This window comes from Lactuca serriola, chromosome 9 (genome assembly GCF_051521515.1).
Source record: "Lactuca serriola cultivar US96UC23 chromosome 9, Lser_US96UC23_V15, whole genome shotgun sequence".
NCBI lineage: Eukaryota > Viridiplantae > Streptophyta > Magnoliopsida > Asterales > Asteraceae > Lactuca > Lactuca serriola.
This window is the reverse complement of record NC_136416.1, coordinates 18,355,042-18,427,130: the sequence shown is the minus strand read 5'-3', so window position 1 is coordinate 18,427,130 and position 72,089 is coordinate 18,355,042. Positions and strand designations below refer to the sequence as shown.

Below are 72,089 nucleotides of genomic sequence, written 5' to 3'. Positions count from 1 at the left end.
GATGGAATAATTACCAAAAAGTGCAGTAGCAACTCAAGAACACTTGCACAAGGTGGTGGAAAGTAGAGAGAAAGAAGCTTTCTTGAGGTGATATGAGAAGTTTGTATGTTTGAAATGAGCAAGTAAATCAAGAAATCCTCCAAGGATTTCTTTATATAGAAGGTTGGTGGAGCAACTTATGAGTTTGAAGTGATGTGTGCATTGGTTTGTGTGATGTGGATAAGGTGGCAAATGAGAGGGTGACACATGGAAGGCAAGTGGGCACACTTGACCCACTTGTGGGGTAGAATACTCCTCTTATTATAATATAATGATTTTTAATTAATAATCTTTGAAAAAATAAATAAAATATGAGTTATGGGGGTTAAAAATGGTAAAAATATGAATTTGGTGAAAAAATCTTGTCAAAAACGTCAGAAACGGGCTTAGGAAGTGAATGTGGTCGAAAATCGAACAATAGGGACCGAACCTGCGTGGTTCGGCTCTAAGAGGATGAGAACCGAGAGAAGGAGAAGGACCGAAGGTGCGAGTGGGAGGGCTGAAGGTCAGCTCTCGGTTCGAAGTAGTTGGGGAACCGAAATAGACCGAACCCTCGGTCCATTTCGGCTGAGAGATTTGACCTATGTCATAAGCAAATCTGTCAGAAGCAAACCTCCCATTCTTGGAGAGATTTCACATACTTGGAGAGATTTGGAGAGAGATTTCACATACTTGGAGAGACTTCATATTATTGGAGAGATTTCACATACTTGGAGAGATTTGGGAGAGATTTAACCTTAGCCATTATTATCGTATAGTCTCGTAATGCAAGGTTTGTGAACCCCGTTATGCTTCGTTTATGATTGTTTTAAGTCCCTGAAAGGGTCCTTAGTCGTGTTTTTATGCGTTTAACTCCCATTTTAGTGTTTTTACATTGATAACACATAGATTCTTCGAGACACTTGAATCCTTGACATACAAATGCACATTTTTATACATAGAATAAGTTTTAACATTCAAGTACAAATTAAGTTGACCGGTTTTGACTTGTTGACCTTGACTTGAATTTGACGGTTGTCACAACCAAGCTTATGGGACCAAAAATAAACACAACCTCTAGGTTAACAATATCTAAGGAAATAACTCATCAAGTTTCAAACTTTATACCTTCAAATGATGCTTGAGGGTGAAACACTTCTAGATCCAAGATGCATTGAGCTCCCAATATGATTCCATTTTTTTCTTCCTCCTTCAAGAACACCAAATACACACTCTAAATCTCAAAGATGCTTATACAAAGGATTAGGGTTTGCAAGGGACGATTTGGGAGATGGAGGTTGATGAGGGAAAAGGTATTGAGGAGATAATGATGCTTAAATATGGCTCAAACCGTAAAAATTAGGGTTTTGACTCCCAACCACATATGTCCGACGTACGCTTGAGTACGCCCAACGTACTAACACAGTCACATGTTTTTCATTAAGTGAACCATGGGACCAATTTTGCAACAAATTTCATACTAAGGGCGGAAATTGAAAAATACCTAGCCTCAAGGTGTTATGTATATATGTGTGTGTATATATATATATATATATATATATATATATATATATATATAATGTAACATCCGGATCCCCAGGTATATTATTTTATTATTTATTTTGGAGTTTGTGGAGGGACTCGGCGAGTTGGTGCTTAGACTCGCCGAGTAGGGTCGCGAATTCTTATCTGGATCACGACCGGACTCAGCGAGTTCATGGGTGGACTCGGCGAGTCCGTGCTGTTTAATGAAAACCTAATCTTTCGGGTTTGGGACCTATTTAAAGTCCCTTAGGGCCGTCATTTGCGGCTATCAGCCCCTTGAGAGAAACCCTAGAGTGCTTGAGCGTTTTGAGAGAGAGAGAGAGAAAGAGAGAGAGAGAGGAAGCCATTGTTGACCTTTGAGGTGTTGTTTAGCAAGAAGAAAGAGGTTCTAGCCAAGAGAAAGCAAAGGAGGTTACCATTTTGTGGATTTGGAGCTTAGGGCATCATATTTGAGGTAGTAATTCGGCTTCCCTTTTGTTGTTATGATGATCATTTGGATTTAGGGTTTCTTGGATCCTTTTATTGGTTAGATATGATGGCCAATTAGTCTCTTATTGTGATGAGCCTTTAGATCTGGATCCATAGAGGTCCAGAGAGCATTACTCATCAAGCTTTATGAAGAACAATGGGGGTTTTGCCCTTGGGTTATGATATTTGGGGCTAAAACATCATATAGGATCAAGTAGGTGTTGCATGTGCATCAAGATATAGACTTTACATGATTATCATGCTTAGGAAGGTCGGATCTATGGACTAATGGAACAAATCTGACCTCAGGAGGTCATTTGGGTTTGTGCATGAGATGGACTCGCCGAGTCCAAGAACAGACTCGACGAGTAGGTTTAAGGTTTCCCTGTAAATCACACAATTGGTGACTCACCGGGTTGGGGAATGACTCAGTGAGTCAGAAGGGATCTAGAGGTCGTAAGTACGCGATGGAACTCGCCGAGTTCATAATTGGACTCGACGAGTTGAGTCGTGGTGGCCCCACGATTCAAGCCAGGTGTCACTCGTTAAGCAGGGGAAAGACTCGACATGTTAAGCAGGACTAGAGGGGTACGGGTAGACATGGGTGAACTCGCCGAGTTGCCCGAGGGAACTCGACGAGTCGGGTCAAAGGTTGACCGTTGACCAGCGTTGACCAGGGTTGACTAGTGTTGACTTGATAGTGTCAGTCAAACAAAGTCAGGAAAGTATTAATGAGAGTTGTACTTATTATATAGGAGGACGATAAGTCGGGAGATCGGGCACGAGTGATTATCCGACATCAGCGAGGTGAGTCTTCTCACTATGCCTTACCCGACAGGGTAATTATGTGTGACCAGAAGGTCTTATGTGTATGATGTATATGTGATGTATGCTATATGTGATATGTTGTGATATGAGTATGATGATATGGACCGGAAGGTCAACAGAGTCTGGGATGGAAATCCCCTGAGACACTTGGATCGGAAGATCCTATGGCCTGGAAAGGCATATGTGCGGTACGTGGTATTTTGGGGAACTCACTAAGCATTCGTGCTTACAGGGTTATGTGTTATGTGTTATGTGTTTCAGGTACTAGCGAGGATCGTGGGAAGACGCCAGCTTGATCAGTACACACTTGCACATGTCATGTTTTTGAGATCTTGGGTTATGGATTATTTTATGTATTTTGTGGAAACATTGGATACTTGACTTTTGGATGATTAAATAATGAAATGTTTTATTAAAAATTAAGTGAAAAATCGTTTTAAATTTTATGGTGTTACATATATATATATATATATATATATATATATATATATATATATATATATATGTGTGTGTGTGTGTGTGTGTGTGTGTAGGCTGGCATTTATTTAGTATCTTGCTTCGGGAATTAAAAGTCAATGGATCGGCCCTGGCATTATCTAACATGTATGAGAACCCTAGACTGTTAATAACGTTTTTCTTAATTAGGTAATTGGTGAATACGAAGATAAATGAAGAAATGTTGATGACATATCATGTAAACGAGTTTAATTCAATATTGTCTAGGTTAGTATTTGGTGAAATTAAATTTCAAATGAAGTATGTGGGTTTCTAGTATTATCTTCATCGTTAAGAGTTGGTCTGCAACAGTTACAACAATTGTTTGTTCATGTGGAACTACTAATCTTACCTTTGAAGGTATTCACGATTTGATTATTCGTGATAATATCCACAAGATAAATGTATATGATTCTTCTAGTCATTTGTTTAGTAATGAGAACATGTGTAGAAAATCCAATACATGGGTAACAATATAGGATTATTGAAGTCAATGAAGAGAGGCTAGTCCAAGATAATGAGAAATATTAACTTATGCATTGGTATATGTCTATTATGTTTAAGTTACCGAGAAATTCAATGTGAGAAAATTCATGAGCAACACTCAAAGTTCTAGGCACATTTTCTGGAAGAACGGTTCAAACAACTCGAGTTACCTGCTAAAGTTGTCCAAACAGACAGTTTTGGTTTGTCAACAACTTTGGTTGCCATGTTGCTTGAGTTATCCCTAGGGAGACCTAAACTTGATTGTTTCTTTTACTTTATTTCAGTATAACCATGTTCTGCACTATATTCCATGTCCATAATTCTTTGGAACCATCATAGAGCTCCTTGAACTTCACAAGGGATGCTACATCTAGACCCTCACAATGGGGCATGGTTTTGTAGCATTTCCCACCGACCCCGCCCGCCAGTCGGTCAGCGGGACCATCGCTAAGGGATATGACATTGGATCCCACAATGGGCACTACCCCTTGACCCCATAAGGGGGAGAGACCTGTGTCTTCTGTCGTGTTCGAGATCAAACTCGCCTTATATACAAGTGTGCTATTCTCACATCCTAACGCATATAATATCATAATTTAAATTCTCATTTGACACTCGTGTTAATTCCAATTACACTAAATGACGAGTGCCACAAAAGCCACCAACAATCACCCTTATTTTAGTGTAACCCATATATTTTCACAAATTAAACAAACCAAAACTTCTACACGAATAAAAATATCGAATCTATTGAATTTTTATGCTAGCAATCTACATGTTCCATTGGAAACCCTAGGCTCTATGTAGACAATAAGTTTTTTTCTTATAAAAACTACTTATGGGTATAAATTATGTGTTTCAATATTATCACAACTGATAAATCATAATCCGTGTAATCATTTGATTGAAGTTAATTTTATATATACACTAAAAAAACCAATATTTTTTAAAACTTGATTAAGTTGTTCCATTAAAATAAAAATTACATAATTAGAATAAGTCTATTATTGCATAAACTCTATATGTATATTTAAACATCATGTTATATATTAGTATATAGACAAATATAAAAGCGAAATGCTTGATTCTTTAATATGAATACGATACTTCAAAACATTAAGAGACCACATATTTGTTTACACAAAGTTTAATAGATGAAAATAGAGTTATCATATGTTTAGTCTGGTGGAATATTTCGTTGTGAGGTCATTTTCTTAAAGGCGTAATTCCTAGGAATGAATACACAATAGTTAATGCAACCTAGCTACCCTGCAAATTAGAAATAATGTCATGAGACGCATTTTGGAAAACCATAGACTTCAATATTTTGGGTGGGGGTTGTTGTCAAGTGTCAACAAAGTAGACCCTGAAGGTATATTAATTGCTGCTTCAGTATTTGCTCATATGTCTATCTTGTTAGAACCTGTGTAATTTTTGTTTTTTGTTTGAAGGAAAAATAGATTTGAGATACACATGTTTGTTTTTTCTTTTCCCTATTATTAACTAAATTGATAAAATATACGTAATGAATAATAATTTATGTGTAGGTAAAATGTTTGTTGATATAAGCAGTGTTGTTTTTTTAACCGAATACAATGTCTAAACTTAAATACATTACTATTTTATAATTATTAGTTGTGAGACCCGTATATTATACGGGTTTGGTAAAACAAAAAAATATATATGAAGGTTTAAACACAAATTTATTAAAATTTAAAATTTTAGATTTGAAATTTAAAATTTAAAATTTGAATTTAAAATGAAACATATTAAATACAATATATAAGTAATAATATTGTAATTTATTGACTATTTTTAATTAAGACAATTATTAATTGATGTGTAAATTTGATTTGTTAATTATGAAAAGATAAAAAATGACAAAATGACAAAATGGAAAAAAAATTATTCAAAAATACCAAAAAATGACATGTGTCCAAATTAATGTAAGAGTGACAAGTGACAAAAAAATTCTTCATTTATTAGAGAGGATGTTTAAAATTGAGAAATGACAAGTAGTCAATCTTTGGTAAAATCGCAAAATTTTGGTTAAATTTATATTTTGGTCCCAAGTAAAATTTTATTTTATGAAAAAATCCTGGAAATGATTTCAGTACAACCATTTTTTATTTTTCGCAAAGCAGGCATTTTGGAGGCCTATACAATATATATACTTTGGGCCTTAAATTTGATTATATATATATATATATATATATATATATATATATATATATATATATATATATATATATATATATATATATATATATATATATGGGTAAAATAAATATACCCTTAAAGATATATAGACTTACATATCCGATTAATAAAACTACGTAGTTTTGATTTGATTAGTGGTTTAATTTTATTAAAAAAAATCCTTAAACAATACCTATTTCCTTATTCACGATAACAAGGAAACTCAATTCCTTCTTCGTTTTCTGCTTCAATAATCGGCTTCTTCTATTATCGTTTGATTATGCAAGAAAATAAAAATTCATACGTACACCAATAGAAGCCGTCATTCATGAATCAAAGATTGAGTTTCCACTTTCCACTTTGTTCATTCTCTTTTCCCCTATTATTTACTTATTTATGTTATGAACCTTCTCGAATATAAAATTCTTGAATTCCCCTGTATCGTTTGATGGTAATTTTTTATTCTTTTATTCATTACATAATGCTTTATTTGAATATTGAAATACAAAAGGATTTATTCATAAATTATGTAATTTATTAATGTTCTTCTTCAAAATATAATGGCGTTGTCTCGGCATAGTTTCATATATCCTTTTAAATCTTTAACTAGATGAAGTTGTGTAAACCTCATACGTAAGTCGAAAAACATGTTTGTGGGATTTCATATCATTTATTACTTATTAATCCAGAAAAGGGATAATGACTTGAAAGGGTAATGAACTTTTGACTTTTGTCACATTTAGTCACTAAACTTTTTTTCGTTATCTATTTGCCATTGAACTATTGAAACTGTTCATATTTTACCCTTATGACCGGCTGTTGCCGGTCATAAGGGTAAAATGTGAACAGTTTCAATAGTTCAATGGCAAATAGATAATGAAAAAAAGTTTAGTGACTAAATATGAACAAAATCGAAAGTTCGTTTCCCTCTAAAAAGTTCAATGACTAAATGTGAACAAACTTCCTCTTGTATTATGTTTTAGCAAATTATTTATTTTTGTTAAATTGTAACAACATTTGTTGATGAAGAAATCTATGAAATAAAAAAAAAACCCTGAAAATATATTTTAAAAAAAAAACAAAAACCAAAACCGAAATAAAAAATCAATGGTTTGACATGTTCCAAAATAAAAAATCAAAATTTCCAATCTAATTTTGGTTTTACAAAAAATGAACCATTCTTACTGATGTGAATTATGACCATTGGTTTGACATGTGAAATTTGTGACATCCCATGAATATGTAGTTACAACATCGTCTGAACTCGTAATTCATAGTAAGGGGTTAGAGTATCATCGCATGAATACGTAGTTACAACATCGCTTGAACTCGTAATTCATCACCTACAGGTTATGGGCCTGCTGGTGTTTCCACTGGGTTGTCTAGAATAGTCCGTGGTCGCCATCTATACTCTGGTAGATGACTACATCGCCACATTGTTGGTTAAGGTTATGGTATCTCCTTTCATCCTACATTACATATTCTTCATCATCTATTTACCTAATTATCATCACCTTTCTATCATCACCTATCTCTAATCATTTTATTTTATCACACACCAACTATTTCATCTACCCATGTTTCATCCGCAACATATTTGTAGATATAAAATAAATATACCGTTTAAATCTTTTAAAACATGTATAAAATCGTTCATCCAGCATAGACAACAAGTATTCAAATAATATGCACACACAGCACGTAATTTATATAAAATACTTCATATCTATGTGTAAGATGAAAGTAACTATATATACCATAAAAATCTCATAAATACTTCCTAACTTCGAACCCCAAGGTTTACTCTACTAAAACTTTCATATTCTCGGCTCTCTGAACCTAGAAGGGTCCAGATCTATCACACCAAAAAGCTTAAGATAGCTTTTCCTCTCACTCTACACACTCAAGCTCGCTAGGGTTCTCACTTATGGGAAAGGTAGTCACAATTGAAGGCCATAAGTGCCTTTAAGTATGGCTTGGGCCCAAAGATTTCGGGTTTCTACCAACAGCGCGGACTCGTCGAGTCGCCTCACCGACTCGTCGAGTCCATTCATTAATCTGAGTCATCAGTCGCGACCTTACTCGACGAGTTGAGGCATCAACTCGTCGAGTCTCTCTTCTTAACTCAAAAGAAAAATACTTAAATTATGATACCTGGAAATCCGGATGTTACATTTTGTTTTTTTATTTCATAGATTTCTTCATCAACAAATGTTGCTACAATTAAACAAAAATAAATAATTTTGCTAAAACATAATACAATAGGAAGTTTGTTCACATTTAGTCATTGAACTTTTTAGAGGGAAACGAACTTTCGATTTTGTTCACATTTAGTCACTAAACTTTTTTTCGTTATCTATTTGCCACTAAACTATTGAAACTGTTCACATTTTACCCTTATGACCGGTAACAGCCGGTCATAAGGGTAAATGTGAACAGTTTCAATAGTTCAATGACAAATAGATAACCAAAAAAAGTTTAGTGACTAAATGTGACAAAAGTCGAAAGTTCGTTACCCTTTCAAGTCATTATCCATTTTTTGTAAAACCAAAATTAGATTGGAAATTTTAATTTTTTATTTTGGAAAATGTCAAACCATTGGTTTTTTATTTCGGTTTTGGTTTTTGGTTTTTTTTTTAAATATATTTTCAGGGTTTTTTTTTATTTCATAGATTTCTTCATCAACAAATGTTGTTACAATTTAACAAAAATAAATAATTTGCTAAAACATAATACAAGAGGAAGTTTGTTCACATTTAGTCATTGAATTTTTTAGAGGGAAACGAACTTTCGATTTTGTTCATATTTAGTCACTAAACTTTTTTTCATTATCTATTTGCCATTGAACTATTGAAATTGTTCACATTTTACCCTTATGACCGGCAACAGCCGGTCATAAGGGTAAATTGTGAACAGTTTCAATAGTTCAATGGCAAATAAATAACGAAAAAAAGTTTAGTGACTAAATGTGACAAAAGTCAAAAGTTTATTACCCTTTCAAGTCATTATCCCTCCAGAAAATCAAGGAGGAGTTAACTTTTGTTGTTAACGTTAATAACAAAATAGGTACTGTTTGAGATTTTTTTTTTTTTTAGAAAATTAAACCACTAATCAAAACTACATAGTTTTATGAATTGGGTATCTAAGTCTATATACCCTTAAGGGTATATTCACTTTTCCATATATATATATATATATATATATATATATATATATATATATATATATATATATATATATATATATATATTGTTTTTCGGTCAAGTAGAATATAAAAAAAAGCTCTTGCATTTTAGAGATAATGTCATAAAAAGCCTTAAGTTTGACAGAAAATATTGGTTTTACCCTTCGATTGAGTTTTGGTTCGTTTATACCGCAAACTTGTCATTTTCTTGTCGGTTTTGTCATTTTTACCTGTAATAGTAGGTTTCCAGGTTACCATGAATTAATTTTTGCGAAAAAACCCATAAGTTTCCAAATATTTTGCAAAAAAACCCTTAAGATTATCATATTTTTTTATAAAAAAAATATAGTTATATAATTTATTATTTCTAAAACACAAACATAAACATTTTAAACATATAAAATATAAATGTATTTGTCTAATTTGTTATATAAATATAATTATTTTTATGAAAAATATGATACATTATTATTTCTGAAATACAAACCTTTTAAATATGTAAAATACTTTTATTTTCCTTTTAAAAAAATTAATTGAATTTAATTAATGTCATATTATTCATATATTTAACTATTTTATTATAGTTAATTATGAGTTAGCAGACATTTTTTAATTTTGTTTTGAAAAGATTAAGTATTAATTAAGGAACATATTTAAATGTTGATAAAAGTAGGTAACTTTTTTAAAATTTAAATATAATAAGTTTATATCGAACCAATATATAATTTACCGCACGTAAAGCTAAAAATATGTTTCAGTTTTGGTTTCATAATATAAATACAATAAAACTTATATTTGTTGGATATAAACTTTTGACAATTAAATTTTTATAGTTTATCAAAGTTTGAATATATATTTATTATACTTTTATAATCTTAAGGGTTTTTTTTTTTTGCAAAATATTTATAAACTTAAGGATTTTTTTTTCGCAAAAATAATTTATGGTAACCTTGAAACCTACTATTACACGTAAAAAGGCCAAAATCGACAAAAAAAAATGACAAGTTTGTGGCATAAACGAACTAAAAATCTGTCGAAGGGTAAAACCGACAGTTTCTGTCAAACTTAAGGTTTTTTATGGCATTATCCATACCTTTTATTCCAACATTAAACATTTGTTTTTTTATTGTACAAGACAAATAAAAACATGACTTCAAATATTTCAATGTAGAAATAAAGTATGAAAAGTATATCAAACTATATAAAATGTATGAAATAAATTTATTAAAGGAAATCGAAACCATATAATAAATATCAAATACCAATTTATGAATGGTATTTCAAAATAAAACAGAGATTTAGAACTCAAAAAGTAATTACAGATACTAAATTTTTTTAAAAACTTGGTGAACAATCATCAAGTTATTGAAAAAAGTAAATGTATGACATAATATTAACATCCATTACCAAAAGTAAATACAACACAAAATTAAAAAGGGATAACGTCATAAAAATCCTTAAGTTTGAAAGAAAATATCAGTTTTACCCTTTGATAGATTTTTGGTTCGTTTATGCCGCAAACTTGTCATTTTTTTGTCGATTTTACCCTTTTTACATGTAATAGCATGTAGGGGAGAGCATAATAACCGAAAAACCGAACCAAAACCAAATTAACCAATATAACCGAACTATAATAACCGAACCATATTAAAAACCGTTGGTTTGGTTTCTAATTTTTTTTAACCGATAACTAACGGTTCGGTTATGGTTTTATAGGTTAACTGAACCATTATTAACCGAACCGTTAACTTTATATTTTAATATATAAAAATTATAGATTATATATAAAATAATATAGTCAAACTTATTTAAGATCCATTAAAATATCGAAAATATAATCCAGTAATCCTCATTTATCAGGAGACGAACGAGCAATTAAACCATCAAAAGTTGATCACGCAGACACACACAATCTTCCAGTCATGCATTGAGTTAAATTATTGATTAATGTTGTAATTCCTAATCGTCTAATTCTATAATTTGTAAACATTATTCATAATTAGTTTAATCTTCACACTCATAATCGTAATCGAAGGCTTCTCACACCGTTAATTCTAATCAAATATTGTTTTGACTTTATAGTCTTATTCGAAGGAATTTTTTGACTTTATCATCAAGACTTCTAGGTAAGTTAAGTTTTGGTTCTTCTTGACTCTGTGATATATTAAGAATGTATTTTTTTGATTTTTTTTTGACTTTTTTTATTTAATGTTTTTGACTTAATCACATTGAATGTATATGAGTGATTTGAAACGACCGAAAAATACAACCAATTTTAAATTTTTCAAAAACATCTCGATTTCATTAAATCTTTACAAAAAGGTTTTCAATACAAAATATTTAACGTGCTCCCAGAATCACAATACTACAAAATCATGAGGAGCGGTACGATCACGCCTTCGCCTTGCCACGATCCCCTAAAGAACCTGAAAAACATAAAACCACAACTGTAAGCCCGAAAGCTTAGTGAGATATCCCCAAAATATCAACCACAAATACCATACACGCATAACATGCCATAACATATCCGATCACAAAACAGCCATGCACTTCGGGTCTACTGTGTGACTGGTCCGCCGCACCGGCCTATAGTCCACCTGGTCCACCCTCTGAGTCTATCCACATACCTCGAGTCTACAGTGTGATTGGTCCGCCCGCTCCCGGGCCTTCAACCCACCTGGTCCACTCTCTGAGTCTACAGTATGATTGGTCCGCCCGCACCGGGCCTTCAGTCTATCTGGTCCACTCTCCGAGCCTTCGGCACGTCTGGTCCGCCCTTTTGGGGCCTACAGCCTATCCGGACCGCTCGCTGGGCCTTCGGGACAACCGGTCCGCCCTGGGTATCTTGGCCTACAGCACACAGCAGGACCCACCTCAACCCAACTCCAGTCCAAACAACCATGTGCACATATACATACAATCATATAGCAATTCACAGTCAACAAGCAGATCAAACAGATCACATAACATACCACCATCCTAACCAGGATACCGACCTAACAGGTCACTAGCATAGCATCTCCCTATCTCTTAGGATACCGATCCCAATCAGGTCTCTAACATATACCATCCTAGCTCTCAGGATGCAAACATATCATAGCAACAACATAACAACAACTACCCGGATCTCAATCCGATAAGGGTCGGCCTTGGTGCCTTAGACCCTGTTGATATAGTGAGGATAACTCACCTCGAAACTGTCGACTGAACAGATAACCCAAGCTGCTCCGATCACTGATACGATCTCCACCACTGGACAACCACCAATGCACTGAACTCAAAATAATAATCAACAATTACCAAAATGCCCCTGGAAACCACAGGCCAATCCTTGGTCAAAGACAAGGTCAAAGTCAACCCCTGACTGCCGACTGAACAGATAACCCAATCTGGTATTCGACCTTTACCTTCGCGCAAGTAAGGCACTTACTTACGAAGGTAGCAATATCTTCTTTCATGTTAGGCCACCAGCATAACTTTATTAGATCCAGATACATCTTATCTGATCCCGAGTGCACGGAATAACAAGTGTTGTGAGCCTTGGTCATGACCAAGTCTCTGAAGCCACCGTGTTTTGGTGTCCAGATCCGATCCATGAGGTATAAGGCTCCGCCACTCTTGACTTCCAAGTTCTTATCCATCCCTCTAAGGGATTCGCCTGCCACGTTTTCAGGTTTCAAAGCGTCGAGTTGAGCCTCCTTAATTTGCGTGGACAAGTGTGAATGGATAATTAGAGTCAAAGATTTGACTCTACGACCAGCATATTCTTTCCCACTTAGGGAGTCAGCTACTACATTGGCTTTACCCGGATGATAACGAATTTCGCACTCGTAATCACTGAGTAGCTCGACCCACCTTCGTTGTCTCATGTTGAGCTCCTTCTGGTCGAAAATGTGTTGTAGACTCTTGTGGTCTGTAAAGATCGTGCTTTTTGTACCATACAGGTAGTGTCTCCTGATCTTCAGAGCAAACACAACTGCTCCTAGCTCAAGATCATGAGTGGTGTAATTAACTTCATGTGTCTTCAGCTGTCTCGAGGCATAGGCTATGACTTTACCTCGCTGTATCAGAACACATCCGAGTCCTTGATTTGATGCATCGCAATAGACAACGAAGTCTTCTATCCCTTCGGGGAGGGATAGTATTGGTGCGGTGCACAAGGCTCGTTTGAGTGTTTGGAACGCTCTCTCCTGCTTCTCTTCCCAGTCAAAGGCCACGCCCTTCTGGGTCAGTGTTGTAAGAGGTTTCGCTATGCGGGAGAAGTTCTGAATGAACCTGCGATAGTAGCCAGCGAGACCTAGAAATTGACGAATTTCTGTAGGTGTCTTCGGTGCTGACCAGTTCTCAATGGCCTTGATTTTGGAAGGGTCCACGTGTATTCCTTCTTCGCTAACAACATGGCCCAAGAATTCGACTCGTCGGATCCAAAATTCGCACTTAGAGAACTTCGCATAGAGCTTCTCCGCTCGTAATGTTTCTAAGACTCTACGGAGATGTTGACTATGTTCCTCCTTACTTCGAGAGTAGATAAGTATGTCATCAATGAAAACAATGACGAACTGATCCAAGTAAGGACGACACACCCTATTCATTAGATCCATGAATACTATGGGCGCGTTAGTTAATCCGAACGGCATCACCACAAACTCGTAGTGTCCATAACGACTTCGGAAGGCTGTCTTGGGAACATCCTCCTCTAACACTCGTAGTTGGTGATAACCGGATCGTAGATCTATCTTTGAGAAGTAGTTGGCTCCTTGAAGTTGATCAAATAAATCGTCAATGCGGGGCAAAGGATAACGATTTTTAATGGTAATCTTGTTGAGTTCTCTATAGTCGATGCACATACGAAACGGTCCATCTTTCTTCTTGACAAACAAGACCGGTGCTCCCCATGGTGAGAAGCTTGGCCTAATGAATCCCTTCTTGAGAAGTTCGTTAAGCTGACTGGAAAGTTCCTGCATCTCAGTCGGTGCTAGACGATAAGGAGATTTGGCTACGGGAGTAGCTCCTGGCACTAAGTTGATTCTGAACTCGACTTGGCGTTGTGGTGGTAATCCGGGAAGTTCTTCTGGGAAGATGTCGGGAAAGTCGCGTACTTCGGGGATTTTCTGAATGTCTTTCACCTCTTGAATCGTATCGACAATGTGTGCGAGGAATGCATGATATTCCTTTCGCAAGCACTTCTGGGCTTGGATGCACGAAATGATGTGAAGGCTCGTACTAGGTTTGTCGCCATAGATAACTAAGGTTTCGTTGTTAGGAAGGTTAAGACGAACTGCTTTTTCAAAGCACATGATATCGGCGTGAAGATGACTCAACCAATCCATGCCGATGATAACGTCGAAACATTTAATTGGGACCGGCATGAGGTCTATCTTGAAAGTATGGCCATCTAAAGTTAAAGTACAACCTACATATATGCAATTAGTACTCTTCGTTTTCCCGTTAGCCATTTCTACCGTGAATGAATTATCTAATGCACATGGTTTTTGTTTAAGCGGGTGTGCAAATTTATGACTTACGAAACTTTTCTCTGCTCCACTGTCGAAAAGTATGCAAGCATATGAGTTATCGAGGAGAAACATACCAGTAACTATCGTACGATCAGCTACCGCTTCCTCGTGGCCCAAGGCCGTAACTCTTCCTACTCCTCCAGCCATCCCCGCTTTAGGGAAGTTCCTCTTGTAGTGGCCCACTTCGCCACAACCATAGCAAGCTTGGCCCATACCGGCGTTAGGAACCTGGGCAGCCCGAGCTGTTGGAGTCTTGCAGAAATGGGCTGTATGCCCCTTCCTGTTGCAATTAGAGCACTGCATGTCCTTGCAAGGTCCATGGTGGTGGAAATTGCATTTGCTGCACTTCAGGAGAGTTACAGCATAAGTTTTTGTTGGTAAGGGGTTCGCAGGGACAACGGGAGTTACCGTGGCAGCATTGATTGCCACAAGTTGTTGTCTCTTGAAGGATTCTTGCGAAGCCCCTCTTTTCCTCTTGTTCCACCCCTTCTTGTTGTTGTTGACCTTTTGTGGTCCGGGTGCAGGGATTGTTGGGTTCTGTTGTTTCCCGTGATCTATGAGAGATTGTGCCAGCTCCTTGGAACTATTGAAAGTGACAGGCTTGGAAGCTAACACACTTGACTGGATCTGGGGCGACAGTCCCCATATATATCTCTCTATCTTCTTGCTTTCGAGAGCAACCATATCAGGGCATAGGATTGCCAGATCACATAACCTATTTATGTAGGTTGATATGTCGGATCCAACCATTTGTTGACCCCAGAGTTCTTGTTCGATTTTTTGTATTTCACCTCGAGGACAGTACTCTCTCACCAGCATGTCCTTCAAGTGTTCCCAGCCAATGGAATATGCCACCACAATAGTCAGATACTTAACATGGCCGTTCCACCATGTTAGTGCTCTGTCAGAGAAGGTACAAGTCGCAAACTTGACCTAGTTGCCCTCCTGGCAAGCACATATTTCAAAGACTGGTTCCATCTTTTCAATCCATTGTCTTAACACCATAACCCCACTAGTTCCATTGAAGCTGCGGGGTTTGGCGTTCGTGAAATCCTTGTAGGTGCATTCTCGGAGATGTCCATGGCTTTCGTTGTGGTTTGAGGGATGTGCACCTGTTCCCGATCCACTAGGGACATGAGCATTGATGGCTGACACAGCAGCTGCTACTGCTGCTGTGAAGGCTACCTGGAACATAGTGGCATCGAAAGGAGAAGGTGGTTGAGGAGGTTGAGGTGGCGGTGTCGGCGTTTCGTTATTTGGGTTACGCCTGGGATTCCTGCGTGGCGACATCTTTAACTATACGTTTAAAAGATGACAACATGGATGAGAATAAATGAATAATGAATATGTCTCATGGACTAACTCTCCATAGTCCAACAACACAATGAATAGTATATCTAAATGAAGTTGATAGCATTTGGATAATAATTTCCATATGATTAGATATCTGTCAATGATACTGGAATTACAGATGTAACAAGTTCGGGAAAAATGACCTAGAAGTAGGCCTTACATCAACCAAGATAGGAAAATTTTTGACAGAACCGTGACTAGATCAAGACCCAACGGTCTAAGATTTACAAAGATAGGAAATTAGACCAAAGTTTTTACATAAACTAGGTTATATCCAAAAGATGAGTCGATGAGATTCTATCGGCGACGAGAACTGCTAGCCTGAGTTCTTGATCCCGATAGTAGACGTTCCATGTCCCTCATACGCCTGTCAGCTCTCACTTGCTGAGCTCGAAGTTCCCTAACTTCAGCTTGAGTTTCATCAAGTTCCCTCTGCAGAGCTGCATTGCGGACCAGAGTCCTTTCATGAGCAGACTCTAGTTGGCGAATGCGGACGGTGTTAACGCCAGAGTTGTCGTCAATCTCCAAGACTCGATTGATAGTTGATTGACCCAGTATCGTGTTCCTAGAAATCCTACGAACCATGATGGGTAGGACCCTGTCAGCAGAACCTCCCTCAGCGAGGTTGTAGAAACTTCTGTCTTCGTTGTAGGGAATGGGTTGACCCTGTTCCTGACTCCATATATTCAAGTTAGTGGCCCACAGAGGTGTGGGTCCTTGAAATGCGGGACAGGGGTTCAGGTTTGGGTCTTGAGCAGCTGGGGGTAGGTTGTTGACTTCAGGCTCCGAGTCAGAACTATCGGAAAAACCCTCAGCATGGTGATCATCCAAAGGGATTGGGTGATCATCTTTTGGTTCTTCCTCTAGCCATCCAGCGTTGCCTTGGTTTGGGAAGTACGGGTCGCCATGATGAAATCCAACCATTATAATCTACGCGAGAAAAGAGATATAAGAAATAGCTAAATAGAAAAACTGACTAAGATAATTACAGTAAGACCAAATAACCCTATGGTATTTCTTTATGGTGGTGTTGGTAAGTTTCTAGACTTTTTGCCACATCACAACCATTCTTGGGCATATGCTAATCACTCTTTGGACCAGCATATTTGATCAGGCTATGCCATTCCCAAGACTGACCATATATCCCCAGGCTTACTTGTGATATTCAACAATCATAATACTTTTGTTCTTGTCATTGTGACACTGATTTTAGTATGAATGCAGGCACGTATACTTACTTAAATATTTTATTATTTAAAAGTATAAACTCTTAGACAAAGTGTTTTAATCCCAATGTATTTATAGTTAGTATATCTTTTATGGGTTGATATACTATATTCACTATAAACAAAGCTCTGATACCAATCTGTCACACCCCAAAACCAAGAACGGCGGAAACGTTCCGGGGTGGAGGACGTCATGTACAGTATCACAACAGTGTAAAGTAGTAAACAAGCAACAACATCATCCATTGCATTAAAAGTAAAGTTTTAATACATGTGTGTTCTTTCATTGTAATAAGACACCAAAATATGTAATCAAAATAAAAGACGAGTCTTGTCTGTGCTCCGTCTTTCTCAAAACTTGGCCATCGTACCTGTCTACTGGTGACCTGAGAATACAAGTTATTTTGAAAGCGAGTATCAGCCTAAAGCTGGTGAATTCATAAGTATTTAAGTGTCATTGTCTTGTTTTGGAAAGCTGTTATGAATACCATGTAAATCTTTAAATGAAACAGTTGATATAAGTATGAAAACCCTAGAAAATCCCATATTTCCTACTAGTATGAAATGTAGTCTTCTACCAAGACCCGAATGTTTTGCTATGACAATGATAGTTTTTCCTTCTTTTTGACTATTACAAACAATACTTAGTCTAACTCATCGTTTATGTGAATGTATCACAAAATAAAGTAATAGGAAAAATATTATCATGTAAGTGTTATCCTTTTGTATTAGGATTAACACGACATTGCGACTAGCGAAATGTATAACCTTTGAACATCCGTAGATTGTTCAATTTTCCTCTGTAGCTGCAGCAGGTTTAAGGAATGGTTAGTCCCGTAAAGGTACTCCTAATATAAGTATTAACCGTAGGCATCCGTAGATGGTCATTTACCTCTGTAGCGAACAGTAGGCTAAAGGAATGGTTAGTCCCGTAAAGGTACCCATAATATAAGTAATAACCGTAGACATCCGTAGATGTTCATCTACCACTGTTGCTAACAGGTGGGTTCCGGAATGGTTAGTCCCATTTAGACATCCTGTTGAACTAGGATAGGCAGGACGATTTACACATAATGTACTAATAAATCATCCTAGTGAATCTAGGTACAAGTATCCATGTAATTGCATACAAATAAATGTATATATGTAAATGTATTCATGTAAGCATATCGATGTAAACGTATTCAAGTAACATGTAATGTATAGTATAGACTCATGAATGAACTGACTCTTGTGTAATTCCTTGTAATAAGAATAATGTTATGTATCTCCTAACTATCCCTATAATAGTTAACTGGAAGGTAATTGGTTGTCCATGCAGGTTTATACACCCTTGCCACACAAGAGTGTGGGAAACTGAATGAAGGCTGAAAACTATAACATCAATACATATATAAGAAAATAAGTGTATAGATATAGTTTTGTTCAAGAAGGTAAAAATGGTTTTGTAAGACATCTATTAGTTTTGAACAATAATTAACAATGACTTGATGTCATTTTAATAAACATTTCAAACGTAATACTTTTGCTACCAAGGTATTTTTAAGATGGAAAACCATTTCATGCATCACATTTTGAAGTATGTGAAATCTGCTGGATGAAAACACAGTTATAAATACATATGAGTGATTTAATAACATGCTGTTTTCTACTTGTATTCCCCCCCCCCCCATTAAAGCATTTAAATCATTTAAAACATTGATTAAGGGGTATGAACTCACTTGAAGATGGTGGTTTGGATGAACTGAACGGTGTAGGATTGTTAGGTGTCAAGTGAGGACTTTTACACACACTATGATCCTAAAGAACATATAATCACACATATATGCACCCAATTAGTCTTAACTACTAATTGAAAATGTTAAGACATCCTAGAACATGATAAACACTTTATATAAGTGTTATAAGATCACAAGGATTGCATCCAAGTGTTGGTAGGGCAAGCTAGAGTGTTTGGAGTTCAAGGGTAAACTCCTTTGGAGTTTACGGTTTTAATGACCATTACCCAAGGATTTTATGGCAGTAAACTCAAGGGTTTACGGTCGTGAACTCTACACTTTATGACCATATGTTGTTTTGAGGTTTTATAAGTCCTTTGAAGCATTTCTACTTGGTGGTTAGGCCTTTGGAAGGGATTAGGGCAATAAAACATTCCTTTGAGGAGTTTACAGCCTCATGGTCATTTCCCTTTGGGTTTACTACCGTAAACCCATATGGAAAATGGTATTTCCATGTTTTCAAGTCCTTAACTCATCAAGGTAATTGTCTAGGTTAGTTTTTAGGCCTAAGGAAGGAATATGGCCCAATTAAACTCACTTTAGGGTGTTTACGGTTTTGGGAGATCCCCAAACCGTAAACACATAGAAATGGTGGACTTTGGTGTTTTTCAAGGCTTAAACACATCAATGGAAGGTTTAGACATCAAACTAAGGCTAGGTAAAGGACTTAGGCACACTTTGGTGCCTTACTTGGTGTTTACGGCCCAGGAACATTCTTGGACCGTGAACACCTTAATCCTTGTGTTCTTGGCGTATTTTCTTGATGCTAATATGTAATACAAGCTTAATAAGACTCAAGGATGGAAGTACTTACTATAAGGAAGCTTGAAATGAGCTAAAAGTCCAAGAACACTTAGTGTGTGTTCTTGGTGTTTTTGGAAATAAGTTTGAAGATCTTGAATTAAATCTTGGATGATACTTGAGAGGGTTTTTGAGTTTACTCTTTTAGGGTGATTGGGGAGTAAACATAAAATGACTAGTTTGGGGAGTAAACTCATGCTTAATGCATGAGTTCACGGTTTTAGGAAGATGTTTTGGCCCAAACTTAAAAGTTTGGCCGTGAACTTCTAAGACACGAGGTGTTTGCGGTTTTGAAATTTCAAGACCCGAGACGGCACTTCCTTTCACCCGTTCGTTTAAAGAATAATATTAAAATAATCAAACGAACTCTTAAATTTGCTAAAAATAAGTAATAAAGTAATTGACTTATAAATTGAAGTGATTGACTTTTAGGGTTTGACCGAATGAAAATTCCGGTTTGTCACAATACTCGATCCCTTTAGTCCTATCCTTGTTCACACAAGGAATTACTCTTAATTTTCCAAAGATGAAAATTCTCATCCATCATACAATACAGCTTGTGTGATTCCAAGTTTCGGTCCAATTGAAACTTGGGTGATGAGAACCTTTCCTCATTTGGTAAATTCAGACACTACCACAAATGAAAGAATCAAATCCACTTTCCAATATTGCTATTACTGGAAACATATAAGCAACAATTTTTCACAAATGCCATTGTACAATTTTTCACAAATGCCATTGTAAGGATATTTTTAAAATAAATAAAATTAAAACCTTTTTTTATTTTAAAAACTTTGCGGAAAAACTTATCCTTAAAATCGATATGAAAACCTTGTTGTTATCTATTCCTAAGTAATATATCATAACTCTTAAGCAACAACTCAAAATTCTGATCACCGAACCATGCGATCGAAACCGATCTTCGCAATCAGAATCATCATATACTTCCTTTAAGCTTCCTATCTTTTCTTTGATTCTTAAAAACATCAACATGTGACCCATTCACATTATGTAATAGGAATCTCCAAATAGGAACTTAATAGAGTTAGACACTGGACGTTAATTGAAGTAGAGTCAAACTTCTTGACTTGATCAACCTTATGATCTTTCAGGTAAATATGGTAGCTTTGCAATCAGTGTCCCTCCCTTTGGCAATAAAACATATGGACCCTTTGGTAATGGCACATGAGACTATCTCAGACTTAGCCTTTCTCTTTACCATTTGGTCAACCCAGTTGACTATGGCCGATCCCTTTCCATTGGGAAGAGAAATCCTTTTCTAGATATCCAATGCTACCATTGTCAATGTCCATTTAAGGTTTGGGAAGTTGATGTTCTAATAAAATTTGCTTTACTAGTGTTCCAAATCATTGATGATTCCGCAGCACCAAGCAAATAGATAAGATTATTAAGGGTCATGTCATAGTCTGTCTCATAGTAGTCCCAAAGGGACTCACTATGTTACCAAGAAAGTGATTGAACATCCAACTTTCACAAGACTTTGACACCCAACTCTCTCAACTTGTCAATATGTAACTTCATCACCAAGATGTGATCACACATAGATCTTGCTTGCCAATAGGGCTTGAGTGACCTTAAACTTGTGGGTTAGGGAGAATAATTGGAGGAGGTGGAGGAAATGAAGCATGATGTTGAGGGACACCATCTTCAAGAGATTTGGGTAGGTCATAGTTGTCTAAAACAGACATCTACAATGGGAGAAAATCAGTTAGTTGATTCAAGTCCTTAACATAACACCCAATATGAAATATTAAGGCTAGGACCCAACACAATATTTTATAACTTGGAAGAGGGATGCCGTAATCCAAGCTATAAAATATTTGAAGGTAGGCGAATGACGATTCACCAATTTCCACCACAAAACAAAATAAAATTAGGTTTTAATTGGATTTGAAACTCCTAGATCTTTTGAGATTCATTGAACTTTTCAATGGCATGTTTCAATCTCGAGTGTGGCCTCTCAAATTTTGTGACTGGGATGCCGAGGATCACAAAACAAGGTGTGAATAACCATGCAATTTCACTTGGTACCCTTAATATTATCACCTAATCAATGTGCCGGTTAACCACACGCGCTCCACCGATTTATGATAAACATTAAGTCACCCTTTGTGATCCTTACTAGTACAAGTTAGTGTGTCGGTTAACCACACACGCTCCACCAACGACTTGGTAAGGTACAAAGTGTGAATTTCATGGGTTAGCACTATGTTCACATTTTTCCTAAAGTAACTAAGATTGGGAATTAAAAAATATTTAGTTACTTTATAATAATCATTATACTTTTAATGAGAATTTAAAGTCATTGTTCTACCCGTTCGGCTAACGACCCTCCACCGATCAAGAAAGCGGTGGGTGAGAGTGGACACCCATTAAGCTGTCATTTTATAGGCAACAATCTTATACCCCCTTATAGACCGGCTTCGTGAATGAGGCCTACTAACGGTAAAACGACTTGTTCTTATATATATATATATATATATATATATATATATATATATATATAATTATTAACCATTAATCTTATAATAGTATAAGGTTGAATTTTAACTTTTAAAACTTCTAGGGTATGGAAATAAAGTTTGTGTGAGACTTTACAAATTCCAAAACTTGAGGGCAAGTTTTGAACAATTCAAAAACTTTTGGATGTTCATAACTTATGAGTTTTAATTAAGTGTTTAAAACTTTTAATGAAGAGACTCTTGGACATCCATAACTTGAGGACAAGTTATGGAGTCCATAAAACTATTTATTATGAAAAAGACTCTTCAACTTATGTAACCTATGCTTTTAATTGACTTTTTAAAAGAAAAAGACTTTTGGTAATCCATAACTTGAGGACAAATTATGGACTCCATTAAAACACATTAAGATCAAAAATTAACTAACAAACAATTTGCAAATAATTCCTATGATCTAACAGAACTCATAAGAACATGAACATTCATATCAACAATTTCAAAAATCATATGAACACATATAAAACTTGGAATTTTGATATTATCCTTGAAATTGGTTTACCACAATCATTACCACATCAAAAATAGGTTTTACAAGTCAAAAACAGTTTATGGTAGTGATTCCAGACCAATTCCAGCCAAAACAGTCGAATATATGCTGTCAGGGGGTCCAACCCGTCGAGTGCATGAACAAAATCGACAATTTGGATGCATTTTGCCTTGGACTCGGCAAGTCTGATGTGCAAACAGCATACAAACTTCGATTTTCAGCAATTTGCATCAAGTATTTAAGAAAACAAGTTCAGGCTCTGATACCACTGTTGTGTTTTGAGCATTCTAACACTCCTAAGGTGTACATGCAACCCTAATAACCTTGGATCTATGTTTTCTCTAAATACATGCAAATAATGATTTCCAAGGTTACTTCCTAACTAGCATAGCATAAGGATCTTGAATCATAAAACTACTAGTAGAAAGACATACCTTTTGATTGTGATTGATTGCTTGGAGTTTGAGAGCCAAGAACCAATAGTGTGAATGCCTCAAGTGGAGTCACAAATCACCACAAACTTTGGAAACTTGAAAGAATAGTATATTGCTTCTTGAAATCGGCCATCCTTAGTTCTCACACAACTAGTTGTCATTTCAAGCATCACAAGCATCTTTATATAGTGTGGAGGATTAGGGTAAACCCTAATAACCCATGTCTTTTTCCTTTCCAAGGATCCATGGGTTAAAATCTCCATGGATCATCCATGGACCCCCATACAAGCTTAGCCCATTCCTAATGAGTGTAAGCCCACATTATATAAAAATAGCCCATGTTTAATTAGTCATCTTTTTTTTATCACTAAATTAATTCATAATTAATTTAAGATCAATACTAATTAAACAATATGATTTCATATTAATATATTATAACTTATAATACATTAAGAAATCATAAACATACTATTCTCATAAGATTATCCATAATAATTGTTCGGGTGAAGTGAACCCAAATGGACCATGTCAGGTCGGGTCAAGTATATACCAAATAAGTTATGGACTTAGACACCTTATCCAACATGGAGTTCATAAAGTTTTCAACTTTGTGGATCTCCAGGGCAAAATAGTCCCAAGGTGGGCTAGATCTAGCTTTTGGTCAAGCAAGGATTCCATGCAAGGGTTTTTAGAGTATATTTCCCCTTTTTGGCCATTTTGACCTAAAGACATGCATTGGAGATGTATGTACATAAAGTCTCCATCTTTGGAACGTTTTGAGGACTAGAAACTCTTCTGGAAAGGAGAGATTCCAAATCCCTAGAGTCTTGGACCACTTGGAAAAGTTTTTGAGCTTTCCAACCCTTGATAAGGACCTTGGAGCATTTGGAGTGGTTCTAGAAGGTAAATTTGGAAACTTTATCCTTCTAGACACCTTAGGGTTTCAGATCTAAGCCCTGGAGTCCCTGCATTCGATGGATTATCATAATAAGCAAACAGGGAGGGGGACTCGACGAGTCGGATTAGGTTTCCCTGACTACTGGATATCAAGTGGACTCTTCGAGTTGATGAAAACACCTCAGCGAGTTGGCTAGGGTTTGTTCGGGCTTTCTGGATTATGTGGGAACTCGACGAGTTACTGGATGCACTCGACGAGTTGAGGTCAACATGGACTGTTGAACTTGACTTTGACCAGGGTTGACTTTGAGGGTAATTATGGAATTATGACAACTTAATGACACAATGATTATAGGCGGTTGAGTTGGAGCAGCACGTGGGACATATCTGATTCTAGTTTGTCAGTTCAGCATTCGAGAGGTGAGTCTTCTCACCATACCAATGGGTCTACGGCACCAAGGCCGACCCATTTTATGATATGTGGTACACTAGCTGTAGTAGAGATATGTGGTATGATAGTTAGCTTTATGCTAAGTGGTATGCTATTGTTTATGTATGTTATTGCATGGAAGACCCCGGGGGGAACCCATGGCAGTCAGAAATAAGACCATGTGGGGGAGCCCGTGACATTTCTAGGTGAAGACCATGTGGGGGAGCCCATGGCATGATGGTATAAGACCCTAGGGGAGCCCACGACATCCTTATATGTTTATGTATGTGTTAGGTAGTATGATAGATACCTCTGTGATATATGATATGCTAGTTGATTATGTAAGTTATTGTATGGAAGACCCCGGGGGGAGCCTGTGGCAATTGGATATAAGACCATGTGGGGGAGCCCATGGCATTCCTAGGTAAAGACCATGGGGGAGCCCATCACATGAAGGTATAAGACCCTGGGGGGAGCCCACGACATCCTTATATGTTGTATGCATGGCTTATGTGACATGTGTAGCTTTTATAGCTAATATGATATGTGTTATGTTGATTGTGTGTGGGGTATGCTCTGGGGGACTCACTAAGCATTAGCTTACAGTTTGTGGATTTGTTTCAGGTAATTTTGAGCCCAAGGGCAAGGGCAAGGCTTGATGGCGCGGCGTGTACTCTCTCAGGCATTTTATGGGACACTCTGATATTTTGAAATAAAATTGTAATTGATATGGGTTTTGAAAACAATTGTACTTGGATTTCATGGTTGTTGGAAATGTGTTTTGGTTAATTAAAAATGAAAATTTTCTTTTGAAAAATGGGGTCGTTACAATAATGAGAATTAGTAAGGTGTCTATGTTCTTGTTTCGTAGTTCTTTGGAAGACTAGCCATTTCGAATTGGCTTTATCTTGGAGATTGACCATCTTGAATCAGTTTATATCAAAATTTATACGATCAATGGGATGACCAATTTGTTTTTTAGAACTAATCATCGTTGTTAGTAAATGTAATAATTAGGCTAGAGGGGGTGATAACACTCCTAACACCTTGCCATGTCACTTTTTTATCTGTCACATCGTCTTTTTGTCTTAGCACATAAATCTTAGCTTTTCATAGGGGGTGGTGACACTCCTAAATCTATTTTCTTTTCTTTCAAACTTACGTAAATTATATTTGTATAAGTATATGCTAACACAACAAAGATCCCTAGAATTTAAACATAAAATCACTCTAATCATGTTCATGAATTTTTTGGCCTTCTTGAAACAAAGTGCAATGGTTCATTGAGGCAAGGCATGTAGATGCAATTAGTCTCATAATAGCTTGAATCCCTCTCATGATTTCTTTATCGCTCTTATTCCTATAAATTATAGAGATCATAAACCATTAAATTAACATGAAAAAAATGTATCAATGTATAACATCCCAATTTTTTAGACCAAAAATTTTCGTTTTTGAATATAATACTTATAAAGCCATTTACTGAAAAACAATATCATCATCATTTCCAGTCATCAAAACATATTCATATGTCTCAAAAATCATAACAAAAACTAGTAATAATGTCAGAGTACAAATCCCATGGATCTCAAAATGCAGAAATAATGTGTGTACGATGCGCTGCTACTGTGCCGACTCCTTCCCATTCGATGAAGAGGTACCTGAAACCAAAACTGAAAACCGTAAGCACAAAGCTTAGTAAGTTCCCCCATCATACCACATACCATACAATAAACATGTTATCAGACATATCTGGGTGCCCGACCTACCGTGCTAGGCATACCGGGGTGCCTAACCTACCCCTGTCAGACATACCGAGGTGTCCGACCTACCCCTCCGGTTTATCTCAACCGGTTACGGGGACTATTTCACCCCTACTACTACCACATGATATCAAACATAATCATACTGCCTAGCATGGTTGGGCACTATACTACTTCTTCAGCCCTATCAACCGATAACCGGGGACTATTCCCCTTACTACTACTATCGCTTAACATCATACTATACTAGCATGCAAAACATATCAAACAACGACAAACATAGATAATTATCACAAAGACAGTTATCTAACAATAACTCCTACCAGTGGGCAAGCATTGTGGCCCTATACCCACTTCTACCGGAAGGTAACTCACCTCGATATCGTGTAGTGTCTGCACACTCCTCGGTACGGAAATCCACTCATCTCAACTCCTCAATCCCTACACAACAACCTTTTTCGATTACTAATTCATACTCACAACCCTCCCTTACAAGGGTCAACACAATTCCAGGTCAAAGTCAAAGTCAAACCATAGTCAAAGTCAACTTTGGTCAAAGTCAGCATCCAGTTGACTCGACTCGCTGAGTCGGTCCACTAACTCGTCGAGTCCTTACCCTTACAAAACGCTGCAACCCCGACTCTAGTCGTCGAGTCTAGCAAGAACTCGACGGGTTCTCCTTCAACCATAACATCGGGACCATCTTCGACCGACTCGCCGAGTTCATCCTTGAACTTGTCGAGTTCATCTTCATCTGCATGAATGTGTCCAGTCTATGACTCGCCGAGTTCTCCTTGAACTTGTCGAGTCCATCTCCATGGGGTTGGGACATTGCATTGAACTCGCCGAGTTTGTTTATCCACTAGCTGATTTCCATGATTTACAGGCCCCTAATGAGCCTAGACAACTAAGTGCTCTTCTATCTTAGTGTCTGGTCCATCAACAGAAAGGGTTTGATGGGAAATATGACCCGACTCGCCGAGTCCCAAGAACGACTTGCCGAGTCCCTCTTTGTCCAAAACTATACAGTCGATTTTAGCGGGTCTTAATGCATCCAAATCATAGATCTGACCTCATAGGGTCCCTTTTATATGTAAAGCTTCAACCTTCATGTCCATGCATGGGGGTTTTGACTCAAAAGGCTATGAAATGGGGTTTATGTGGTGCATGGGCTTCCCATGGCCATAAAGTTGGCACATTTATGCCATGGGAACCGTCAATGGTTCCAGATATGGAGTGTAACTCCATGATATACACCCAATCCGAATATGGCCTTAGAAATGCCCAAAAATAATAAGATCTAAGCCCTAGAGAAGATCCATCAAATGAGAAGTCAAGGTTGAAGCTTTTTACTTTGAATGAGGTGGAAATGAAGCAAAACTTCTGGATCTACTAGCCTTCTCTTGATCCTCCAAACTTCCTTTTCTTCTTCAAACTTCAAACACACAAAAATGGCACCACAAAGCTCAAGAACACTCAATAAATTGTTATGGTTTCGAGTTAGGGTCTTCTAGAAGTGAGAGGGACGATAGAGGCTGGTTTGGGACGAGTTAAGTTGTTTAAATAAGGTGCAAACCCTAAATATTAGGGTTTCATCCAGACAGCTTCTACTCGTCGAGTCGGTCCCTCGACTCGTCGAGTAGATCACTAAAATCCTTGCATAATGTCGAGTCTACTTGACGAGTTGGGCCTCCAACTCGCTGAGTCCCTGTGTAAAATACAAAATTACTTGAATTTAAATACGTACCAGGAACCGGATGCTACACAATGGATTAAAATTTCAGGAATATCTTACCATTGAGTGCAACAACACCCTCAATTGAATGCATATAGTTGAATCACACCTGCAATCATATAGTGGCACATAACACAAATTAATAAAAACATAAAGATACATGTGAAGATAATCAAATGAAGCATTTCTCACTTCATAAAACACATGTAAGAGGTGCCAAGGACTTAATCATACATGCTTGTTTTTAACTCATGAAGTTGTTGGGCAAGGCATCCTTGTAATGATCATCAATGGTAACAAGTTTATGTGCAATCATATTTGTTGAATTAAGCCAAATTCCTAAATAATATCAATGAAAACAGCTTCGACAACCACTGACAACCACTGAAAGAAAAAAATCATGATGAATTAAGGTCTTTATGCTACATATAGAATAAATTGTATTTGAAGAATTTCATCGAACACTCGTCGTTCGTCTAAACACCATGGAAATACAAAGGTAAATTGCAGTAATCAAACACATAAATCACAAAAATAAAGTATAGGAGTTGATAATACATTGAAGTATGAAGAAAAAAAAGAAACAATATCGATTTAGGGATGGAAGTTACCACGATAAAGGTCTGAACATCTTTATTCCTCTCTCTCTCTCTCTCTCTCTCTCTGGCTAAGCCAAAGGCAGGCCCGGTTATAGGCAGGGGCAAATGGGGCATGTCCAGGGCCCCTATTTATGAGGGGGCCAAAAAGAATTTACTATAGTTTATACTATATTCAGCAATCAAAAACTAGGCCCAAATGCAAAGTGAAGTGCTGAACATATGTCCATCTTCATAATTCATATATGTCCATTTTTATGGGGGGCCCACATTAACATGAAAGAGTAAAGTGAAGAACATCCCTAAGAACATCTTTAAGTGCTTAAAGGCTTTTTTTTACCAAACTGTAACATTTGTTATATATATATATATATATATATATATATATATATATATATATATATATATATATATATATAAGGCCTTTTTTTTTGCTCGTCCTGGGCAATTGAATTCTTAGGACCGACCCTGGCCAAGGGTGCCACAAGGGACGGTGTTTAGCGCCTTGGGACCTTCCTATCGAGGCCGACTCTTGAAGCCTTATAGTTTCACCCAATGTTTTAAAAACCGGTTTAAACCGACCGGTTGAACAGGTTGGACCAGGAATCGGGGAATGAAGCGGTTCAACTATCACCGATTTTTTGTCTATTTCTGAACCGGATCGAATCGGCTGGTTTTTACAAAAATCTGGTTGAACCGGTTCAATTAAATCGGTTGAACCGGTTAAATTGAATAAAAGCACATGAAATTGAAACATTTTGCATAATAAACTTTGTTAATTTTTTCACATTTATTAAAATTTTTCTGAATAAAAGCAGATGATAAATGCTATGAAGTTTTTTGATGTGTTTATATTCATCTAGGACTTTATTTTCTTTTTAATACACGTGGATTGATGTCAAACTTATGGTTATGAGTTATTTTAATGTATTTAGATTAATGTACAACTTGTTTTTATATCAAATTCTTGATTTGTGTATGTATGTATGTGTAGAAAAATACAAAAAAAATGAAAATAATAGAAAGCAATTTACTCAGCGGTTAAACCGGTTGAATCGGAAACCGATCACGGTTCAACTAAAAAAACTGTTTTTAAAAGATTGGTTTCACGAATTTCTAATGTGCTAAAAGAAGCTGAGACGCAATACGTGTCATCTGCTAATAGGTCGAGTGTAGAACTGTGCGAATTGCACCGAAACATAGCAGCCTTTTTTTCAAAGTACTGGTCCCACGATACAACTAAGAAGTCAGTCCATCGGAACACAAAAGTCAATGTTGGCGAATGCCATCTTGATTTCTGAGAGGAGAAGCAGAACATTTCACCCAAAAATCGTAGTACTCTTACGCGTTCTTATTAAAAAATCGCAGTTACTTTCAATGGCTGAATACGTCATCAACTTCATCTGCATCAGCTTACAAACGTTTACCAGTTCAAGCTTTCTCCTTTTTTTTACCTCTTCTTTTCTCAAAATCAACACCCACCCAAGTTTACCAAAGAACATTCAACAAGGTTCGCCTAATAACACAGACCTGTCAACCACCCTCATAATTTGTCAACGGATATCTGAAGGCGTACCCATGTGAACACAGTGTAAGGAAATTATATCCTGATTTGGCATATAACTTTTTGCACGCAAACCGTTCGATTAAATGCCTCTTCGAAGTGGTAACGTTGCTGGTTTTGAGAATCTAATTTTTGAGCTCGTGTTTGGAGTTATTGTATGTGGAAGGAATCTAATTGAGATTTGGAATTTTAACCTGTTGTCTTGTTTCGGCTCAGGTGGATGGTTTGGATATTTGGATAAGTACAAGTGTTAACTTTTAAGCAATATTTGGGGATTGTGTCCACTCAACATTCTCGGGATGTCCGACTCAAGGTTTTTACTGTTCGGAGTGTTCTGGGCCATGAGTTTGTTGCTTGTTGTTACAGATTGTCAATCTACTCATCCTGCTGAAGGTAATTCTTAATTAATTGTGAGATTATTGATTATGAATTATGATGATAAACTTTGGTATAGAAGGTGCTGGATTTACTCATGATAATCTTGTAAATTAATGTGCAGTGACAGCACTGCAGCTTATTAGGGATAGCTTTAGCGATCCAGACAATCGTTTGAGCAACTGGAATCGTGGAGATCCATGTTCATCAAATTGGACTGGGGTTTTGTGCTTCAACAGAACCCTAGACGACAGCTATCTTCATGTCAGAGAACTGTAAGATAGCACACCCTTGATAATTTAACTTTTAATTCGCTTAAAAATAATTCTGTGTACAATTTTTGCAGGCAACTACTGAATCTCGACCTCGGAGGAACTTTATCTCCAGCCCTTGGGCGCTTGTCATATATGGAAATATTGTGAGCCAAATTCCTAATATCATCATCATCATCATCATCTGCATTACTTTCTTTCATATAGTATTTTGATTTTCTTATGCATATTTACTCTTCATTTTAAAGGGATGTCATGTGGAACAACATAGTTGGGAGTATACCAAAAGAGATAGGCCAACTTACAAATTTGGAACTCTTGTAAGTTGATTTCTTCTTAGATTTAAATGTGAATACAAGTGAAAATTATTGTTAATTTACATGCAGGCTCTTGAATGGAAATCAACTAACAGGATCCTTGCCAGAAGAGATTGGTTATCTCCCTAATCTGGATCGAATACAAATTGATCAAAATCACATATCTGGTTCAATACCTGTGTCATTTGCAAACTTGAACAAGACAAAGCACTTGTAAGTACTCATCTTTTCCTTGATATTATATTTTTAGTTTCTTATTTCTATCTGATTTTTATGCAGCCATATGAACAACAACTCACTTAGTGGACAAATTCCTCCTGAGCTATCAAGATTACCATCACTTGTTCACATGTAAGTTTATGCTTTGAGTTTCTTAACTTCAAGTGCATTGGCATTTGCTGACATGGACGTATGTTGCAGGCTTCTTGATAATAACAACTTATCAGGCTTCCTTCCTCCACAGCTCAGTGAACTGCCAAACCTGCTTATACTGTATGCTTTCTTTCTTTACTAGATTCATGTTTTTTATTTTTTTGCACATGTTTGTATGCTTATGCCTTATGTTTTGTTCTATAAAACTATATATAATCAGTCCTTTCTTTCCTTCTGTTGGCAGTCAACTTGACAACAACCACTTTGAAGGAAACATACCCCCCTCTTATGGCAACATGCTTAAGTTGTTGAAGTTGTAAGTCTAATTTCATTTTCCAAATCTTCACTTAGATAGGAGTTTTTGCAAGTTTGTGATAATTTTTGGGTGTGGCAGGAGTTTAAGGAATTGCACCTTGCAGGGACCAATCCCTGATCTTAGCAGGATATCCAATCTTGCTTATATGTAAGTATGGAATACTTGTTGGATGTTTTGAAATTGATGATATCTGGCAAAAAAATTTTTTTTTTAAGTTGTTATGTTGATGAGAGGTGTAAATTTATTTCAGAGACCTGAGCAATAACAATCTTAATGGGTCCATACCACCCATGACTCTTTCGGATGATATCACAACAATGTAAGAACACTTGATCTTTTACAGGGTGTTGTTCTGGTCTGGATTCTTATTCAACAAACAATTTCATTTCATATGAAAAAAACTATGCAGAGATCTGTCAAGGAATCAGCTTACTGGAACAATTCCTCCCAGCTTTTCAGGCCTTCCTAACCTACAAAGATTGTAAGCATTCTTTTAACCTTTCTTTTTGCTTCTTCTAAATGCAATTTTTATTTCTCAAATGGTGTACATTTTAGAAGGTTATTACTAATTACTATTTGGGTGTCCTTCATGATTACAACTTTAAGGACACCAATATTTATGGCTGTTATTTACAATTATGATGTATGAAGCATGAACACACTTATCTTAAACAATTTCCACTGCAGGTATCTTTTCAACAATTCATTGAATGGCTCAGTTCCATCCAACATTTGGCAAAACAGGACTTTCAATTCCACTGAATCACTTACCTTGTAAGACCTGTTTCAATAAAACATTCAAATAGTAAAAAAAAAAAAAAAGGTATAATCTTTCTCAGAATTCACATCTTCTCTGATACTGCAGGGATATGCAAAACAATAGGCTTTCAGGCATCTCAGGCAGCCTGACCCTCCCTCCAAATGTCACCCTTAGGTTCGCTAATTACATATTCATGTCATGTTTGGGTATTTATTGATCATAAAGTTATTATGGTACATGAAAAAACTTTGGTTTCATGTCTATAAATATTTTCAGCCTTCAAGGGAATCCTGCATGCACAAATGCGAGCATCAGTGTGGAATTCTGTAACTCTCGTCCAGTTGCATTAGTCAGTCATCTACAGAGCGTTCCTTCGAACTCAACCGACAATTGTCCCCCTCAATCATGCCCATCTGACTATGAATATGCTCCAGGCTCTCCTACTCGTTGCTTCTGTGCTGCACCATTGCTTATTGGTTACCGATTAAAGAGTCCCGGATTCTCAGATTTTCGACCATATTTCTACTCATTTGAGGTGTATTTAACCTCGGGTCTTGAAATAAACCATTTTCAACTTGACCTTACTTATGAATGGCGAAAGGGTCCTCGATTACAGATGTATTTGAAGATTTTTCCTGTGTATACACCTACACCTAATTCTAATATCTTCAATAGGAGCGAAATCCTCAGGATCCGAAGCTTGTTCACGCAATGGAAAATTCCAGATAGCGAAATTTTTGGACCTTACGAGCTTCTCGATTTCACATTAGTCGGCCCTTACAAAGATCGTTCGTCCCCTATAACCCTAATTTTACTTATCCTCTAATTTTCTTGTTACTAATAGTTTAATAATTGCAGTTATTCCCCCTCCCCCCTCGTCTTCTGGTATAAGCAAGGGTGCTGTTGTGGGAATAGTGGTAGGGGCAATTGTCGGTGCGGTTTTAGCCTCTGTGTTCATAGCACTTTATATCCTAAAATTGCAACGGAGAAAGTACCACGCAGTTTCAAGAAAACGTCATGGTGAGTAAATTTCTCTAGTATTACTATTGAAGTCAAAATTCATCATCTGATTCTGATGCTCCTGGATCCGAATTCCAAATGATATTCTACGCAGTTTCCAGGGCGTCACTTAAAATCGAAGGAGTGAAAAGCTTCAGTTACAGTGAAATGAAACATGCTACAAACTATTTTGATGTCGGCAGTGAAGTTGGGCAGGGTGGGTATGGAAAAGTGTATAAAGGCGTCTTCACTGATGGGACAGTTGTCGCCATTAAACGAGCCCAGGAGGGATCACTACAAGGGGAAAAGGAGTTTCTCACAGAAATAGAGCTGTTGTCTAGGTTACATCATAGAAATCTGGTTTCTTTGCTTGGATTCTGTGATGAAGAAGGCGAGCAGGTAAATTACCTTTTTGTCCTTTAGTCATCTTAACATTAAAGATACATATATACCATTGATTTGTGCATTGCAGATGTTGGTTTACGAGTTCATGCCTAATGGCACTCTCAGAGATCACTTATCAGGTATTTTTAAACACAATGAGTCTTTACTGAATATTGAAAGAGATAAAAAGGGAACTGATGTAACTTGCATTGACTAGTTACAGGTAAGTATAAAGAATCGTTGAGTTTTGGGATGAGATTGAGAATTGCATTGGGGTCTGCAAAGGGCATTCTTTACCTACATTCTGAAGCTGATCCTCCAATATTCCATAGAGATATTAAGGCCACAAACATCTTGCTCGACTCAAAACTTGTTGCAAAAGTTGCTGATTTTGGACTTTCAAGACTAGCTCCGGTTGCTGACCTGGAAGGTGTTGTCCCTGGTCATGTATCAACAGTTGTCAAGGGAACTCCGGTAAGACAGTTTGACTTTTAAGCTCAAAATTCAAATCAAGTAAAGAATGGGTATTTGAAACTTAATCAAATGGTTTTATTTTTGAATGGCAGGGGTATCTTGATCCTGAATATTTCCTGACTCATAAACTAACAGATAAAAGCGACGTTTATAGTTTGGGTGTTGTTTTTCTTGAACTGTTAACGGGAATGCACCCAATCACACATGGGAAGAACATCGTTCGAGAGGTAATAAAATTAATTTGATTCTTACCACATCAACATGAAGTTTAATTTTTGCGTTATCTTTGTTTTGATATATTTATTAGGTTAATATTGCGTATCGATCGGGGATGATATTCTCAGTGATTGATGAAAAAATGGGATCTTATCCGTCTGAATGTGTGGAAAAGTTTGTGACATTGGCCCTGAAATGTTGTAAGGAGGACACGGATGAACGACCATCGATGGCGGAAGTTGTTCGGGAACTGGAAAATATTCGACAAATGATGCCGGAATCGGACTCAAGAATCATGAATTCCATTGATATCGAAGCGGGGAAGAATGCGAACGCACCTTCTTCTCAGTCTTCATCTTCTACAACAAAGAACCACCCTTATGTTTCTTCAGATATCTCGGGGAGTGACCTTGTTAGCGGTGTTGTCCCCACCATTGCACCTAGATGAACAAACAAAACCATGTATTCTTTTATGTTGTGTCCACAATATTGTATGTAGATTGTAGACACAATAAATAGTGTTTTAAGGAAGATATATCTGCATATACTACTACATGAAGGAGATATCTCTTCTTTAGGAACTATTTATCGTGTATACTACTTGAAAGTTGTAATATTGTTTTCTTTTGTCTAGTTTATATGTATATACCATGTTGGGATTTGGTTTTGTAAAGTACGGTTTTAGAGAGTTACAGGAGTGACTTCATAAATTAACTACAAACTTTTTGGTTTTCTTACATCATTGATTGTTAATTTTATATATTACATTCAGTCATTAGACAATATTTCATCGTGTTTTTATGGTCACCATACAAAAATATACATAGCAGAGGTCGAGGCAAGATATCAATTTTGGCCAAACAATAAATAATATAAAAAATTTCCGGTTTCTCACGTTATGTTTTTGGTTTTAACTATGTGAGAGAGAAAGGGTGGTACCAAGGCTAGCCGAGTGGCATTGGCGGTAGCTAAGTCACCTTGGCAAACAACGTTCCGCCAACTCGGCATGCCGAGCTCGACACCCCATCTCAATAGCTTGCAACATTTCTCCTTTCTTGCCACACACTCTCTCATCTCCTCTAGCCTCTCCCCCACTTTGCACCCTAACTCCATCATCATTGGTGGTGAAGAAGCTTTTGGCTGAGGTGGAGTCCCCTACTCCGCACCCCACTCCTAATAGCCTAAGACCCAAAGGAGTGATGCCAAGAGGTGTCAAACTCCACCTCATCCATCTTCTCAAAGGGTTTGTTAAATCATTGGCATGTCCTAATGATAATAAAAGGAAAAAAAATTAAGAAAGCTCAGCAATGAAGGATGTGGAAAGAGTATGTGACTACGATGAAAACGAAATTATTCTAACGATATAGTCACTAGCGAAGAATACATGGCAAGAAGAGTGGCGATATATAATGTTGAAGTCCATCACAATCTTCGTAGCGACTTGGTGAAACATATTTGGATTGTTGATCATATTGATATGTACATGGAACCCTAAGATGATTTGGACAACCAATTTTCAGACACGACTTCATGTAATTCTTATTAGTTACGTATTTTTAGGTTTTTAAGTTTTGAAGTTATTAATTTATTGTTATTTATCCCTTATTTCAATTAATAGAAATTCTAGTTTTTATCTAAACTTAATTATTTAAATAATTTAATTAGAGAAAAGTATGTGTAAAAATTGGGACATCATTCACTTTAAATGAAAGGGAGGTAATTCATTTGTGTAAAAATTGGGACATCATTCACAAAAGTGATGTGGTAGAAAAAAGTGTGACAAAGTTGCTATTACTTCCTCCAGTTTGAAAGGGAGGTAATTCATTTATTTTTAGTTTATAGCCAACTACTAACGTACATATTTATAACCATTATTATTATCTTATTTTCCATCTTTTAAAATCAAAGAATCGTATTATGTTATGATTATATTTGGTTATTAAGGTGGAGGATATCTACAGCGGGACAGGAGGCCGACGATACTGCTGGGGGACGATTGCAAGCAGCAATGGTACCATCAGAAGAAGCTGATTGCAGGTTGTGGAAGGAACGGATACCGACCCATACCGTTCCAGATTTTCCGAAAACAAAATTTAATCAAAAGTTGATAAATCAGAATACCGAACAGAATTAACATCATCGGTACCGGGAATGATACAGGTTTTCGATAGTACCAAATCCCAAATTTAATGAATTTGAAGTACCGAATATCTTCTCATATTTTTAAATACGGTACAGATAGGGGATCATGTATGTAAAAGTCTAAAGGACAATCTGCTAAATTATGGGGCATTCTTGAAATCCTCCGCAGACACGTGTCAACGCTGTAGGCAGTAAAATAGTCAAATGTTGCGAACACCATCTTGATTTTTGATAGGAGAAACAGAGCTTTCAACCCAACATCTGATCGAAGTATTCTTGCATTTTCTTAGTTAAAAATGCACAGTAAAATTGAGAAAGAAAGGCTACAGCCGTCACCATGCTCATCTGCATCAGCTATTCCGCTTACAATCGTCACTGGTTCAAAGTTTTTCCTTCTTATCTTCTTTTCTTCCCATCATCAAACATCTACAAGGCCACAAACGGTTACTTAAGAACATTTAATGAGGTCTGCGCAATCACACAGAACCCTCAACGGCTCAACCACCCTCTTAATTGTGAATGACTAATTATACTCGTACCCATGTGAACAATGGGTGATGGAATTTTTTTTATTTGGCACAAAACCGTATGCACACAACCCATTTGATCAAATGTCTATTTGAAGCGGTAACTTTACTGGTTTGAAGATTGTGATTATCGAGTCCTTGTTTGGAGTTATTGCTTGTGGAAATAGTCTTAATGAACTTTGGAATCTAAATGTTGTCTTGTTGAACTCAGGTGGATGGTTTGGATATCTGTACAAGTAATTGGTGTCCTTTTAACACACTGGTGATATCCAAAGTATGGGTTTCATGGTTCAGATTTGTCTGGACCATGAGTTTGTTGCTTGTTTTTGCAGATAGTGAGTCTACTCATCCTGATGAAGGTAAACTGCTTTGTTTTCATGTATTTGGAGGAGTTTTTGTTCATTACAAAGGCCTCTATTTTATCAAATTAATATTTTGGAAAGAAGAGGGATTGATTACTCAATACACATGATAAACTTGTGATTTAATTTGCAGTGACAACACTGAGGACTATTAGGCAAAGCTTTATCGATCCAAACAGTAGGCTTAGGAACTGGAGGCGTGGAGATCCATGTGTATCAAATTGGACCGGAGTCTTGTGCTTCAACAAAACCCTAGACGATGGTTATCTTCATCTTCGAGAACTGTAAGATAATAATTCTCCAATTTATATGATTGTAACTATAAGTTTTAAAGCCACTATATATAACCAGAACCAACTAAGTCCTTGTATGATTTTTGTAGGCAACTACTGAATCTCAATCTTTCTGGAACTTTATCTCCAGAAATAAGGCGATTATCTTATATGCAAATATTGTGAGTCAAGTTCCTAATTTCACCTACATTACTTTGTTTCCTTTTTCTTGATAATATTTTGTTATGCATATAACATATTTGCTCTTGATCTTAAAGGGATGTCATGTGGAACAACATAGGTGGGAGTATACCAAAAGAGATAGGCCAACTTACATCCTTGAAATTCTTGTAACTTCATTTCTTTTTTCCTGTTTAATTAATTAATTAGATATCAAACCATTTATGGTAATTTGTAAATATGATAATGCATGCAGGCTCTTAAATGGAAACAATCTAACAGGCTCCTTGCCAGAAGAGATTGGGAATCTCCCCAATTTGAACCGCATACAAATCGACCAGAACCACATATCTGGACCAATACCAGTCTCATTTTCAAAACTCAACAACACAAAGCACTTGTAGTTTTATTATTATTTGTTCCTATATTTTTATTTTCTGATTTCTATATGATGACTATTAGTAATTATCATATGTGGGTTTGTAGTCATATGAACAATAACTCTCTTAGTGGTCAAATTCCTCCTGAGCTATCTAGATTGCCAAATATTGTTCACTTGTAAGTTCATTCTTTGAATTTACTTAAGTTTTGACTTTTGAGTGCAATGGCATTTGCTGACATGGACGTATGCTGCAGGCTTCTTGACAATAACAACTTATCAGGCTATCTTCCTCCAGAGCTCAGTAAACCACCATACTTGATTATACTGTATGCTTTATTTCTTTACTATAATATTGCTTTTAAAAAGAATATTGTTGTTTTGGTCGAATCATAAGATCAAGGAGTTCATTGTACTTTCTTTGGTAGTCAATTTGACAACAACCACTTTGAAGGAAGTATACCTTCCTCTTATGGCAACATGCTTCAACTGGCCAAGTTGTAAGTGTAGTTTAAGTTTTAATAAACTTTAGTAATGATGAATTTCAACACATAACACTCTAACCCAAGATTACTTTTGGTGTTGCAGGAGTTTTAGGAATTGCAACTTGCAAGGACCAATCCCTGATCTTAGCAGGATACCACATCTTACTTATATGTAAGTATGAAATAAATCTTGAATGTTTCGGAGTGAAGTCTTTTTTTAAGTTGTTAGTTTGATGAGAATTTATATATTTCAGAGACCTGAGTGATAACAATCTTAATGGATCCATACCACCCGTGAATCTTTCTCATGATATCACAACAATGTAAGTTTTACAGAGTCTATTCATGATCTACTTTGTGTCTTTGTGTCTTTGTGTTTGGACTTTGGATTCTTATAATTTCATGTGATAAAACTGTGCAGCGATCTGTCAAGGAATCAGCTTACTGGAACAATTCCTCCCATCTTTTCAGGCCTTCCTAATCTACAAAGATTGTGAGGATTCTTTTAACCTTTCTTTTAGAAAATATAATGGATCGATGTACACATTTATTTGAAACTATTTTCCTGCAGGTCTCTTTCCAACAACTCATTAAATGGCACAGTTCCATCCACTATTTGGCAAAATAAGACTTTCAATTCAACCAAAAAACTTACAGTGTATGACCTCAAACATGAACATCCCTCTCCCTTTTTATCTGCTCTAATTCTTTCTCTGAACTCACATGTCTTCTCTGGTATCTTCCAGGGATGTGAAAAATAACTGGCTTTCAGGCGTTTCAGGCAGCCTTGACCTCCCTCCTAATGTCACCCTTAGGTTCCTTAATTTTCTTGCTAATTGTATGTATATTCAGTATTCACACAACAAGACTTTCAGGCTTTTATGTTTCTAAATTTCTGCAGTCTTCAAGGGAACCCAGCATGCTCGAATGCCAGCTTGGCACAATTCTGTGAATCTTCAACCACATTAGTCAGTCATCTGCAGAGCATTCCATCAAACTCAACTGACAAATGTCCACCAGAATCATGCCCAAACAACTTTGAATATGCTCCAGGCTCTCCTACTCCTTGTTTCTGTGCTGCACCACTGCTTGTTGGGTTTCGGTTGAAGAGTCCTGGATTCTCCTATTTTGAGACATATTTCTACCCATTCGAGGTCTACCTAACCTCTGGTCTTGAAATCAATCATTTTCAACTTGATCTCACCTATGAATGGCAAAAAGGTCCTCGACTTGGAATGTATCTAAAGCTTTTTCCGGTGTATACAGTACCTGGTTCTAATGTCTTCAATAGGAGCGAAGTACTCCGGATTCGAAGCTTGTTCACACAATGGGAGATTCCATATAACAAATTCTATGGACCTTACGAGCTTCTCAATTTCACACTATCGGATCCATATAAAAACTGTTCGTCTTCTATAACCCTAATCATTAGATATCGTCAAGTTTATTAATACTCGTCTTAATTGCAGACTTTCCTACCACTTCACCCTCTTCTGGTATAAGCAAAGATGCAGTTGCAGGCATCGTGGTAGGGGCGATTGTAGGTGCGGTTTTGGTCTCTGCGTTCGTGTCAGCTTATATCTTACGATCGCATCGGAAGAGGTACGATGCAGTGTCAGGAAGACGCCGTGGTGAGCAAACTTGTGGATTCACTAATCATGTTTCGGTGTACATACCTGATACTCGATCCAAACATCTTTGTGCAGTTTCTAGGGCATCCCTTAAAATCGAAGGAGTGAAAAGCTTCACGTTTGAAGAAATGAAACACGCTACAAACAACTTCGATGTTGGCAGTGAAGTCGGGCATGGTGGGTATGGAAAGGTGTATAAAGGCGTGCTCACTGATGGGACAGCTGTCGCCATTAAACGAGCCCAGGAAGGATCACTACAGGGTGAACATGAGTTTCTAACGGAAATTGAGTTATTGTCTAGGTTACATCATAGAAATCTGGTTTCTTTGCTTGGATTCTGCGATGAAGAAGGGGATCAGGTAAATTACATTTTTGTCCTTTAGTCATCATTACAAATTACATATAACTTGTGTATTGCAGATGCTGGTTTATGAGTTCATGTCTAATGGCACTCTCAGAGATCACTTATCAGGTATAATAAACTTCCTTATAGATCTTACTCTTGTATAATCTGATAACGAAAATACTAGTATGTGTTTTGGTTGACTAGTTACAGGAAAATATAAAGAATCATTGAGTTTTGCTATGAGATTAAGAATCGCATTGCATTCAGCAAAGGGCATTCTCTACCTTCATACCGAAGCTAACCCTCCAATATTTCATCGCGATATTAAGGCCACAAACATCTTACTCGACTCAAAACTCGTAGCAAAAGTTGCTGATTTTGGTCTTTCAAGACTCGCTCCTGTAGTTGACATTTCCGGAATTGCCCCCGGTCATGTATCGACAGTTGTTAAGGGAACTCCTGTAAGCATCAACTTATATGTTGACTTCCTCTCACGTTCATAAATCATAGAGGGTTTGGTTTGACAATGGGAACCCGGTTTTGTTTTACAGGGCTACCTTGACCCCGAGTATTTCCTGACACATAACCTAACTGATAAAAGTGACGTTTATAGCCTTGGTGTTGTTTTTCTCGAACTCTTGACAGGGATGCACCCAATCACACATGGCAAGAACATTGTCCGAGAGGTATTGCGAGTAAAATTTTGTATTAGATCGAGACATTGAGCATATATAATCTTTGTTTTGATTTGTTTATGTATGTATATCAGGTTAATATTGCGTATCAATCTGGCAAGATATACTCGGTTGTTGATGCAAATATGGGATCTTATCCGTCTAAATGTGTTGAAAAGTTTGCAACTTTGGCCCTCAATTGTTGTTGGGAAGACACGGATGGGAGACCATCGATGGCTGAAGTTGTTCGGGAAATTGAAAACATATGGCAAATGATGTTAGATCTTGACCCGAGGACCATTGACTCGGTTGATATCACTGAACCTGTGTCTTCTCAGTGTTCATCGTTAACAAAGAACATGTTCCTGGTTTCCTCAGATATCTCAGGGAATGACCTTTCTAGTGGTGTTATCCCCACCATATCACCTAGATGAGAATCCCTTGTTGTTGTTGTTATCTGATTTTACTAGTGTATGTTAGTGTAGTTGAGTTTGAATTGTGGCTTTTGTTTTCGGGTAACAAGTAAAAAGGGCAAATAGTGTGTAAGGAAGATGCATAGACTAGTCTTTTCTAAGAAATGTTTATTTTGTAGAATATTTGGAGTACTGTTCTGTTTTTTACTTTCTAATCTATGTATAAAGTATAGGCCATGCGGTTTTGCTTGAATTGTGAGATGTAAGTTAGAGTGGTTTTGCTTGGCATTCAATAGTTTTGACATGTATTATGAAAAAAAAATCATTGGAAACACTAATTAAACATGTACTTTTGGTGGGATTTTACATTGAAAATTCACGTCCTAAAACATTATTTAGTTGAGTCATATGTTATTCTAGTCTAATTTGTTATTGTATTATCTTCTTTACATTGTTTTTTCTTACGATTTAAGTTTTGAGTTAAAACAAAGCTAAGCCAGGGAAATAAATCAACCTCCTTGTGAGTTCAAACATTTGTATTAACAAGCCTTCTTATCTCCACGTCTCTTTCTTGTCTCTTGATAAAATGAAATCATATTGATGTAAAAACTTCATGACCATTTCTTTAAGAGAAAAATAATGTCATGACATCTATTTTTATCCACGGATTTTACGAATATTGATCTTACCGATTACACCAAGGGTATGTTTCGCAAGAACTCGTTTTTTTTTTTTTTCCGAGGTTTTTAAAGTTGTTATTTAAACCGAAAAGTAGTTAAAAAAAACTATTTAGACTAGCGTTTTAACAAACTTATCGAATTTTTGAAAATTCTTCGAAATATATCATGTATTAATTATAAAAAACTTCAATCTTCTACATGTTTTTATGTTATTTTACTTATTCTAACTAGTTTATCAGCTATTTTACTAAAAAAAAATTCAACTAGCATCTACTTTGCCAAACATAACGTAAGAATAAACCCCAAGCCCCTCCACCCCTCCACGTCGTTTTTGATCCCATACCAACAAGCCTTGAAAAAACTCAAGAACCACTTTCCCTAAAAACTCAAGAACATGGTGTTAGGCATTTCATAGGTTCGACTCAAAAAAGAAATTTCTTTCAAATGATAGTATTTTTTTTTCAACGGCTAACACACACCCACTAAATCCTACTCGTTACTACTCTTTTGTCCACGACATGACTTGAACCCTCAACCCTTAAAGGATGAATACATTTTCAAACACTTTGATACCGATAAGCCAAAAACCATTTGGTTCAAATATCACTATTTATTAACAAGTACGTCTACGTTCTTAAATTGTTTGTAGTGAACTTTTGTAACTAACAATACATCTTTATACAAATAATTCATACATTCTTTAGGTTTGTTATTATAACATAAATGAAAATTCTTTTAAGTTTGTAATTATAACATTTTTTTTATAACATGAACATTAAATAATAAATTTAAACAGGAATGCAACAAAATATTCATTAGGCTTCATTAAAAGATTAAAGAATAAATTAAACACAACATGCTTTCAATACTTTTCATAAACACAAAGATGAAATAATTGTTTCAAACTTGATGTATAAAATGGTTTTTTTTTCTACAACCTAATATACCTATTTAAAAATTATAATTATTAGCTAATCATTCTCACTAATAAATTGTGTTACATTATTTTCTGAAAAAATAATATTCATTATCTCTTCTTCTTTTTCTTCTTCTTCTTCTTCTTCTTCTTCTTCTTCTTCTCTCTCTCTCTCTCTCTCTCTATGTGTGTGTCTATATATATATATACTCTCAAGTATTTTATTTTATTTTTATTATAGTAAATATAATAATTACATTTATACTATTAATTGAGTTAATGTAAATGATCCATCTTTTATATATTTCTCTAAGTGAGGCCATTTCAAATTTGAGATATATAATTTGTAGTTTGTTCAAAGTTGAACCAATTGTTTGCAAAAAATATTTTTCTCCGCATAAATTATAGGAATAATGACTTAAAAGGACAATATATTTTATGATTTATACACATTTGGTCACTGATTTTTTTTTTGTCGTCCACATTTACCTCTTTTGTAACGCCCGAAATCTTGAGGAATAGTTGTTGGGAATAAATTCTTTTTTTTAGGGTTGGACACGACGTGTTGGAGGAGCCAACACAATATGTCTAGATTTGAAGAAACGCGACTTCCATTAAGGCCAACACGGCGTGTTCATGCTATTACGCGGTGTGTTGGCGGCTGATAGAGAAAACCCTAATTTTTAGGGTGTTGCACCCTATATAAAGGCCTTAAGTCCTCATGGTTGGCCTCATTAAGGCCAAATCTGGACACGTTGTGTTGTGGAACCAACACACTGTGTCTAGATTTGAAGAAACATGACTATCATTAAGGCCAACACGGCGTGTTCATGCCATTACATGGTGTGTTGGCGGATGGTGGAGAAAACCCTAATTTTTAGGGTGTTACACCCTATATAAAGGCCTTAAGTCCTCATAGTTGGCCTCATTACCAACCTCCATTGCCACTAAAACCCTAAAATCGATCTCTAAGTCTCTTGGTGGTGTTCTTGAGCTTGTAAGAAGTTCTTAGTGCTCTTTTTTTTTTTGTCTTTGTGAAGGAAGAGGAGATCTTGAAGTTGTCTTGCTTGGTGGAAAGGTTTTGGATCCAGAATCATCTTCTTTTGTGCAAACTTTTTAATGTATCAAGTTTGAACCTTGACTTATAGATGTTTAGATCTCTTCATATTGTGTTTTGTTGTGCTTTTGGTCCCTTTTGGGTTGATGAGATAGTGAAGTCGTTTAAGGGCTTGTTATTCCAAATTTAAGTTTGTATTGAGCTCCTTGAGCATAAAGGTGCAAGATTTATGAGATAATTGGTTACATGCATGCATTAAGTCACTTATTAAGTCCTTTTTAAGATTAAGAGTTTCATTTAGACATGCATGAACGTAAAGTTGACAACTTTACATGGGTTTCCAGCTCAAGGAAGCCATATCTATATTTTGGGGCTATGTCTTTTTGAATTAAGTGCTTATTAGTTAAGCCTTTGCATTATTAAGCTTTATGGATTGAATTTGAACCTTTTTGGGTAGTCACAATGGATAAAGTTGGAAACTTTATCCTTATGGACTAGATCTAAGTTTTGGAGCTCCTGGTATCGGAGGAAACAACTTGATGTATTAAGCTCGGGCAACACGACGCGTTGGCTGGGGTTTTCCCGACTATTCGGATGATGGCGAAACACGACGTAGCCAAGGGTTCACACAGCGTGTTTGGTCAACATGAACGGATGACTTTATCTTTGACCAAAAGTTTGATCAGGGTTGACCATGGGATATTTTGGGCCATGTTTGGGCCTTTTGGATCATAGGTTTGGGCCTTAGTCTTGGGCCAAGCTAGATAAGGGATAAATTGGTCTTTTACCCTAAGTATGGATTGAAAGATATAGATTCGATTCCAATTGTTAATTGTGTGTTATTTGTTATTGATAGATCAGGGGATTGATGGACCAACTGCCAGGGATAATCAGTGTGATTCTACATTGCGAGGTGAGTCTCCTCACTATTTTATGGGTCGAAGGCACCAATGTCGGACCTATTGGTTTATGTATTGTAGGAAGACCATTGGGCGACCCTTGACATTTGTATGAAAGACAAATAGGTGGCACATGGCAATTTTGTATGCAAGACCAGAGTTTGGACTATGGAAGTTAAGTAGATAAGTAGTTGTAGATTGTATGTTAGTTGTCTTTGTGATTCTTGCATGGAACACCAGGAGGTGGCTCCCGACAATTGTCTGTAAGACCCAGGGTTTTGGTCCCCCGCCTAGAATGGAAGACCATGATATGACTCGTGGCATAATGGCAAGACTATGTGTGACACATAGCACCTTCTATTGAATGTTGGATATTTATGATATGTATGACTCGTAGGTTATGTATGGATGTGGTATTTGGGGAACTCACTAAGTTTTGTGCTTATAGTTGTTGTTTATGGTTTTAGGTACTTCCGGTTCAAAAGGGAAGACCCCGACTTGATCACAGCGCATACACCCATATTTTCCATAACCTTGAGATTTTTGGGATTATACTCTAATGATTGTTTTTAATATGAAATACCTTTAAGTGTTTTAGTAATGATAAATGGGCGTTTTGGTTGTTTTAAAATTGAAAATTTTACCTCATATTTTGGAGCGTTACACCTTTAACTTGTTAAGATCTACACATTTAGTCCTTATGACCGGCTACTCCAAGTTAGCTGGTGAAAATGACTTAACAGGGTAATATATTTCCCACTTTGTATACATTTAGTCCTTAATTTTTTTTATACAAATTTAGTCCTTAATATTCTTTTTTGTTGCAAAATACGTCATTTTTTTGTACTCATTAAGTACTTATGAATGATGTCTTTAAGTTTTTCTCACGACATCTTACGTAAGACGATCATTAATGAGCTGTTTGGGGCTTTTGATGCTTATGTTCATCGCGATCTCGACTACTTTGTTGCTTAGGTCATGTGTGAACGTCATAAATTCTTCATACAATCACGGATTTTAACGATCTTTGTATCCATACGTTCGTTTTTTAGTCTAATACAACTTTTGTTTAGATTACTCCTGTTAAAAAGTAATATATTTTTACTTACGATCTTTATATCCATACGTTTTTTATGAATGCATGTATGGATGTTTTTTATAAAATCATAAGTTCAAATATATTATATTTTAAAGGGAGTAATCTTAACGAAAGTTGTAGTAGACTAAAAAACCGAACACATAGATGTAAAGATCATTAAAATTTGATATTGTATTAAGAAGTTACAACGTTCAGAACACAAGACCTAAGCCAAACCACAAGACCTACATGCAACCAAGCAGTCGAGATTGCGATGGACATAAGCATCAACAGACCCAAACACCTCATCAATGTTTGTCCCATGTAAGATGTCGTTAAAAAAACCTAAAGAAATCATTCATAACTACTGAATGAATGAGTACAAAAACAAAAAAGACTTATCTTGAAACAAAAATATATATATTAAGGACTAAATGTGTACAAAATGAAAAATATATTATCCTATCATGTCATTTTTCCCAGCTAACCTGAAGTAACCGGTCATAAGAACTGAATATGTACAGTTTAACAAGTTGAAGGGTTAAATTTGGACGAAAAAAATCAATGACAAAATATATATAAATAAAAAAATATATTACACTTTTAAGTCATTATCTAATTATAAATATGTAGTTTTATATGTTTTGTATGAGTATCATTATCTACTTTATTATTGATACATTTTATGTTTTTTTCCGTAAAATTTCAAATTTTAGTAAAAATACTATAAATATTATATTATTTTCTAAGTAGTATATTACATTTTGTTGATTTTGAACATGTTTTTGAGATTTTGGATTCCTTTTGTCAACAATATATTATTTAAATTTAAATATAAAAAATACTCTATGTATGAGATTTTTTTATACAAAACTAATCCAAAACAAATAAATGACATTTAAATAGGGTATATGTTTTAATTTGATGGTTATTTCCAAAACAAATAATTATTTATTTATATTATAATTGTTAATTAAAAGTAAACTAATAATTATTACTTAATTACTATTTTAATAATGACATTTGATTAAAAAGTAGTTCTTTTGATCATTATTGGGAAGAGAGATGAAAAAAATAGACTTAAAATGGGGATAATAGAATCTAGAATATGGATATATAATAGGACCTAAAGTTATGTAATTAATCTTGTAATTTGCCAAAACATATTGATTCAGTATTTTTATGAAGACATCTATGCTACCTTTTCTAAACTTAAACCCACCCTACCATACCCCACTTCTTATTCCCTTTCTCTTCATCTTATTTTGCATCAATGAAAGATTACTCTTTGCCCCCTTCCATCATCCCCAACGGTAAAGACAAACACCGTTCACCTTCGTCTTCCTCACCAACAACCACCACCACCACCAGACAGTCACCTGAAAAAAAAAAAAACCCCATCACAAATGTTGGAAAAAGACCTTTGGAAAAACGTTTGGTCCGCCACCATCATATCCCGCTACAAATCTAGTCCGCTAATGCCATTACCCAATATATGTGGTATGCCACCTAAAACCCAACATATTTCTCTCTCTTTCTATTCTTTAACATATCCATCAACCATCTTTCCGGAAAATCGTTTTGTTTGTGGGTGTTCATCCCCAAAAATCAACCCTGAACCCTTCTCGTTTATTAGGATTGGTTCATCGGAATCTAAAACCCTTCATCGAGGGTGGTAGTTGTTGGTTCTTTGAGAAACGACTAAAGGTGGTGGTGATGGTAGAATGGAGATAATAGTAATAGGGTGGTTAAAGAGATGATGGGTTTTAGGGTTAGGTGGTTGGGGTTAAGCTTTATTATTATTATTATTATTATTATTATTATTATTATTATTATTATTATTATTATCAACTAAAAATAGTTTTCAAATGTATAAAGCTAGAGAGAGTAGTGTCACAAAAATACACTTCCTTCACTGCCACGTAAGCGTCACGTTAGTTTTTATCATAAAACTGTGGTTCATTGCCACGCCAAGAAGTCGTGCCACATTTTTTTTAACAATTTAATTTAAATAAAAACTTTAATTTTCATAAAAATCATAACATTTCATTACTTAAAATTTAAAATCCATTACATTACATTATTTAAAGAAAACATAACATAACATTAAAAAAAGATCTAAAAGCTTAGAAAAAAACTAGAAAACTTAAGCGTACAAAGAGCTTGATCATACAAAAGTCTTGAAGTATTAGTGTTTTTATTGGGTGTTTTTTAGTTGTTTGGATTGTTGGAAGACATCTTGAAAGTTTTTGAAAAAAAAAAGATGATGAAAAATAAATAAATTTGTGTGATGTTTGGTAAAAAAAAAAAAAAAGATAAATTACATATAGGAAAAGTTATAAAAAAAATTAAATTCGAATTTTTTAACTATTTCAAACACGGCTAAAAGGAGGAGAAGTGCGGCCAAACCGCACCAAAGGCCGCATAGGGGAGGCAGTGTTTCCCTTCCTATATGACAAAGAGTGCGGGCAAACTGCGGTTCACTCCTCATAACCTAATAAATCTGAAAATGATAAATAGTAACATCAAACAATTATGACAAAACTTCAAAAATGGTCCCTGTGGTTTTCAAAAATATCAAGTTTAGTCCCTAAGCTCAAAAAACCTCACAGATGGTCCCTGTGGTTTCAAAACTTTTAACAAATGGTCCTTTTTGCTAACGCCGTTACCTTTTGACCGTTAAGTGAAGGGCATTTCAGTCATTTCACAACCACAGGGACCATTTATGAAGTTTTGCCTTAATTTTTTTTAAAAAAAAAAAAAAAGAAAAATAAATATAATTATTTAATATTAAAGGCCCCACCCTCCCCCCCCCCCTCTCTCTCGTGCTTACTTCACATGAAAAACCGGCGAGAATGGTGAAATCTCCGTCGGGTGGTGGGAATGGGACCGAAATCCTAGGGCGGCTGGAGACGGTGATGCTGCCGAAGCCTCCGGCAGCTCGATGAAAAGCAAGGGAAGGGAAGTAGAAGAAGCTACCGATTTGATCCTTTACTTGAAGAATGTAGGTGAAGTTTTGACCAGGTGGACTGGGATAATTCGTGCCATAAATTCCATCCTGCAATGAATTCCTTCTCTGTTGTATCTCGTTCCTGATCCATCATCCATACAAGTAATCATTTCATCAGATTTCGCGTTTCTTTCATCGATTATGACCACTTAAACAACAAATTCAAAAAAATTTGATGAAGAACAAACCAGGTAATGAGGAATGGTTCATCCAAGCTGTTGTAGATACTAACAATCACATTGTCATTAGTCACTGAATCGATTTGTGGCCCTAGAAATTGCCCGTTTATCAAAATCCCCTGCAACCCGAGTTCATGAATTCAAATTGTGGATTAGATTCAGATGAATGTAAATGAAATCTGAAGGAAGAAACAAAGATTGTAATCGATAATGATTAATTACATACATGTTGTTTAACTCCAAGAGGGTAGATATCACCATATCACCATAAGTAACACCTGTTGTACTATCTCAATTCCTCTCCAATGTATGAATCTACTGAAAACACCTATGCACATCAACTGTTCGTGAAAATGCCTCGATGGAAGAAACAGAGACTGTAATCGATAATGATTACTTACATACCATAAGTAACACCTGTTGTATTATCCAAATCTCTTTGAGGCTGTTTTGGGTATCGATGGAAGAAAAACAAAGCAAGACAGGTGACAGTTGGTTTGGGGGCTATTTTGGTCGAAGAAAATGAGGTGAAAGAGGCCGGAATGGGTGGTGCAGTGGAAGCCCCTTGGCTTGCCGACTGTTTTCTCATCAAAAAACAAAGCAAGACAGCTACTAGGTGTTTGTTGGTTGCTTGGTTAATGAAAAGAAGGGAGGAGGAGGTTGCGTTTGTGGCTGGAACGGAGCCATTTTTAATCAAGTTACCAGGTGGGTATAGATTTGAGATTTGGGGGATCTTTATGGGGAGAGAGAGAGAGAGGGAGAGAGAGAGAGAGAGAGAGAGAGAGGGTGGGGCCTTTAATATTAAATAATTATATTTATTTTTCTTTTTACTTAAAAAATTAAGGCAAAACTTCATAAATGGTCCCTGTGGTTGTGAAATGACTGAAATGCCCTTCACTTAATGGTCAAAAGGTAACAGCGTTAGCAAAAATGACCATTTGTTAAAAGTTTTGAAACCACAGGGACCATCTGTGAGTTTTTTTGAACTTAGGGACTAAACTTGATATTTTTGAAAACCACAGGGATCATTTTTGAAGTTTTGTCAACAATTATATAATAAAATAAAAACCAAATAACCCACCACGTAAAACATAAAACCATAAAGACTAAACGAATAAATACTTTATACGGGATTAATGTATTTTGACGAACTTCATCCAAATTATGTAATTTTGACTTGAATAATAAAGGGCTTACCTAAATTTGTATGCTTATTTTTTGATCGATAAATAATATTAAAGCAGAAAAATGTTTCTTACAAAAATGCCCTCACATAAATCTGAAAATAACAGAGGTCACAAATAAGATAACGGAACTACGCGCCTCTATTTTGGGTTGCCAAATTCAACCTGTCAATACAATATTTTACAATAGTCGAACGTGTCTTGGATTGGGTTACACTTCTAGAAGCCCATAATCACCACCAACCCAATTCAGCACGCCAATGACGAATCAGCATACGTAAGCCCATCAGGCCCATAAAACAACTATATAAACGATATTTCATCGTAACCTAATTAGGGTTCTTGTGTCCGATATTGCGCAGCATATCTCTCGAAGAAAAATCAGCAATGGGAAGAAGTACGTTTTCTCCTCAATTGATTCATTGCTTTTTGCTAATCGTTGCAGTTTGAACTATCTAAACATAATTTCCCATCGTTGATTTCATCTTTTATATTATTATGTTATGATTTGGATCTGGTCAAACCACGAGTCCGAATACGTTTTATCGATTCCATAAATTTGAACTTTCTAACTTACGATATATGCCTCGGAAATGGATTGTTTCAAGGTTGTTTGTTGAGTTGCTTTGTTGATAGCGAATTAGTGTTGATGATCTTCATTGTTTCAGAAGTTAAATAATCTGGTATGTCTATTATGAAAGATTTCATCCTGACACATAATAATTGTATCACTCAGGACCCGCTAGGTGTTACAGGCAGATCAAGAACAAGCCCTATCCCAAATCCCGATACTGCCGTGGTGTTCCTGATCCAAAAATCAGGATCTATGATGTTGGCATGAAGAAGAAGGGAGTCGATGAATTCCCTTTCTGTGTTCATTTGGTCAGTTGGGAGAAGGAAAACGTCTCCAGTGAGGCACTTGAAGCTGCACGTATTGCCTGCAATAAGTATATGACCAAGTTTGCAGGAAAGGATGCTTTCCATTTGAGGGTTAGGGTTCATCCTTTCCATGTGTTGCGTATCAACAAGATGCTTTCGTGTGCTGGAGCTGATAGACTCCAAACTGGTATGAGAGGTGCTTTTGGGAAACCACAGGGTGTATGTGCCCGTGTAAGCATCGGTCAAGTTCTTCTTTCTGTTCGATGCAAGGATGGTAACAGTCAGCATGCCCAGGAGGCACTTCGTCGTGCTAAGTTCAAGTTCCCTGGTCGTCAAAAGATCATTGTCAGCAGGAAATGGTATAAATTAAAAACTTTTTTTCCCAAATCCCATTTTGTACTTTATACACTATGTTGAATGAAGAATTCTGTTCTATCAAATGTTTTCCTAATCTTTTGTTGTGTTGATTTCAGGGGATTCACCAAGTTTAGCCGAACTGATTATGTGCAATGGAAATCTGAGAACAGAATCATGTCTGATGGTGTTAACGCTAAGGTATGTAATTCTTGGATGCGTTTTAATGGCTTAATCGTATCAGACATTTTTAATTGTAATTGAGTTTTGGTATAACAGTTGCTGATGGGTAATCTTGTAATTTACATTGCAGCTTCTTGGATGTCATGGACCCCTTGCAAATCGCCAGCCTGGGAGAGCTTTTCTAGATGCTGTTGCTTAAGTTGGATTTTTTATTTGGTATCAGGATTTTTAGTGAATCTAAACTCAGTTTTGTATGTTCGCTTGAACAAGGTTTATTTCATCTTTTTCTATGTTTTGGATATTGCAATGATAGAACAATTCGTGATTTGAATTTTAATGTTTGTCTATGGTTCATCGGGCTTTCGAGCATTATAACTCACTTATGTTTTAACATCATCAGCATAATCATATATATACACCTCCACCATCTGATGCTTTAACTACATGAAATTGCAGTAGCAACTGTAGCATCAAAATATGCAACCTCTCAACATTTTGCATGTAATAGCATCACGACTTTACTTTTTGCTAAATTGGAGCCATTGCAGTTTATGAATATTAAAAAAAAATTGCTATTTTTGAAAAATAATAATAGTACATTGCCACTATTGGACGATAAATAAAGTATTCCCATTTTTATAACATACAATGAATCTTTTTGGTTCTATTAATTCGATTACCAAAGCATCACCATCATCGAGTTTATGCTCTAATGCAAATGTCTTGTTATCAACCACTGATTCCAGTTCTCTAACTCTCTGAGAGAAACATATTGACGTAATCTTCCCTTGACTCCTCTGCTAATGGTTGTTTTTGATGGCTTCACCACTCCTTGTCTCCTTTCACTCTCTCTACCTGGCAGTCCTCTCATCATATTCTGTTTTTATTCATGCTCACCAATTTAAGCTCATTAAAAATTTGATTGTTTTTTAACATTTCCAAAACCAAAGAAGCCAAAGTTTTTGACTGAAGTTTATAGCACTAAAGGTAGAAGTGGATGATGAGTTAGAGCCTTGAAGAAGTAAAATGGCATGAGTAAGAAAATAATTGGTGATGGTTTTTGTACTTATATATGTGAGAGAGAACCTTATAATCTCCAAAAGGGAGACACTTTGTGTGAATGACCTCAATGAATAACTCAAAGTAAAAATGTTAGTGATTTTAGTGTTATCAATATATTTTAGTATAGTTATTATTAATGTTGAGATAGTTTGGGTTTTATTTACTCACTGAGACTGTCGGAGTGATAAATGTAAACTCAGGAATCCTGGGACAGCACCCCTAGCGGGGTCCAAGGGACAGAGCTTTTAACAAAGTATTATGATCCTGGTTATTTCCGGTCTGTTGGTATAATACATGAAATAACAGTTACATATACTCTTCAACAAAATGGGATTTCTGAGAAGAGATGGTGAATCCTATGTTGTCATATTCAGGTTTAAGTGATAAATTGTAGGGAGAAACTATGCTAACAGCTTGTTATCTTCTAAATAGAGTTTCAAACAAAAGGAACAACACCCTATGAACTTTTAGTACGAAAGGAAACCAAACTTAGGAATCTTAAAGTTTGGGGTTGTGAGGCAGTTGTAAGACTGACTGAACCAAAGATGAAGACTTTGAGTGAAAGATGTATTGATTGTATCTTCATTGGATATGATGAAAATCATTTTTTATCCATACCTAAACCAATGGATATGGTTCCTAGTTCCAATGAAACTACCAAGGAAGTTGTACCTCATTCAAATGAATCACCTGAGCTTAGAAGAAGCAAAAGACAAATGAAAGTTAAATCATTTGGTAATGATTTTCAACTTTACCTAGTTTAGGGTTCTAGATGAGATTGCATGTCATATTGTTTTAGCATTGAAGAATATCTAAAACATATGATGATGCAATGAAATCTCAAGATGTTGCTTTCTAGAAAGAAGCAATAGATGATGAGATGGATTCTATTATGGGATATAATACTTGAGTTTTGTCTGATCTTCCTCCTGGATGCAAACATTTGGGTTGCAAGTAGATATTCAAAAGTCAAAAGGAAGATGAAAGTTGATGGATCAATCAACAAGTTTAAAGCTCGATTGGTTATTCAAGGTTTTAGACAAATACCTCACATTGACTACTTTGATACGTATGCTCTTGTTGCTCGTATATCTACCATTAGATTGTTGATTGCCTTAGCAACAATTCATAATCTGGTCATTCATCAAATGGATGTTAAAAAAACATTCTTGAATGGTGATCAGGAGGAAGAGGTATATATGAAACAACCTGAGGGTTTTATTATGCCTGACACTGAGCATAAAGTGTATAAGTTAGTGAAATTGTTGTATGAGCTGAAACAAGCACCTAAACAGTGGCATAAGAAGTTTGATGGTGTTGTCTTGTCATATGGTTTTATGTTGAATCAATCAGACAAGTGTGTATATAGTAAATTTGATGAGCCTGGTAAAGGAGTGATTGTATGCTTATATATAGATGATATTTTGATCTTTGGTACTGATCAAAGACAAGTTGACATTACCAAAGAGTTTTTATCATCTCAGTTCTCCATGAAGGATATGGGGGTGCGGAAGTGTTTCTTGGAATAAGAAACGTGAACATCAAGGAATCTTAATTTCATAGACTCATTACATTGAGAAAGTACTTAAGAAGTTCAATTGTTCAGAATGTTCTCATGTGAGTACTCCTTTTGACCCAAATATGAAACTTATGCCAAATACTGGTGAAGTAGTTCACAACTTGAATATTTAAAGGTCGTTAGATGTTTGATGTATGTTATGACCAACACAAGGCTTGATCTTGCATTTGTCGTATGAAAGCTAAGTAGGTTTACTAGCAATTCTGGTACTCATCACTAGAAAGCAATAAGGTTGGTTCTGAAGTATCTTAAGAAAACCATGGATTATGATTTGACTTATGTAGGGTTTCCTTATGTTATAGAAGGATATTTAGATGCTAGTTGGATTAAAAATATAAAAGACCACTCTTCTACAAGTGGTTGGGTGTTTCTTCTTGTTAAACGTGTCATTTAATAGGCTTCTAAGAAACAAACATGCATAAAAAATTCAACTATGGAAAATCTGAATTTGTAGCCCTTACAGTTGTCGGAAAAGAAGCATAATGGTTAAGGAATTTGATCTATGAATTTTTTTTTTTGTGGCCAAAGCCTATATCACCCGTTTCTATACATTATGTTAGTGTTGGCACCTTGGCAAAAACATACAGTCAAGTATATAATGGAATGTCGCGACATTTAGGTGTTAGGCATAATATGGTATGTGAGCTTATTACTCATGGTATCATTTCTATAGAGTTTGTTCGATATCAACAAAATTTAAATGATCACTTGACGAAGAGGTTAGCTAGAGACTTGGTAAGAAAGTTTGTTATAGGGATGGGTTTAAGGCCCACTTAATATCTTTATGGGTGAGATACCCAATTCCTTTCTAATACAATGTTAGAAGTTGAATTCAATATAGAAAACTTGCTTATGGAGATTGGAGCACATTTATGTTATTACATCCCAATGTATGTGCTTATAACTTGTAAGTTAAAGTAGGTTGATTAAGTTCTTAATAGTTATTTTGGAAAAATGCATTAACAGGTGCATGACATAGAAGGACTACATATGTGAGTGTGAAGTGTTGCTGCTTCAGAAAGCTTAGGCTAGGCTTTTATACACTTAAGGATGTAAAATGTTGCCACTTACCAAGGGGGTGGTGTTCACAGCCTTTGTGGTCGTGAAGAGGCATCAAACAAGAAAAGGATTGTGCGTGATGAAAGTTGACCATATCACAGCGAGCCACTCCACATCAGCAACACGTACCAAGGGGGTGGTGTGCACGACAGGGGCAAGTAGCCACCTTAGAACCACGCCCATGGCGTGGTGAGTATAGTACAACGCCTAAGAACAATGAATAAATACAACTCAATATGACATCCATGATTATTGATTATCATACCATTCACTTTTTCTCTCCAATATCTAGCAAATTTTTAATTTTCAAGATTATATATATATATATATATATATATATATATATATATATATATATATATATATATATATATATATATATATATATATATATATATATATATATATATTTGAACCGGCAAACTAACCTATTCCTAAAACCACATATGTCTCCTAATAAGACATGAACCCATGACCTCTCATTTGAGAGTATAACTCCTTCCACGATTATAATTATCGTATATTTTCTCAGGATTATATATTTAATTCCTTATTTTGTTGAACAAGATGAAGCATTGATGCTAACATGTGTGATTCGAATTTAAGTAGTCTCAAGTTTTGATGTAATTATTTTTTGTATTTGTTTGGTTGTTTGTTGTTTAAAGGAACAATTGAATTACAGTTTTTTTTTTTTTTTAAATCTACTATAAATGTATAATGTTAATTTAAACTTTAAATGTCAAACCTGCATACTAAAGTTGTCATCATATATATTTTTCTTTGAATACATATATTGGTCTACGGTTAAACAAAGGTCTACGGTTAAACAAAACATGACGCTAATTCGTTTGATTCAAAATCATGTAGCTTTTTTCATATTTTATACGTTTTATATTAGTTGTTTTACTTGAATTTCGCATGTTGACCCTCTGTTTACAAGATTATGATCACCACATATTTTTATATGATTATATATATTTTTTATATTCAATTGAACAAATTAATGTTAGCCTAATAGCTAATACGACCGGTTAGAATTAAAATAATATCATGTTTTTATATTTATATATATTTTCTTTTTTATAAATTTTTCTTACTTTGACTTCAACTCTCAAATCAAGGAGCCTCGTTTTTTTGTATTTCACACGGTCTTTATTTTTAATCTAAATCTATCAAACTTGCAATTACGGAGATGAGAATCACCAAATAACTTTCTACAACTTTAACACCAATTCTTTTTGGTATTATGAGTTACCCTCATATAGTTATCATTTTTTTTTCTCAAGGACTATATAATATACATCGCACTTCAAAATATAAATGTTTATTTAACAAAGTCAATATAAAACAGCACAAGAGAACAGGAGTAAGTAATGTCAAATCTCCAATTTTTAATGGTTGCTTTTTCATTAGAACCACAATACAAATATAATATGTGATAACGTGTCTCATTAATTCACTTTTAAAAATTATTTGAGAAAATGACAACTCATTTTGTACAAATTTGTAAAAAGTTAAAACTTAAAAGAAAAAGACTTTTTCTATTAAGTCATTCTTTCTGAAAAAAAAAAAAAAACACTTCCTGGATTAAATTTTGTTCTCATTGAACCCTTTAAGTCTAAAAAGTCGCCACCAAGTCTAGTCTTTGTGTCCCTTTAACGAAATTACAACTTTGCCTCCAAACAAAAGTGTAAAGAAACAAGAACATAAGAAATAATTAAAATCATAATGCGCTTTCAAGCCATTTCCATAATAATTTTAGGAAGAATTAGTGTCATATTGAAACTAATACTAAGTGAAGCCATGAGCTTCTGTCACAACATTCATGCCAATATCTATGAGATCATAGATGAAAATGATCAAAATCTTTTACTAAAATCACTTACTTGAATCAGTTTTTCACCCCTCTAGTAGAACGCCGAGTACCCATTACAGTTTCATTTGACTTCTTTGGCTTTTCGTGTTGACCTCCTTTCTTTGCAGTTGACTTTTTCCCGTTTTCTTTTGGACTCTCATCTGTTGTTTTGTGCTTCTTAGGTCTTCCCCTTGAAGGCTTTTTTGTTTCAACATCTTCTTCTTCCTCAACACCACCATCATCATCATCTACACTTCCACCATCTGATGCTTTAACTACATGAATCTGCAGTAGCATCAAACATGAAACCTCTAGTTTATGTTCCAATGCAAAATAAAGTATTTACCTTGAATCTTTTTGGCTCCACCAATTCAAACACCAAAGCATCACCATCATCCAGTTTATGTTCTAAAGCAAATGCTCTCCATCCACCACTGATTCCAGTTCTCTCACTAATAAATACACAATCATATTCATTCCCATCTTCATCTTCTAGTATCATATTCACTGTAGACTTTGGAAGATGTGTCTTGCAGAATGACAATGGTAGCCCCTTAAGAAATATAAAATCAACCAAAAAGGCACAACACATAGTTTGATTAGCTTTTTTTATATGTAGTATATTATACTTTATAATATTATGTGAAAAAGTTGTACATTTTTATTACTCACCAACCAAAAGCAACTGTAAACATGAGAACGGAGCATTGACTTTACAAAAGATGGAAATTCAGACTGCAAATTGCTTTGGAGTTTCTCTGCAGACTTCATTGCTTTAACCCTTTCTTCATATCTTGCCATTTTGACTTCTTCCAATGGTCTTGCAAGATAACTGAAAAACAATATCATCATTATGAGTTTTATGTGAAATGAGTTAACAAAGCAAATTGCTGTTTGAACCTTGCCCATGAAGAATTGGATTTTGATCTCCTCACAGATGGGAGACCTATATCAACCTGTATAAACAAGAATATTTAGAAATTAGTCATTCTTGTCATTTATTTATTAAGGAACATCATTAAACAACATTGATGCTGAACTTACATCATCATGATATGAAACAATGGGATTGCGTTCACGCGTTGAACGCCTTGGTTCTGTTATTGGGGAATTTCTTATTTTTAGTTTCACTTCACGTTGCTGCTTCAAACAAAAAGAAAATTATGTCATGTACATGATCAATTTTATCATGAAGGTTAATGAATAAGTGTAGAAAATTCATACCTTGGACTTCTTCTCAGATTTTGAAATATCTGATAGGCTTTTAGTAATCTTCAAGATTCCCAGTTCCTTCAAAAACAATAAGCATAAAAAGCATATACTCAACTTAATATTTGGAAACATAACATATATGGCTTGCCTTTTGCTTTTGTTTGTCTATTTAAATTGTGTTTTGCTAGTAAATACGACATCATGTTGAAGATCAAGTGATGAGAAAATGTATTTAGTAGAGATACATTTAAGCATTAATATGTGTTTGAAAGGAAGCATTTTTACCACATTTACCATGAAGTCAAATTACATAAAACTGAAGGTCAAATACCTCGAATCTCTTTTGGTTCTCAAGTAGTTGTTGCTTGCGAGCCTCTTCATAACTGTTGGATGTAATCTCCTCAGCCATCAAATCACTTGTTGCTATGCTGGAAGACTAGAAAATCTATAAATTTTGTGTTTAAGAAAGTATCATACTCATTTAAACGCGGTCCATGAGAACTCAATGTTTAGCACTATATTTATTCAGGGAATATTGTGTAGAAAAAGATGATTAGCATAAAAACCGTCACATTCTAATGAGAGCAGTTGAGCATAAAAATGAATAAATAGATCTCAAAACTGAGGATAAAAGGGAACTGGTAGTACTTAGATCAATTACTCTCCTTGGAATGAACTTCCAGATGTTAGGCAGGGTTTTCCCAAGTTAATAGCAAGAATGGAACTATAATAACACAATACAAATTCTTGAAAACTCAATGAAGCGCAAAGTTTCTAGAATGAGTAATCTTAGGGTCACACTTTTAGCTGTTTCAGGATACGAAATTAGGGTTTTTGCAACAGCGCCCAAAAATCAGGAAAAAAAAAAAACAATATATCGTGCAGATGGAGATTCCTAATCAAATACTGATGATAATAAGATAATCCGAGCACCATACATGTTTAAAATTTTGAAAACCCTTCTCTGGTATCTGCTAGTTCTTAGTAATGTTTGCATTAACGCGCCCATCAAATTTTTAAAGAATAAAACCAATAAAAAAACGAACATAAGCAACAGAATGGAAGTTTTTTTGACAAAAAATGTTAGCTGAGAGATTCATGAACAGAGCTCGAACTTACCAGAAATCGACTCAATGGGTGTAAGGGAATTTCGTGTAAGGAAGAGACTAGGCGGAAGTTTGAAATTTCGAATGGCGGTCAAATAAATTGATAAGAAAGTTTGAGTTTTAGTCCCTAAACTGTATTGGTAGTGACACTATTGATCCCTAAACAAAAGGAACCAATGAGTAACTTAATTTTTAACATGAGGATAAAAACACATAATTATTAATTGGTGGGCAAATGGAGATATAATCACTCTCTAACCAATTGATAACTATTTACAATATATTGGTCTTTTGGTATCCACTTTCAAATAGAATTACTTTGTTTTTATTACAAAAACTCATATTGTTCCTTTTCTTCAATAAAATAGAAGAGTTCAAATACATGTTTTAAATTTAAACGGTTTGAGGTGATTTTCATGAAATAATTTTATTTTCTGTAACAAAAAACTCATCATGTTTGTCATCATCAAGGAATGGATTGTTGATGTAAGTGTATATAAATTGTATTTAATTATTAGTTAGCACATAACATCTATTATTAAGAGTCTCATTGTAATTTATAAAAGAACATTATGCAAGCTAGTGACCTCAAGAGAAAAAAATCAAACAAAAATTGGTATGAGAAATGTGGTTCTCCATATATTTTGTGTGCCATAAGATTCAAGTCGGAGATATACAACCCGCGTGTTTTGAAGGATTAATTCGATGTTAAAAATACATTGGTAAACAACTACAAAGTTAATCCTAGACAGTGAGTGGAGATGCTTTTATTAAAACCTAAACTTTTTGTTCATGACAGATGTGTCAGAGGGAAAATGTTATTCAAAGTTGGTACATAAGTCGATAGTCCAACATTTCCTTTTGGGAACTCAAATGTCAACAGTCATTTGAAATAGATTTTTTGTTGAACGGATCATTTGACTCGTCAAGAACGATTGACAATACAAAATGAATGTTGATTGAAGGAGATTCTAATCAAATCTTCATAAAGGTGTTTAAGATCTTTTTCAATTTTGACACCCAAGGTTTTGATAATAGTAAAAGAAACTCTTTGCCTCCTAATTTTATAACATTTTCTCAAACACCTTGAAGTTCTTACATTGACATTTTCACACATTAAGTCTCCACTTACCGCCTATTATTTGTGTGCATGATCACACACCATCTTCTAGTAAAGAGGTTAGTTTTTTATTAAGGCTTTCACTCCACCAAAAGAAGTGATCTTTAGTGGATTTGTTTAACGAGTCAATCAGAAAAATGGTCGTAGCCTCATATTTAGGTTGAACCACTCTACGGTCTATATTATTATGGTCTTCCATATAAAATTCCCCTCTATCTTATTTTATATATTGCAACTTTTATTCTCTTGATTACGAGTATGTGTAGTTTTGTACTACATTTTTGCAATTTGGTTTGTGTAAAACGTTACAACAATAAGTTTGCGGACCTTCGATTAAAAGATTATAATTAGCCCCAATTGCACCCCCCACCCCAAGGTCCATTCACAAAATTCATTCCGAATATAATCTAAATATCCATTGTTTAAGAAACATTAGCAAAATTATAAAATAAAATGTCAATTAGAATCTTTAAAAAAGATAACTCTAGAAAAGTAAGAAAAAATAATAATATAAACACGACAAGAAGTTCCAAACGAAGAGGGGTCTCCAAGAACTAGTGTAGCTACATAGATTAAAGAATATTTTTTATGTAGAAACGCCGGAGGGTTTCGGCGATCCAAAGAGTCATATATTCTTAAAAATAATAATTATTACAATAAAACAATAAAAAATTAAAACTATAAATAGACCCACAAGAGTCACCATGTTTTAAATGTCATCCACCACTAAATGGAAAACGTTACAAAATACGATAATGGTTCTTTTCAGGATTTTCAATTAATCACAAAGACGAAAAAGATATAATTTATCCATAAGTTTATAAGCAACTTTCGCCTAAAAAATAAGTATCGGATAAAATTAACTTTAACCATCTTATTCAAGTTTACTCAAAGTTGTGACTATAGTGTCAATATCTATGCTCCATCTTCTCTCTTTCCTTATAATTTTGAACGTACCTGCATTCATAAATTATATACAAAAGTTTGTGACATCATTTAAATTAAGAAAGTTGACCGTATAAAAATTCTTAGATAGATAATTGGATTAATTGCACAAGGGAACAATTCATATTATGTCAATCTCCACATTAGAAAACTAATTTTCTTATATATGTAATATCGATATATTAATTTCCCTCGATTTCAAACAATCACTTTCGCCATTGTTTTGAGCCTTTGAGGTATGAAATATGTTGTATAAAATGGACGGAAAAAAATACATTGCTGAAAAGTAAAATTAAATAAAATAAATTGTATTTCTAGTTTTTAACGAATAAACATTCTAGAGAGAGAGAGAGTTGTGGAATTACGAGTAGGTGCCAACGACGGGGCCCACAAGGAGGATAGCGCTAAGCCAATTCTCGGTGACTTTGTGTGTGATTTTATTAGCGAGTTCCTTCCATAGACCAGGCATCACCTTCTGCTGAAACGGCGATAATCCGTACACCACTGCCTTTATCTTCACTAGAATCTTCCCCATCTCCGATTTGATCAAACAAATCAAGCTTTTAGAACGAAACATGTCAAAATAGCAACACCGTCGTTTTATGGGAAAAATGCCGCAAAAAAAGGATTTGATCCAAAAAAATGCCGACTTCCTCGCATTGATCGGGTTTTTGGGTCATTGGGTTGCAAAGCTTTTCTGGAAATCCGTGTGGTTTGCCAAAAGTAATAAACTTAGTCCCTGCTAATTTTTTTCTATGTGTTTGGCCCTTGTGGTTTGCAAAAGTTGCACTTGAGGTCCTTTTTCATAACTCCGTCAGTTTGTAGTCGTTTGGATGATTAAGCTCAAAAAATATGGGGGTATTTTGGTATTTTCACATTAGCTTCTCCATCCCTTTAAAAGCTCTTGCCAACGTTCCGAAAAATCAAGCAACCATCTCTGAAAAATCGAAGCTCTCCTCTCTTCCAAGAATGGTGATTTGTACGTGTGGAAGTGTTGTTGTGAGAGTCACATCTTGGACGAACCTCCACCCAGGAAGGCAATTCTGGTCTTGTGCTCGAAACGGTCGAAGTTGTCCATTTCTTGGGTGGGTGGACGATCCGATGTGTCATAGGGCTGTGGAGGTGATTCCTGGCTTGCTAAGGAAGTTGAACAATGTTCAAATGATGTTGAGTCAAGCTCGTACAGATGTAGTGAAGCTGAAGTAGATGCTTCTTTTGTCTTGGTTCTTTTTTTCGTTTATATATGTATGCACTAAGTAGGAGTTGGATTTGGGAAGGTATTTGGTCAATGTATTTAGGGATGTATTTTGGATATGTAATGTTGGATGAGTGTATAGAACTAGAATGGGATATTACCAGTTGATTTTAGGATGGGATGTCATGTATTAGAATGTTAATGTAATGTATGGTTTTGGTTAATCAGTTTAATGGTATTGTGTATTACGGTAATTATAAAGCATTGTTTTTTTGTCATTGATCAGGAATGTTAGAATGAAATGGAAAGAGTTTTGTCTATTTATCAAACATTGGAATGGAATGAGAAAAACACAAGATCAAAACACTATAAGTAAATAAAGAAAATGTCATTTAGTGTGATATATGGCAATCTATCAAACATTGGAATGGAATGAGAAAAAGACAAGATCACCACATATTGATCATCACAGCTAGAAATGAGTTTTGGCCATTTATCAAACAATGGGATGTAATGAGATTTGGTCATTTATCAAACATTAGAATGGAATGAGAAACACACAGGATCAAAACATGATAAGTAACTAGAAATGTTCACCACATTGATCATTACAACTAGAAATGTAGCATGACATATGGCTAGTATCAACTTAATTACATCACTAATTTAGGTAGTTGCAAAAGATGTAATTATCTAGATTAAACATGTTTAAACAAAAGCATCATTACAAGTTTAGAATCTTAAACAAAAGGTAGCCAAATAACTTGATGAGTCATGCTTTCATGTGTATCCAATTTCACTTAGGTCCTACTTTCTGCACTTGAGGCTTTTTCCCTTGTCCCTCTTCTTTGCTTTTAACCCACCTACTACAGCTTCACTTTATCCACCCACTGAACCTTGACTTGTTCCACCAACTGTATCTTTACTTGATCGACCCACACCACCTTGACTTGATCCACCCACTGCTCTCTGACTTGACCCCCCTTGCCCCTTACATGTAGGGCTGGCAATCCCAACCCGAACCCGCCAACCCAACCCGTACCCAACACAATAAATAGCAGTTTGGGTTAAGATTTTCAACCCGTTTAAATAAATGGGTGTTAGGTGCAATTTTTGCACCTTTTTGCGCACCTTTTAGTCCCATTTCATGCATCTATTTAGCACAATTGTTCTTCCTTTTTCTTGCATTTCATCATATTCATGTTAGTCTCTAGAACAACCTTATTTGCACACTTTCATGTCTTTTCAGGTAAACCGGAGCTTGGAACGCGCTTTGGGAAGTGCCAGGAAGCATTGGTAAAGATTTCGGGATGATCGGGCGAAGAACGAAAAAGTTGGAAAAATCAAGTTTGGAATTGGAGTCAGAGAGGAACATGGGGCGTGTCAGTTTAGTGCAAATCAACACGGGGTGTGTTGCTGAACACGACCCGTGTCAGTTTAGTGCAAATCAACACGGGGTGTGTTGCTGAACACGACCCGTGCTAGTTTAGCCTATTTTAACACGGGTCGTGTTCGACCCAAAAACCAACTTTTGGCAATTTTTCCTATCTTTCATATTACGGGTTGAGGGTCATTTTTACAGACACACAACATATTAGAGCACCATTGGAGAGGAGAATTCGAAGGTTTTTGCAAGGGTTTGTTCGTCAATCATTTGGAAACATTAATTTTTGTTTTTGTAAGTTGTAATTACACTTAATTTCATCTTTTAGACTTGTGATCTTGTTCTAGTCATGTGTGGCTAGAACCCTAGTTTCTCCAATTTCATGTTTTGACTTCTTGGTAGTGACTTCAATCATATGACATGATGTTTGTTCTTAGTTTCTATCTAATGAATTTGATTTTGCTTCAATCGAATGTTTGATTCTAATTGTGATTCTTATTGGCCATTTGAATTAGGGTTAGGTCATTCAAGTTATCTCTTTTACAAAATTCGTAATTGTTTTGTGAAATTGAACAAGTAACAAGCATTAAACTGATCTCTAGTGAATGAATTTAGTGTAAATCTTATTCATACACTTTTACACTCCCAAGCTTATGAGGAGTATTAGGTGTTGTTGGGAACATTCACATAAAGCTTCATGCAATCTTATAATCTAATTCTAAGAGCTTGTTTAGATTAGGTTAGTAAGGTTAGGGTTAATCAAAGAGCTTGTTTTGGTTAATTAATGTGGTGAATGGGAAGTGTTAGAGCTTGTTAACACTTTCAAGTACCAACTTAGATAAAATTAAGCAAATATCATGTTATCTTGGAATCACATTGCTAAGTTGTCATACGTGAGGCTGGAGTCCTTACCATTTCTGGATTTAATTCACTCTTTTAGTTGATTACTTGTGTTTTTAAGTGTTTGTTTTAATTATTTTATTCTAAACCCCCCTCTTTACTGTTGGTGACCATAGTACCTTGCGCAAAGAGGTATAGACTAATTATCTTGTGTCTCTGTGGATCGACCCTACTTGCCTTGTACTACCTTTTAGTGCAATATAGTGGGATTCTTTTGGAGTATATCGTACCCCATTATTTGTTGGGTCTGACACGCCTAACAATGGGTCGACCCATTTAACACATTTAATTAAATAGGTTGGGTTATGGTTGGAATTCTTAACTCGTTTACAACACGCCAACCCGTTTAAATTTTCAATATTGTTTATATATATATATATATATATATATATATATATATATATATATATATATATATATATATTAATTTACTATTATTATTTTAATTGATTATTAATTGCCTAACAGGTTATTTGTTAATTATTTTGTTTATCCAAGAAATATTTGGCTATTTAGTATTACTATATGACTTTTCATCTCTGCACGTATCATATTCCTCTGTAACCCGTATGTAAGCACACCACAAGTACACAACAACTTTTCTAGTTTCCTTCGTTTTCGTTTCCTTCTCAAATCTCATGTCAAACACTCAATTTTTCTAACCTTAATTTTTGACCCTCCTTTACTTGAAATCGCACCTATTAATACCTTAGCTACAAACAGATGTCGAACCCTAGCAACCCTAGCAACAGAATTGCCATTCACCAATCGCCAGTGAGGTATTATCGTATTAAGCATTAAACTTTTCGGTTCATTCTAAATTTCTAATATTTGATTTTTTTTTCTTTTTAGGATGAATGCAGTGGAAATATCAGAAGATGATGATATTCAATCTCCTACACCTCCACCAAAGCCAAATGATACAAGGAAAAATAAACAATTAAAACCAAATAACTCAATTGTTGATGTCAAACGTCCTAGGAAACTAACATCAAATGTCTGGCTCCATTATGAATTTATCAAACGTGATGAAAAAGGTTAAACTTACTGTAAGTGTAAAAAGTGTGGTAAGGTTTATAATGCTGAAAGTAGAATGGGTAATGGAAATTTAACACGTTGTATAGAAAACTTCAAAAAAAATGTTTTAAGGATGTTGGCCAAATGATATTAGTGATGGGTTTTGGTCATAAGACATCCTATGTGCTCATACAAACCCTAATGCTTGGATCTAGGTTTCTTTATTGTACATGCTTTGAATCCAAGACTAAAAACCCTAATTCTAGCATATGGGAATCAATATTAACATATAACTAGGTTTAAGATATTACCTTGATTGTTATGTAGCAATAACAATCCCAATTCCTCCTTGAATTGACTTTGGAAGGCTTAGAGTCACAAGTGTCACTCCTCTAATGGCTCACAAACACCATAAGCAAGAGGATGTAGAGGAGAGAGGATGGAGGCTGCCCAAAACGTGTTCTAACCCTAGAAAAGTTGTTCCCCACGTTTTTGAGCCTTAAGGGTTCTATATATAGTGAGGCTATTAGGGTTATCTAACAAGGAAACCCTAATTTGGTTGCTTAAGCCCTAAGCAACCCATAGACTCCTTTAATCAAGCCCTTGGACGATTTCCTTATGGGCTTCCCATAAGAATTCGTCCACCTCTTGATTTAAGACAATCCATGGCCCAAATTGCAATTATCTTATAATTACAATTCCAGTCCCTTAAGTTTAATTAATCTCTTTTAGTCACAAAACTAATTACTAATTAATTCTCGACTAATATTAATTAAACAATATGATTTCTCCTTTAATATATTATTCCCATAATATATTGATAAATCATATTTTAATCCTTTCTCTCCATAATTCATCCTATCAAGTTGCTTTGGTGAAGGCAACCCAAAAGGACCATGCACCATCGGGTCAAGTACATACCAAAATAGTTATGGACTTAGACACTAATCCAACAGTCTCCCATTTGGATAAGTCTAATAACTATTCTGCGTATGACTTCAGATCCTGATCTGCAATCGTAGCTTTCCAAAGCCGCTGTCAACTCTGATCCTATCAGATACGCGTGTCCTTAAATAAGGGATCATATATTCCTCCATTCTAGATATCATATGAGATATGATTTCAAATCATTCTCTTTGTACTATATCTCGATTCCTGATTTATGACGACTGACTAATTGAACAAATCAAATTAGCCCTAGCCCGGCCGAGCATTTACGTTTGTCATCACAAAATCATCGAAGGGCCCAAAGATATCGCTTTTATCCTACTTTGAATAAAAGGAACATATAAACTTTGATACAATGCTTGCTTGCACTCACTCACCGAATCACACACAACAATATGTTTTATAACACCAAGTTACTAGTGCGTTTACATATTATCAATGTGCAACCGATTTGCAAGATACAACTCACACATCTCAGTTTCAAGAATATAAGATGTTATCGTCTCACCAATCACTCGTGATACAATTCATGGAGTGATCCAAGTGAGCGTGGGTTTAATCCAATGCTCAAATTCATATTCATAAGCACTCATGAATGTTGTAGCAAACATTTGCTTATGTCTAATGCTCTTTAGACAATCCACACACCAATTCACGACAGTCTTCATTCATATCTACTTCCAACATATGAACGACTGTGGCCCGTTTGAATAATTCTATTATTCTTAATAAACTCAATTATTCTGGAAGTCAAAACATGCAAAGTAAAACACAAGAATAATACTAATCCCATATGGCCTCAACCCTTTGAGCATAAATAAAACACCTTTTATTTATCACCATATTGATTACTCATTATTTGTCGTTTCGGTTAATCAACTTCTTATTTGAATTACAACACTTGTCCCATGCTCCTAGCATGCACACAATGTTTACCTATGGTTCTTACTTTGTGAAATAGATCAAATTGAACACATTTCCAATCTTTCTCATTTCACAACTCCAAATCCTTTTTCCATAAGTTAAAGAATATCAAATTCTTGCTACTTATAGAATATGCTAGATTCTAACATTTTATGCAACTATCCTTTCGTAATGTCACTGCACCAAAGTCACAAAGACTTTTGCCAATGATGTTACAAGGTCCTCTATCGAAGATTGTTACAAGACAATTCCTTAGATATGATGTCTCTCACTCAAAGTACATTCCTTTGAACATCCTTTTGCATAAAAGTTCCTAATCTAGTCATAGATTTTCAATATTCAATTCCCAATATGGACACGCTTCCATATTTTCCATATGACAACTCATTCTTAATAGAATCTTATCTATTCGTAATGATGTTGATATGGTCCATCCAATATGGAAACATTTCCATAATTTCCATAAGACAACTCATTCTTAATAGAATCTTTTCTATTCATAATAATGTCGATATGGTCCATCCAATACCATGCTTCCAACTACTCACAAGCGACCAATCCTTGTCAAACTTTGGATTGTCCTTTGATAGTTGTTTAATTATTTTAGTCAAAACCAATTCTAGTCCCTTTTCCCTCTAAATGTGCTCGACATTTGGAAAATTTTAGAATGGTCAAACATTAAGGCATTTGCAATCGATCCTATACCCGAAGCGTATGGGACACGACGCACAATGTTTTATTTGCTATGTTCTCAAAATTCGAATTGTGAAGAGGAATTGTCGTAATCATAATCGAAATTTTAAGAACACACTATGTACCTTTGAATAAATTTATTAACATTTCTCAACCTAAACCTTTAGATTTGAAATGAAGCATAATATTCTCTCCCTTAATTATAGCAAAACAATTCTTCAACTATTGCGACTTTGCAAAGTATGACTCTTGTTTTCTATAATTAATATTGCTAACCTTGCAATACTTTCCTTAATAATCATACAATCATAATTTTTATGCTCCCACTATCATGATGATTATTATAAAACATAACACTTATGCTCCCACTAGCTTCGACATGTATTCATAAACATCTTAACTTTCAGAAAAACAATGCTTATTGAATTTCTTAAGTCCATGCTTCTAATACTTAATGCTTTGATAATCTTTTATCAAGGCTTCTTGAACTTATCCACCTTTGCCTTAGATAGTTCATATGTGTGTGTAAACAATTGCCAAACCTCACAATTCAAATTATGGAAAGGGATACCATAACCATAATCGAATTCGAGAATGCAATTTTACAATCACTATCTTCTTGAAATCTCTCTTAGTGAAAGCATTTCCTCATAATCATTTTCATGAAGGAGGAAATCTTATGACACTTAGATTTAAACGGTGTATGTGTTCCTATCCATGTGAATTTGTCAAAACTATAGTTTACGACAAATTCAAACTCATATGGACCGAACTTTCTTAATCTTGATTTCTTGCCTTATGGTAGCACAGCTGCCCACCATGTCTTCCAATTAGTTAAGCAGCTCACCTTTTCCTATCAATGTACCTTTCATTGATTAAGGTGCTTTGCCTCTTATGCGTTCAAAATGAGAACTCATAGAACTCACATGCATAATTAACTCGATTGGATTGGAACAGATACAAAATGATGTCAACACGATAGGTTGTAAACCTCAACTCGTGTGCTAGTGATGATCGATAAGGTTTATTTGATTTGTTCTTGAAACCTTTCAAGACCATTAAGACTCCCATTGACTCCTTGACATATAAGATTCTCTTGTCAAAACATTTCTTGACAAATAAATATTCAAGAGTTAGTGTAGCTTTTATCAGGACAAAACACTTCATAACTTTGGTCCTAGTTGGTCTTTGTCTTATCCAAGACATCACAACTTTCCACAATTGATGAATGTTATAAACCTTCTTAATACTTGTCACTCATTGTCACAATCTTAACTCTAAGACTTGTTTTGGAACGAAGTATGATTGACTTTTTGATTTAACCATTTCTTCAATTCTTGATTCCTCTTCTTAACCATACAATTGTACTAAGACTCACTTAGAGGATCAATTGAGATATGGTTATTAATCATTAAGACCTATCATAAAGCATAAAAGGTACTCTCCCTTCTTCTTAGAATGGAGAAACTTTTATCTTTCTGCCTACTTGATTCTTCTTATTCGTTCTACTATTGATTTAAACCTTTTCAATCAATTCAGAATTACACTTAATCTTATAAGTATAATCATATTTACTAAACCTTTAGTAAATCATGACGAATATCATTGTTATTTTTATGGTGGACTTGATTAACACGCAACTTTGTGTGCTCGATCTCCTAGTCCTTCACTTGACACTTTGTCAACGAATTAGTCTAATTTCCAAATATGAAATTTCTCATTCATCATGCAACAAAGTTGTGTGATTCCAAATTTCTGTCCAATTGAAACTTGGGCGATGAGAAACTCTCCCTATTTGGTAAATTCTCGACTTTCATAAATAACATAATAAGAACCAAATCCATTATTGCTAATAATAGAAACATTCAAACATCAATTTTTCATATACGCCATTGCAAGGATAAATAAATAATATAAAATCAAAATTTATTTTATTGCGGAAAAATTTGTCCTTACAATGCAATTCATTGAAAAACTATGCTAATACATCTTTCTTAGCAATCTAATTCTAACTCTAAGTAGTAGCTCAAGAATCTAATCTTCAAGAAATGCGATCGAAATCCATTCCTTCACGGTTAGATTTTGCTCACTTCTTCCCTTAAGCTTCCTTTCTTTTCTTCGATCCTACAAAAAATCAATTGTAATCTTATCACATTATGTATTAAGAATCTAGAATAGAAGCTTAAAAGAGTTAGTCAATGGATTTTACCTAAAGCAGAGCCATACGTTTCGACTCTCCCATCTCTTAGATCTCTTAGGTAAATAGGGCAGCTTCGTCTCCAATGCCCCTTCTCTTGGCAATAAAAGCAAATCGACTCTTTTGGAACAACACATGGAACTACTTCAGACATTGCCTTTCTCTTATGATCAAACTTTTCGATCATAGCATGTATTTCGTTGCCATTGTCTTGAAGGCAGATTCACCAATC

At 35.4% G+C, this 72,089-nt stretch overlaps 5 protein-coding genes across 13 annotated transcripts; 3 read left to right on the top strand and 2 right to left on the bottom strand.

The window, feature by feature from the left end:
- Positions 1-30,056: 30,056 nt before the first annotated feature.
- LOC145077236 (putative LRR receptor-like serine/threonine-protein kinase At1g06840) lies at positions 30,057-35,568 on the top strand. 2 transcript variants are annotated; one of them, XM_079022987.1, is made up of 21 exons: positions 30,057-30,448; positions 30,563-30,739; positions 30,846-30,996; positions 31,068-31,139; positions 31,242-31,313; positions 31,380-31,523; positions 31,590-31,661; positions 31,731-31,802; positions 31,927-31,998; positions 32,077-32,145; positions 32,249-32,317; positions 32,408-32,479; positions 32,686-32,772; positions 32,864-32,932; positions 33,035-33,546; positions 33,617-33,778; positions 33,873-34,156; positions 34,230-34,281; positions 34,365-34,615; positions 34,708-34,842; positions 34,923-35,568. In XM_079022987.1, the coding sequence occupies exons 2-21, from the start codon at positions 30,646-30,648 to the stop codon at positions 35,277-35,279; spliced, it is 2,868 nt and encodes a 955-aa protein (XP_078879113.1). In that variant the 5' UTR covers positions 30,057-30,448; positions 30,563-30,645; the 3' UTR covers positions 35,280-35,568. The 2 variants fall into 2 exon arrangements, with proteins under 2 accessions (XP_078879113.1, XP_078879112.1); XM_079022986.1 differs by having other exon boundaries at positions 34,359-34,615.
- A 1,526-nt stretch (positions 35,569-37,094) lies between these two features.
- LOC145072203 (putative LRR receptor-like serine/threonine-protein kinase At1g06840) lies at positions 37,095-42,495 on the top strand. 6 transcript variants are annotated; one of them, XM_079018589.1, is made up of 21 exons: positions 37,101-37,612; positions 37,712-37,859; positions 37,996-38,146; positions 38,245-38,316; positions 38,413-38,484; positions 38,571-38,714; positions 38,801-38,872; positions 38,951-39,022; positions 39,122-39,193; positions 39,282-39,350; positions 39,433-39,501; positions 39,600-39,671; positions 39,750-39,836; positions 39,925-39,993; positions 40,080-40,582; positions 40,648-40,809; positions 40,885-41,168; positions 41,230-41,281; positions 41,366-41,616; positions 41,707-41,841; positions 41,925-42,495. In XM_079018589.1, the coding sequence occupies exons 1-21, from the start codon at positions 37,562-37,564 to the stop codon at positions 42,261-42,263; spliced, it is 2,946 nt and encodes a 981-aa protein (XP_078874715.1). In that variant the 5' UTR covers positions 37,101-37,561; the 3' UTR covers positions 42,264-42,495. The 6 variants fall into 6 exon arrangements, with proteins under 6 accessions (XP_078874711.1, XP_078874713.1, XP_078874712.1 ...); XM_079018588.1 differs by having other exon boundaries at positions 37,102-37,612; positions 41,360-41,616; XM_079018585.1 differs by having other exon boundaries at positions 37,095-37,612; positions 38,951-38,997; positions 39,091-39,193; positions 40,648-41,168.
- Positions 42,496-51,554: 9,059 nt separating this feature from the next.
- LOC145072680 (large ribosomal subunit protein uL16-like) lies at positions 51,555-52,998 on the top strand. Its single transcript, XM_079019145.1, has 4 exons — positions 51,555-51,642; positions 51,982-52,483; positions 52,598-52,679; positions 52,792-52,998. The coding sequence occupies exons 1-4, from the start codon at positions 51,633-51,635 to the stop codon at positions 52,858-52,860; spliced, it is 663 nt and encodes a 220-aa protein (XP_078875271.1). The 5' UTR covers positions 51,555-51,632; the 3' UTR covers positions 52,861-52,998.
- A 5,077-nt stretch (positions 52,999-58,075) lies between these two features.
- On the bottom strand, positions 58,076-60,619 carry LOC145077130 (putative B3 domain-containing protein At5g58280). 3 transcript variants are annotated; one of them, XM_079022902.1, is made up of 8 exons: positions 60,548-60,619; positions 59,760-59,873; positions 59,441-59,506; positions 59,261-59,356; positions 59,117-59,172; positions 58,889-59,048; positions 58,563-58,769; positions 58,076-58,501 (listed from the first exon to the last, which is right to left on the bottom strand). In XM_079022902.1, exons 2-8 carry the CDS (start codon positions 59,835-59,837, stop codon positions 58,253-58,255), a joined length of 912 nt encoding a protein of 303 aa, XP_078879028.1. In that variant the 5' UTR covers positions 59,838-59,873; positions 60,548-60,619; the 3' UTR covers positions 58,076-58,252. The 3 variants fall into 3 exon arrangements, with proteins under 3 accessions (XP_078879028.1, XP_078879029.1, XP_078879030.1); XM_079022903.1 differs by having other exon boundaries at positions 59,760-59,856; positions 60,548-60,617; XM_079022904.1 differs by having other exon boundaries at positions 59,760-59,864; positions 60,548-60,568.
- A 1,624-nt stretch (positions 60,620-62,243) lies between these two features.
- LOC145074306 (cytochrome b-c1 complex subunit 8-like) lies at positions 62,244-63,157 on the bottom strand. Its single transcript, XM_079020708.1, has 2 exons — positions 62,965-63,157; positions 62,244-62,611 (listed from the first exon to the last, which is right to left on the bottom strand). Exons 1-2 carry the CDS (start codon positions 63,132-63,134, stop codon positions 62,563-62,565), a joined length of 219 nt encoding a protein of 72 aa, XP_078876834.1. The 5' UTR covers positions 63,135-63,157; the 3' UTR covers positions 62,244-62,562.
- Positions 63,158-72,089: the final 8,932 nt, after the last annotated feature.

Coding starts and splice junctions, on each gene's coding strand:
- LOC145074306 (XM_079020708.1), bottom strand. CDS start 63,134: ATGGGGAAGATTCTAGTGAAGATAAAGGCAGTGGTGTACGGATTATCG. Junction 62,612..62,964: donor CCCGTCGTTGGCACCTACTC/GTAATTCCACAA, acceptor TTATGAATGCAG/GTACGTTCAAAATTATAAGG.
- LOC145077130 (XM_079022902.1), bottom strand. CDS start 59,837: ATGGCTGAGGAGATTACATCCAACAGTTATGAAGAGGCTCGCAAGCAA. Junction 59,173..59,260: donor TTGTTTCATATCATGATGAT/GTAAGTTCAGCA, acceptor TTGTTTATACAG/GTTGATATAGGTCTCCCATC. Junction 59,049..59,116: donor TCCAATTCTTCATGGGCAAG/GTTCAAACAGCA, acceptor ATTGTTTTTCAG/TTATCTTGCAAGACCATTGG.
- LOC145072680 (XM_079019145.1), top strand. Junction 52,484..52,597: donor ATCATTGTCAGCAGGAAATG/GTATAAATTAAA, acceptor TGTTGATTTCAG/GGGATTCACCAAGTTTAGCC. Junction 52,680..52,791: donor CTGATGGTGTTAACGCTAAG/GTATGTAATTCT, acceptor TTTACATTGCAG/CTTCTTGGATGTCATGGACC.
- LOC145072203 (XM_079018585.1), top strand. CDS start 37,562: ATGCACACAACCCATTTGATCAAATGTCTATTTGAAGCGGTAACTTTA. Junction 37,613..37,711: donor TTGAAGCGGTAACTTTACTG/GTTTGAAGATTG, acceptor TGTTGAACTCAG/GTGGATGGTTTGGATATCTG. Junction 39,502..39,599: donor TCTCATGATATCACAACAAT/GTAAGTTTTACA, acceptor AAAACTGTGCAG/CGATCTGTCAAGGAATCAGC.
- LOC145077236 (XM_079022986.1), top strand. CDS start 30,646: ATGTCCGACTCAAGGTTTTTACTGTTCGGAGTGTTCTGGGCCATGAGT. Junction 32,146..32,248: donor ATATCCAATCTTGCTTATAT/GTAAGTATGGAA, acceptor AATTTATTTCAG/AGACCTGAGCAATAACAATC. Junction 32,480..32,685: donor CTTCCTAACCTACAAAGATT/GTAAGCATTCTT, acceptor TTTCCACTGCAG/GTATCTTTTCAACAATTCAT.